This window comes from Cupressus sempervirens, chromosome 9 (genome assembly GCF_028749045.1).
Source record: "Cupressus sempervirens isolate cs-2001-9-10 chromosome 9, ASM2874904v1, whole genome shotgun sequence".
Classification (NCBI taxonomy): Eukaryota; Viridiplantae; Streptophyta; class Pinopsida; order Cupressales; family Cupressaceae; genus Cupressus; species Cupressus sempervirens.
In genome coordinates, this window is record NC_143126.1 from 296129052 (window position 1) to 296192268 (window position 63217).

The window sequence follows — 63217 nt, forward strand, 5'->3', positions numbered from 1 at the left end:
AATTGAGGATGCTTATTAGTATGACCTAAAGGTAGAAGAGAAGCTAAAGAGTGGACAATTTACCCCTACAGTTAGGGGTAAACTTGTTGTGGATAAAGACAAAGATAAACTTTTGATTAAACTAGACCTAGATTATAAGATTTAGGGAAGGAGAAAAAACCATGGAGAATTAAAATTGTTGGGTGGATATTTTGCAACCAATAGTTTGTTCAAATCTAATTGCAAAATAGGTAGACCGACCACAATGTATGAGACAAAGTCTCTCCTACCTTTAAGGGATGGATCCCCCTTCTCACTATTCCTTGGATCAACTCAAGGTAAGCAAGAAGTTGAGAGATTTTGTAAAGGGTGTTACCAATATTCTTTCTCTTATCTTTCCAGAAAGAATCCACTTACCTATGGTGTGAGTAATGGGAAAGGCAAAATCTCTACCTGTGCTTTTATCTAATAGATGGAAATGGTGATACCGATAAACCAACACCAACTCAAAGGTTGATTAAAAGCATGTCAGTTTGGATCTAAGTCCTATTTTAATCTATTGTATAAGAATAACCTCTACCATTGGAGAACAAAGACTTATAGAAGTAGGGAATCCTAACTATTTTTTTGTGAACTAAGACATAAATACAAGCTACACTCAAAGCTTCTAGTTTATGTATCACCACAATTGCTCCTAGTCAAAGCTTTAACTCTAATTGCTTCCTAACTTGTTATGATCTATTATCTAAAAGTACAATAACAACATGAATCAAAGATAATAGACACACATTACTATAAAACTTTCTAATTTATACTATCATAAAATCTCTCAATCAAAGTTACAGCTTTAATTGTTTCTTTGCATTCACTTTTCTTCAAAATAGTACTACATAATCAAAGTTATGCTTGCACAATTTTATTAGAGCTTTCTTGCATACAATAAAATATCATATTTAGAATGAGAGGGGAACTTATTATATAGGAAAATAAGTCATAAAAAAGGAGGAAAAAGTGGGAGTAACTCAACCACATTGACCCAATAAAACTAGGTGAGAAGAATTATTGGATTACATGTCATGAGGACATGCAATTGAGATAAATGAAGTTGCATCACATGCAATTCATCTTCAATAACTACAAAGATGAAAAATAAAAAAACTAAACAAAAAAGGTGGAGAAAGTTGAATCAACCCTTGAAATTATCAAGTAAATCCTTATATTTGGCAATACAATCATGAGCCATAGGAAGGTCTAGAATTTCCATTGTATTTTAAATGGCTTCAACTCTAACTGCATTTGCATGTGTTGATTTTACAAGTTTGTAATTATCTTTAAGAGAATCCCACAAGTGTTTTCCCAACAAACTGTGTATAGCAAACTTGTTCATCATATGCAATCCAAAATCTTTAGAATCAAAATCAGTGTTAAGATTAACGTGACATAAATAAAAATCTAATGCAAATATATCTAATATTAGAAAAAAATGCACACAAAAGAGAAAAATAGACATAAATATTTAACGTGGTTCACCTAATCCCTAAGTCATGTCCATCAAACAAAAAGTCCAATATTTTTATTATTAGTTCATTATAACCTGATTACAATTTGTAATTCCTTACAACTCAATACCACCCCAAGAAGTTACTATCTCATCACACCTTATGAAATCTCTAGCCCTTATCCAATTTATACGAGATTTTTTCTGCTTACAAAATTAGGGTTTGATTAATTACAATATGTCAACCCACAAGAAAATAGCCCATAAAATAGGCCCGACCCCACCCCCCAACCCCCACTCGGGGCCCAACCTAGCTTCGAACCTTACTAAGGAATTATGGAGAGTGTACAATACTTCCTTGATTAGACACCACTAACTAACAATCAACATTGACTCTGTTGGTGAACTCTGAAGTTAGTTCCTCTTCAATGAATATGTTGTCATCCTTAATAAGGACCTTACATCCCATCTTCCTTAGATCACTCATGATCTTTATTTCTATTTCCTGCTATCCTTCTAATGCACTTTGTAATTTTGACAAAAGATTTATAGTATTTGCTCCTTATGAACCACGAGTCCCTGATATTTGTAGATTCTATTCAGGGATGGAATGATGTTGCATGGAATCAAGACATCTAAATCAAAATTTTCCATTTGATCCCAAATACTCAAAACTTCTTTCAAGGTATTGGTCTCTTGGTTGAAGGAAGCAATCATGTCATGGAGCCTTTCCTCAACACCTTTGATATGTTTACGGAGCTTTAGTGTATCTTTGATTAACTGAACTCCTTGTGAGATAACTTCTTTAAACCAAGCCTTTGTTGCCTCATCTCTTCAATTCACGTGGGTTGTTTGAGATGTGATGACTATGGGATGCAAGGATTGTTGGAAAATGATCTTGTGAAGATGAACGTTCTCTTGTTTTAGCTGATTTTTCTTTTCCTAAAGCTCATGATTTCTTATTTAAAAATTTAAGAGTGCATCTTGGGCATCTTGTAAGCACCCTAGTCGTGACTATTTACCAAGTTCAATTTTGGTGACTATTTTGAGTGATTAAAGTTGGTTTGTCCACCAAAGGTTTTGCAATCTCAACATATTTGGTCTTTTTAAAGTCAACAATGATTCTTGAAATGATCCTTTCCTTTAGGAGTTTAAATTTATTCTTGTTGGCAGGGAGATCATCTAGGGTAATATGATCCTTCTCCTTTTCATGGTGATTTTTCCAAACCATGCAAGTAGACTGAAACCTTCATCTATTGAAACTATAATAGTGGCTACAAGAGACATTGATCCTAATCATATTTCTATTGTCACAGTGCATGCTTCAGTTTGCACAGATAAAACCATGGGTTTCCTCTGTGATGACTATATCATGAACATCTCAAACCTTGCAGCCAAGGTATCAAGTTTGGAAATGTGACCTTCTATGAGAGCTGGAAAATCATCAAATAAATTTCCCCAAGTTCTCAAATTTATCCACTATGAGGATAGGAGAAGTTGTAGAAGAGATGACGAGTTATGTAATGTTCACCTCTGAGATGGAAATAGTAGGTGTGAATATAGTGGAGAATGAATCCACATCATTTTCTATGGAATCCAAGAATGGTTCCTCCTGAGTAGATGGATCTTGGTTGTTTGTTGGCTATGGGGGAGATATGATCATTATCTCTCCCTCTTCCTCTTCATCAAGTTATTCCTTTGACTCTTCTTCTAATTCTTGAGCTCACATGGTTACTTAAGAGGAATCTAAGGGTGGATTTAATCTTTTTACTCCTTTGAGCTTAAACTTAGATATTTAACCAATTCGGATGAGGATGCTCCACCTTTCTTCTTGATCTCCACTTGTGATCTCCTTCCAATCAACTTGAAGTGATTGCAATCTACCCTAATCTGTGGATGTACTCTCTTGAAGCCTTTCCTTTTTATCCACTTGTTAGTATTCAATAAGATAGATTAGAATCTATCAAAGACAATAGCTTCTTCCTTTTTCTACAAATGAATAGGGAAAGGGCCAAGCCTATCAAACTAAGTATTATGATACTCTAGATTGAGGATCATGCCATCATCTTCAATCTAAAATCCTTCTAGGATTGGTTGATAAATTTTTGTAATGTAAGACTCTAATACTCAATTTTCATGATGCATATCTTCATGTACAAGTCAATCCATACATGATCCATGCAATGAACATGGGTGAATGCCCCTTTGATCTTCAAATGCATCCCTTGATTGTCAAAATGAAAGCTAGCCTTGAACTTCTTTAGAGTAATGAGCTAAAATTTTCCTTCAATAGATTTCACTTTACAAATTGAATTGAGTGTACATCGACCAACTTGGAGGGGTTTGGTAGTGGTAATGTTGAATCTTTGCTTGTGTTGAATGTGTTGGTACAATTGCACCTCCATGAGATGTATGGTGAACTCAATCAGAATGATCCTATCAGTAGGATATCTCGGTAATGTGTATTGTTCTCCTTAAAAATAAACAACTCTTAGATAGGTGAAAGTCAAATATTGAAAGAAAATGCACTCGAACTGATCTACTTTTTTCCAAGCTTCATCTGATACTCTTTTGACTACCAACTCTTTGTAAAAAAATGCACCTAAAATATCTAATGAACATATATTGTACTATTGTATAATGATGCTTTCTCTGTGTTAGTGTAATTTGATCATAGTAGTTCTAGAAGGGGACTAGAGACTGATCTTCTCTGGAAATTCCTGAAAATGATCCCATTGTTGCAACAACGTAGACCAAGTATAAATTCATGTAGAATGGTGTTGATGTACCCACATGAATCAACTATTTTCACAATGTTGTACTTATTAGCTCTCCCAAGAAGATGTGTTCCTTGTTCTCAAAGATCTGGAAGACAAACTTATACATCCAAGGGTTCAATGTTACTAGATTCTACTAAGGAGAGTTATCAAATCATTAAATTTTGTGGAGAAGTCAGATTTGTGTATTAGTTTAGGCTATGTAGAGGAATTGGATCTCTTATTCTCCAACCATATTTCATTGGTATGCCTTAGACAATCCAGTTTACTTTGATTCCATAGTCATAAAGATATTTCTTTAGAAAAATCCACGCATTTTGAAGTATGAGGGACTTTGAAGATATGGTCAATAATAATTGGATCTCGGTTGATAATGACCTTACCATCTGTATCCTTAATTATTTTGATTTAGGGTTGAAACAATGAGCACATCCCAAGATGGACTCAAGTTCCAGAAAAGGCATATGGAAAGTGGATACTGTTAAAGAAAAAGGTTAATTTAATTAAATTACCTTTTCTCCCTTCTTAAGATTTCGCTTTATGTACTTTTTGCATTCTTTATTTAATAATTAACTAATTATTAAATAGCTTTTACCTTGTAGGTTACCCTTTATAACTTTTTAGGTTACACTTTTCAGGTTTTGATCTCCTTTTATAATGATTGATCTCTTTGTAATTCTTTATCTTTTCTTTATTTGAGAATACAATTTGCATGTTTTCAGAGCAAACCCTTGCCTCTTCTTGTCTTTTTCTTCTCTATGACAAGCTTTCTACATGCAGGTATTTGAGGGCTTCGTGGATTTGATTTGTGTATTTGCTCAAATCCTTCATGGTATCAGAGCCATATTTGTTGTAGCTTGTTTGGTATTTGGAGAAAAGGGAGAGCAAGGGTTTGACGGATCAAATATGGAGTTTTTTACGTATTTACTAAGAAAACAGGGGGGGGGGGGGGGGGGGGGGTGGGTCACTAATTTTTGGAGTAGTTTGAGGCCAAATGGACTTCACAGATGGATTCATAAGACATCAAAACCCCTGTCTCCATATAAAGTTTGTCCATTTTGGACAACATTGATCCAAGAGGCAAGAAAATTTGCCTAGAAGGATGTACGGCCTCCTACACATAGTCTGAGGCTTTTTTTTTTTTAAATTTTAAAAATAGGCTGCTAGCCTTTTTTCGGCTCGTAGCCCCGTTTTGTAGCTGGTAATGCCTTTTTTCGACACCGCTATGACCTTTCCCAGCCCTCGGTGAGTCTTTTCTAGGTGTCGCTGTCGGGCGCCTTTTCTGAATGTCGCGTCACTACCATCATCACCTCTGTCTCTACCATACTACCCTTGTGGCCACTACTACTCCACCACTAGTGGCTCTACAACCCTCTAGCCCCTCTTCCTCCTCTGCTCACGTGGCACCATAAGCACCTGCCATGTAGCATTGGTAACACGTGTTAGGTGCCATGTCATTTTTTTTGGGGCCATTGCCATGTGGTAGTCTTTTTTGTTTTGTTGTGACAGCCTCTAGAAAGTCAACTTTAAAGTAGTGAAATGCTAACGTCAGCTCTACATCAGCACTCCTACATGCCCTTTAGGTCCTTTTTTGACCTATTATTAGTTTTTTGGTCGTTGGTCGTAACTTGAGCATACAAAGGTCTTTTTTCGATCTAAAAGAAGTCTCAGAAAGCTAGTTCTGATACAGAGATAGTGGTGTAGGAGTTTTTTTGGTTTTGATGTAGTTTGGTTGCCTATTTTGGTAGTCAAAGATGGATGTTTAGTTTTTCACTCTAAAGGGCATATCCTGATCGTCCCAACTCTATTTTTCGAAAACGTTATATTTTTGGAAAGTTGGTTTAGTCCTCTTTTCAAAAATGTTAGTTTTTCTTACAAATTATGCTCCTTGTTCCTTTTATCATGTTTTTTGATTTATTTCTCTATGGTGGATATCTTGGATGTTTCAGATTTGGGGATCATTTTCGTGTCATGGGATCTTGTTTTTTAGGTTGTGCTATCTATTGTTTTAGCTCTTTGCTCTTTTTGATTATTTTTTATATCATTTGTAAGCATGTTTATGCAAACACACTGAGATAAAGTGCCTCTCCTTGAATTTTTAGGATCTTTTTCATCATTGTGAGTTATTGTACTCGCACTACATTATAAAGTGCCATGGGGGATAGTTGTTTGCCTTTTAGTGCCCTCTTCCTTTGTCAAGTGAGTGTCCCTTCCATGACATTAGCCCCATGATGTGTCAATGAAACATGCATTTATAGGTGTCTATACCTCTTCCTCACTCTCGATGTTCTTGGTTCTTTCTGTTTTGTGGGAGATATTGGCCCACTTCCTTAGTTGCCTGTCACCTCACCCTTATCTACATTAGGGGGGTTCTTCTATTGTTTCTCATGCTTCCTTGGTTCGATTGATTAGCTCTTCAAGATTTGGTGTTTTATGCCATCTGTATTTTTTACTTTAGTTGTTTGCCTTTGTTTGCCTCCTGATTCGATGTATATTACAGTCTTCTCTACCTAGTTAGGTTCTATTTCAGAGGAGGTTCTATAGATTAGCAGTTTCTTTTTGATAGAGTTTGCAGCTTCTACATGCTTTAGTGGTTTTCTTCATGATCGTTCTTTGTTCCTATTTTCTAGAACATTCCTCTAACTGGAGGCTTCTGCAGTCCTTCACTTGGTTTTTAGCTATCTCTTTTTGGAGTAGAGTTTTTCCCACTAGGTTTTCTCTATTTCTCTATTTCATAGGGATTTTTTTGTGATTGGGTACCTCATTAGGTCTTGTTGTCGAGACTCAAGTTTGTTTTCAGCATTGTATTGTAGTTTCCTTGCTCTTTCAGCATTGTTTGTAACTACATTGTTGCTCATCTTAAGAGGGGTGTTAGAGAAAAAGGTTAATTTAATTTCATTAATTAAATTACCTTTTCTCCCTTCTTAAGATTTCACTTTATGCACTTTTTGCATTCTCTGTTTAATAATTAATTAGTAATTATTAAATAGCTTTTACCTTTTAGGTTACCCTTTTCGGGTTTCAATCTCCTTTTATAAGGATTGATATCTTTGTAATTTTTTATCTTTTCTTTATCTAAGAATACAATTTGCATGTTTTCAGAGCAAATCCTTGCCTCTTCTTGTCTTTTTCTTCTCTGTGATAGGTTTTCTACATGTAGGTATTTGAGGGCTTCGTGGATTTGATTTTTGTATTTGCTCAAGTCCTTCAGATACCATACAAATATTACTCCTTTAGATAAGTATCATTTCCTTATTGGTAGGAGCTTTGATCCTTTGCAAGAAATTGGCCATGTCGACATGCCTAATCCATGCATCTAATATTTGATCTAGAGTAGATGAAATGAGAGATGCAGTTGTGTGAGCCAACTCCTTATCATACTCATATTTCATCTTGCTTTTGGATTTTGATAGTGAAAACATATCTCACGTTGCAACATGGAAGTTCCAAAGAGTAAATACATCATCTAAAGGGATTGGATCCATAAAGGTATTAAACTTTGGTTTGTAATAACAGATCTATGAAGGGCAAGGTGTTCAAAGTATTGATTAGATACTTATGGAATACATGTGATGGATGGAAATGAACTAGAAAGCACATATGTTTGGACAAAAGGACCAAATTTGGACTTAGAAAGATGGATTGCATGTGGGAAAAGATGAGCTTTCATTTGTATGGCCAAGAATGAAAGTTGGATGCATATGGATACATGCAAAATGACAACTTTGTTTTTAAAAGTGTGACCTTTTATCAAAATTGGGTTCTCTAGAGGTAATTACATGTGGAAAAAATAAATCATTTTTACTCGAGATAAACATGTAATCAAATTCAAAGGATGTGATTCCACGTGTTGGAAAAAGGAAATTGGAAAATAAATAAAATATGGATCGACATGGAAGATGAAAGCATGTAAATGCACTTGCATTCTTGGGTGGGAATCCTCAACTTTCTTCAAAAAGAAATCAAAACAAACAAAAACAAGCAAGAACAACTAAGAACCAAAAAAACATACCTCTTGCTATTACCTCGAACGTGAAAAACTTCAAGATTTCCCTTTACATGCAATTTTCATTTTTGGAGTTTGGAAGAGTTTTTACATTTCCAAATGGCAGGATTTAAAAACTATTTTAAGACAAAATGCAAAAGACATGGGTTGTATTTGAACAAATGGGCAAAAACAAGCCAACAAATGCAATATTGTAATGAAACAAGTAATAAATACAAATAAAGTTGAATCCTTCTACTTGGAAATGAGCCAAAAATGGAGGAAAGAGAAGTTTGGATGAACAAATCTTCTCCAAAATTGGGTTCTCCAAGTGCAAATACATGCAACTATTAAGAGCCTTTGAAAAATTCAAAGTTGCAAATTGTGATCTCCAAGGTCAAATTATGGGTGTTTTTGCTTGTAGATGCCAAAATGTGGTCTCCAAACTCCTTTACATGCAAAATGATTTTGGAAAATGCATGTTCTTGGGCATTTTTGGGGAGAAATATACCCTAGAAATGCAAATGCATGGGGTGGTTTTTGCATGAAATGGTGAAAAATGTGGATCCTAGATGAAAATGCATGCATTCAAATGTCAAACTGTGACCTCAAGATACAAACACATGAGTTGGAAATGAATGTTTTTTGGCATTTCAATGAAAAAACACTCTTTGGTTGCCTTTATATTCGATGCATTGGTTGTATTTGGAGCAATATGCCTTTGAAATACTTTTCACATGTATGTATTAGCATACAAGATGCAAATCACACCCTTGAGACCTTATTGCATATTTAAAATAGCATGACAATAACACATTTTAAGGGAAATCACACTCTAGGAGATCAAACACATGAAACAAATACATCTATAATGAGTTTGAAGTACAAATCACACTCTAGAAGGGTCTTTGAATGAGATGCCTTGAATGGAAATGTCTCTTTTCATGTAAATTAAACTCTTAGGATGTAAATGCATGTTTTATTTTTGGACCTTTTCATTGGTCTAAGTTAAACATATGTCTCCAAGAGCAAAATCACACTCTATGGATGCAATGACATGTTTTTAATTTTGCCTTCAAGTGCAAATCACACTCTCCAAGTGCAAGTCACACTCTCCAAGTGTCATTGCATGTTTTAAAATATCCTTTTGACTTTCATGCTTTTGGATTGGACAAGTCAAAATCACACTCTAGAGATGCACTTGCATATTTTGGATGTTTGCATTTGAATGCAAGAGCAAAAATTACATTCTTTAGATGTAATTGCATATAACATATTTTAAAAAAGACATGTTATTAAGTTTCACACCTTAAACTTTCTATTTAGCAGTGACTAATTGATTATTGAGTAAATATCACTTTAAATGGGTTAAATAGAATATTTACACTAATCAGTTTACATGTTGTGTAAATATTTATTTAAAAGAAACATTTAACTTATACTTTTAAAAAAAACCATTAAAATAGATCTCAACATTAAATTAGACTATATAGTGCACTATAGTCACTTAAGTGAAAATTTTAAAAAATGACTCAACATGAAAATATAACATAAAGTGCACTGTAGTCACTTAAATCACTTAAATGATAAAGTAACTTAAAAACATAAACACAAATTCACTTTAAGTTATATTTTTCAAAAATGAAATTCCAAATTAGAATATCACGTCCATATTTTAGATATACTATTGAGCTTGAAGAGACCACTGTTTGGGCACTTAAATGGCCATGTCTTTAGACTAATAAGTTTGATTAAGTTCTAAGGTATATCAAATCAAAGAGAAAATCAAAATCAAGAGATTGAACGAAAAAAAGAGCTTAAAGAAAACTAAACAAACACTCTAAAATGCAGGTAAGGACTTTGAAGGCTTAAAAAATCAAGCATAGGCTATTAACATGAAAAAATGAAAAAGGACTTGACAAAAGCCTTCAGTAAAAGGATTCACTGAGAAAATTGGAAATGACTAGTTGATAAATGTTGGCTAGTTAAGTAGTGAATTGTCTCAAAGATGTGCAAAACTTAGTTGAAAAAAGTTTCATACTATTACCACCATTTTGTGATGACAAAATAGAGGACATAGTTGTTTCAAATGTGTGAGTGTTGGTCATATATCTTTTCAATGCTTGGTTGCTTCTAACAAACAAAAAAAGAAACTTAGTGCCGCATGAGGAACATACATTAAAAGACGAATTTATTGAAAGAGAACATACACTTGAGATGGGAGAATCTCTTATGTTTAGAAGAGTTATGTTAAGCGAAAAGGAATTGAAGCCTATGTAGAGAAGATAATTGTTTCCAACTATTGTGCATGTTCGATGGTAAATGTTGTAAAGTGATAATGGATGGTGGAAATAAAAATAACCTTATATATGAATAAATGGTACAAAAGTTGAAACTAAGAAAACTCAAACTTGTCCTTATGGGATAAGTTTGTTTTAGGATGATCACATGGTGCAAGTGAAAGAGTAGTATTGGGGTAGTTTCAACATAGGCCTATATTGGGATTAAATATTATATGATGTGGTGAATATGAGTGCTTGTCATGTTTTGTTGGGTAGACCTTGGTGATATGATGTTGGTGTTATTCATGATTGCTAAAGGAATACTATTTTTATCATCAAACATGCTAGAATATTCACATTACATCCTTTGAAGGATTAACAAATGAAATCTAAGAACCTAAGTATGAGAATTTACTCCTTAGGAGATCAAATTATTTTGGATTAGAAGGTGATAGATTTGCAATAGGTGATTAAAAGGGTTTTAAGGTGGTAGAGTTGTTGAAGCATTAGCCGGGTAAAAATTAACTAGTGAACTTAAAGACTAGTGACAACTAGCTATTGATGTCACAACATGTTCATGCAAAAATTGTGGTATCAAATGAGAAAAAATCCTAGGAATGGATTGAAGGTTGATATTTTGGATGTCAGAGGTGGAGTCTCAGAAATTCTAGTGATGATAAAGGCAGAGACAATCGTAGTACTAAGTTTGATTAGAAACAAAGGTTTTCAAAATAGTAGTAGTGGGATACATCATGGTGGATATTGTTCTATAAGATTTTTGGTCAATGATTACATCAACAACAGTAAGAGTGGTCATGTGAAAAATCATAGCAGTTCTTGTTCTTTTGATGGAGAAGAAAAGTGAGTGAAGAATGAGCATGGAATATACATTCTAAATTCTAACAAATGCTTACAAATTCCTCTTATGGAACATCTTTTATTCAGTCGAGGTGTCTGATGCAAGAGGGTCCTTGGATTGTTGGAAATATTGCATCACCCAAAAATACTCCCTTTCAATTTATCTATTTACTATTCATTTGGACAATTTCCTATTATTTTAGCTTGCAATCGATCCAATTGGCTCATTTTTTGATGTAATCCTTATGGTGTGGTCTAGGCATCATGGATATCCTATGTCTTGCTTTACATACTATTTTGATGTTTCTAGATAAAGTTATCTTAAGATTGGTTTGGTCTCATATTAGCTTTCTTGTTCTAACAACCAGGGCGACGAGTTGGACTTGTGACAAAGAATCATGACATGCGATGCATAATGGCATGTTGTTCTATGTTGTAACATGTTTGATTCACCCTCTTGTCTGCAAGACACATTGTACTGATTTGGGGTGTTCAAGTTATTTGGGGCCTAACCAATTTTTTCATAATATATTTCCTTTGACTTGGAAATTAATGATTAGATATAAGTCAACTTGTGGCTCATGACCTTGTGTTGTAGGGTAGGAGTTCTTGTTTAAGTACTGTGAAGTGTGGCGTGCATGATTAGGGGTTTAGACTAGATTCAGATAAGCAATTAGGATAACTAGAGTTTGTTTGTAGTTACATGAGTTTTGAGAGATGACAAGTTGATAACCTGTAGCAATTGTATATTGACAATGACAATGTAATATATGCATTTTAAACCTAATTTGATGATAATCTAGTGATGTTTCTTCCAATTATGTTCAATGCTTGTTATTTTTTTGGGCATTTTGCTGTTGCATATTCTTGTTGTAAGGTTAGACATCTCCATTGGGGATTCTCTATCCTTGACTGCGTCAACATGGAATGGGTACTAAGAATCATGATTTGGGAACAAAGAAGGATTAAGGAAAAATACAATTGGGGATTTTGGACACCATTGCATTTCACATTGCATGTAAACTGACATGTAGTGAAATATGTAAAAGATAGAAAAATCCCAAAACTCAAAGTGCAATTAACATAATAAAGTTTGACTTAAAGAAAAACTTGGAAATTTAAATAATGATATATTGCCAATATATTATAAAATGCTTAACAAAAATGTGAAATAATAAATTAAAACAAAAAAATTCAAAATAAAACTTAACAACTAAAGACTATAAAGTGAAAACATTCAATAAAAATAAAAAGCTTATTTAAAAACACTACTTAGAGCATACAAATATATTTTTATTAACCAAAATTATGATGAAATTTTTATGGGGTTGATGTTAATTTCACTAAAATGAAATTAATGATAAAAGTCTATTATTATTATTATCACATGCCTATTTTGAATGATTCCATAATAGAAGTTTGATTTGCTCCCCTTTCTTTCTTTTGAACTCTCTTGAGAACTTTGTGAAAGAAGTTATGGATAATGCCAAAATCAGGGCAAAAAGCCTATTCCACTCCACTACGAGCTTATTTTTCACTTGTACCATTTTCACCTTTCTCTCTACCCTTTGAGGCAAATTGTGATTAATGAAGCCTATCATCTTCGAACCTCTCTCGTTGCGAGCATCCTTGATTCTAGTAGAAGGAAATTCTTAGAACCTTAGTCTTAAAGGTGGTTCTAATCAACCTAGCCCTAAAAGCCCTACCTACTCCATTGGTAAGCTAGAGCCCATTAGTTAAAAAAAAGAAAGGGCCTTTTCAAGATGAAAAAATAATTTAGAAACAAAAAAATGAAATTTAATTATTCAAAAAGTGTGGTTTGATGAGGAAGTTATTGAAGCTCAACAAGTACCCATAGATGTTCACTGAGGATTGCTACCCCTTCTGCTGGCAAGGGTAAATATAAAGAGGTGAAGGATTCTGATGCTAAGGAGAATGAGGGTGAGGAGAGTGATGAACTGGAGATAAAAAAACCAAAGTGAGGGTAATGGTGATAAGAACCAAAAGGGGATTGATAAAGAGGGTGCTTTGGAGATTGAGGGCTCATACATTGAAAACTCATCTTCCTATATCTTTGATATTGCAAAGACATGATTGTTGACTTGACCAATGATATGATGTAGGATGAAGAGGACATGAGCATTGAGACTTGTGAGGACACTCATAGTGGGACCTATAACAATTGCATGATTCTAACATGAGATTTGGACAAGTTGAAGACCAAAGTTGTTGACCTAGATAAGAAGTTTACATATATTTTTAGATTTAGCTTGTGAGTGATGCACAAATCGATCACACCCATTTGCTTACTTTAGAAGGAAATGTTGCATTTGAATGTGGACAAAGAAGACAACTATAAGGAACTCTTTAAGTTGCGTATAGATGACTGGGTTTGTGTGCTTACCCAATCTAGGTGCAAAATTAAATGATCTAGTTTATGGTGCTCTATTTATTTTTTGTTTTAATATCGTTTAAGGTTGTTGATACCTTTGGTTTAAGTTCTATAGTTTCTATGTTGCTATTAAGTACTGGTTTTAGCTTAATATCATTGGGTAAGATAGCTCTATTTTGGAACAATAATTTAATTGCTCCTATGCGAGTTTATATAGTTAGTCTAGTGGTTTCTTTTAGTTCATTAGTGAAAATTGATTGTTATACTATTAATGATTTTTGGTATTTTGGTATAATGTTAATGTATTGTTAACATACTACTATTGCTCTCGTTTACAAGCCTTCTAAGATTATTTTGTATAAGCAAACTCCCTTATTTTGCTACTTTTACATATAAAAAACAAATATCTTATAAACATCAAATAGACTCTATTTATATTATACATAATTTAATAAATTACAAACTCATTCATTATCTAAATAATTGACCTATTTAACTATTTACCAATTCTCAAATTATGCAAATATCCAATTATAATAAATAGTAAATATAATATTACAAATCAAAACTTGTCCAAACAATCAAACTTTCACAATGGTTTCATTACATACTAACATTTTTACGAACCAATTTAAATAATAATAATAATCAGTAAATCAAAGAACGAGGGAACATACAAATTACAGAGCAATTTGAAGTCACCCTGAGGAAAAACAAATTCTGAGTCACAGAAATAATGTAAAGAATGGAATCAGGCTACGAAGTTCGAAATTATGATGCCAGCAACAATTTCTTCCACCACAAGACATCAAAAGACAATGCTTTATAACATATTCCCCCCGTTTGCGGGTCACACGCTCAGAACCCTCGCGAAAAACTCACTATCATTCTCACAGAGAAGAACAATGGCTGCTCAAACAACAGCAGGAGCTGCTTCGGATGCAGTTATACAGCAAAAGCGCGCACTTCGTTCGAGGGTCCGCAGAGATCTCAAGGCTTTTGATCCCATTCAGAGGAGACAAGAAGGTACTTGATAATTTCCCTGAAACATTATTCAAATGCTTACATTAATCAATTATAGTAAAAGTGACGTTTTTCAGTTTTTTGTCTTTTGAATTCCCTTTTCTTGGACCTGACACGCGCTTCAGATTTCTAGTATTTGCTTCTGATGCTTATATATTTGTCAGTAGGTATATAATCCGTGGGTGTGCTTTTTTCTCTTGATTAGATGAAGCTGTTCAGGAGCTTGTCTTGGAAGCTCCATGGTTCAAATCCAGCAGTAGGCTATGTGCTTACATAAGTTGTGAGGGTCTAAGAGAAGTGGACACTTCCAAAATAATATCAAGTATTTTACAGAAACCTGAATCTGGTATTTCCCCGAAGGCCTTGCCTGCTTTTTACATTTAATTTATTGTTTTCTCTTGTAACTTTTGTAATTTAACATGATGCTTTTCTAGGATTTATTCAGTAGAGTCAGCTAAGTGGAGCTACCTTTTTTTTGATAGTCTTGAACTGTGTATGCACTGTGGGGTGAGCGTGGGCCATTTTCTAAGATATGTGAACACTTGTTGTGCTGCGATGTATACTGGCACGATTACATCCTGCTGTGGGAAAGCTTGAAGCTTATTGTGAAAATGGGTCGTGGTCCAATGTAAATCTGGATCACATGCGCTAGAATTATGAGTTGTCTTGTAAATATGGTCACGCTTGAATGTATCCCATACCTAACATACCATGCCTCATTTATGCTAGAGCAATGAGCCACCTTATTGCGATGGGAATTTGGGTTTAACAAAATCAGCATCCTTGAATTTTTTGAGAATGGCGATTCGGAATCTAAAACGACAATCTCTGCCTTCTGAAGAGCACAAAATATTAAATAATATAGATCCTTTAGTTGCATACTTTTTTTAACTGGTCAAGTTTTCTTGAATTTGACTACGGCTTTCCCAAACGTGTAGAGTGATGAAGTTATTGCTGAGGTTTTTGTTTGGTGCCAAGGATACCTATTACTATTACTCTTAAACTTCTTGAGTTTTTATTTGAATTAAAGTTTCCCAAATAAGTGTCACAGATCATGAATTTGTTATGGAATGACAATTTTGTTTGAAATTTATAGCTTATCCTATAAAACTTTTCTTGAAGTTTTTTGGATATTTGAATCATGCAAAAGCAAGTTGAGGGCTTAACTTAAGTATGATTTAGGGTTTCCAGGCTGGCCTTCTAGTCATTGTATATCACTTTTGCTAGATCTTGGCAGTTTTTCACATTCATTTCATTTTTAATCCCACCCTAAGGATGGTTTGTGTCTTTAAATATGGGTCTTATGTACCTTCTTGCAAATCTTTTTCCAAATGATGGAGAGAGTGTCACCCAATCAAGCAAGGAAATTTGTCATGAAAATTTATGATGAGTTATTAACCATGCTAGCTCTTTTCACTAGGTAGGTGTTAGTTTATCAATATTGTTGATTTTGTCTGTTGGTTGTATGGAAATTACAGCCTTATAGCTTAATGTGCGGGGCATATCCTCTTTGAACAATCTATCCCCACTTGGACAAATCTTGTTTGGGAACACCATGGCATCAAGCTTGTGGGTGCTGGAAACCTCACTAGGGTAAATAGACATAAATGCTTTTGATGCTAGTTGGTTTATGTGCAAAGCCCTTTTGGTGTCATCTTGCCAGACCTTGGACTTTAGGAACATAGAGCAAGCACCTCAAAAGCCTCCATTTGTGTAGAGGTCCCAAGCTTACCCATTTATTTTTGGACCTTTCTAGAGCAGATTACCAAGTTGTCAGGGCATTTTACGTGCGAAAAACTTAACAAATTTGATATCTCCCAACCCCTGCTTGACCCCACATATAGGGTGGATATTCAAGTGGACCTTACACTGACATGAAATAATCTTTGGACATTGAAGTGGAATCCCTTTGCTTTTCATAGAATGTGACAAGTATCATTTTTCCTAATTTTTTTTTTGCAACATGTCCCCAAACCAGAAGGTAATAGACTGTCCTTTTACACTGTGATCCCCTCCTAAGCTAGCTTTAGAAAACTGATTGTAGTTGGTAAGGATGAGGGATGGGCAACTGTCATTGGTAAGACACTTTTAGTCATGTCAAAAGTATATAAGTACATTGAAATTGATGTAAAACACATCAACATGTTATAAAAAATGAGTCTCCTGATTTTTCCTCAAGCACATAAAGCCAAACCACTGAAGTTTTGTCATCTCATGGCTTTGTTTTGAGTGTTGGGACATCATCAACGACTTCTTCGACCTGTAGATGCTCATGTAGCCTATGGAGACAATAAGTTGCCTAGAGGAAATAGTGGGGGCCAATGTTGCTTTATCTTGTTTATTTTTCCCCAAACCAGTATACTCTCTTTACTAACAAATTTGTGTCCTTAGAGGATGATGATATTCAAACATAGCTTTTTATGGAGGACTTTGCAGCATGAAAATTATTTCTTGGAATGCTTGCGGCCTTCTAGAGGTTTCTCATTTTTTTTGGCTTGGTCTATGGATATGATTTTCCTTCAAGAGGTATTTTTTTTTGGTTTTCTTCTTAAATGAGATTAAATACAATTGGGCTAGATCACTGAGTGTGATAAGGAATGTCAATGAAAAATGTGTTACACAATTTTTAATTTAAAAGCTATCAAATCTAATACAATGGACTGTGGAAATTTCATATCTTCCTTAATGCAGTGTCAAAGTTGAGATTATGGTTTATAGTATCCTCAGGCTTACTTTCTATGTACACAGTTTGTTGATTCAATATTAGGTTGTTATAGATAACCATGAGTCTCATTGTTCTGAAAGGAGCATCACCTGCTTGGGTGTTAATGGTTATCAATGTTGTTGGTATTTACTATTTTGAGTGTAGTTTGTTTCTTCATCCTTTCAAAATGATAAATGCCATTTTTTAATCATTTTCTCCATTTAGATGCTTTTTGGATTGCTCTCCTTGCCTCATCCTATAGGCATCTTGATCGACAAACTGACACTAGTGCATTTTGTTCACTAATTGACATCATAATTTTGCGATTATGTCATAGTTCAAATTTTATAATTGATGACAATCAACACAAAAAGAATATATTGAATTTCAGCAAGATTTTTGCAGGTAAAGAAATTGACCCAAGACATGATCTTTAGATCTTGGTGTTTGAAGAAGACATTTCAAAGTTCTTGAGATGCCAAGAGCTAAGTCAAAAAACATCTAAGCATGGAACCTTGGTCCTGGCTCACCATGAAAGCTAAATAGAAAGATGGAAAAGTAAGGATTTTCAAGCCTTGAGATCTTGCTAACCTTAAATTGAGGAAAGATGGAGAAATAAATAACATTGAAATTGGTGGAGTCAAATCGTCTCTTACCCTTGAGAATTGCTTGCAAGTATCTCTGCATGTAGATCTTTCTCTTTGAAAATAACTATGAGAGGACAATGGCAATTGAAAACAAAGTCTCATGAATTTTTCAAAAGCCATGAAGTATCTTTTCAAGTGTCTCTTGCCTTCACGAGTGTTTTAGACAAATACAGAAGAATATAACTTATGCTTATGAGCAGTGTTCAAGGGCTCACTAGGTACTTAACAAACTTACCAAGTCTAGAGGCAAGCTTGTTAGGATAGTCAAGGGACTTGGACCCAAGTCCTAGCAAGTCTGGTAAATTCACTTTACTTGCCAAGTCGTGACTGCAATGCTTGAGTTAAACATAAAACTTGAAAAAAACCTCCTTTCATTTCATTTGCAAGCACAAAAAAAAGGAGAAAACATTATTGAAGTTAAAATACAATCCATTGAAGCAAAACCAACAAACATATTGGTAAAAATATTGATCAAATTGAACTTGAGCAGGTGCAGCCCTGAATGCATTTAAATAAGCCCAAAGTGAATTAGGAAGAGCTCCTTGTTAATTTGGAGCCTATTGCTGTCAATTTGGAGCTGATTTGAATCTTTTCTTTTTCATTTGTGCGTGTTTTCTACATTTTTTATATTAACAAACCACCCCCCCCCCCCCTTCAAATTGTAGATTCTTGGAATGAGATATAAAGGAGAAAGAAATAAAGATCCATGAAATGAATGTGTAATTGTAAAGTGTAAAGTGTAAACAATAACATTGTAAACAAAAAACAAGTCTGTCTGCTCAAGCCTTATCCTCATCTTCATCCTCAGCCTCAGCCTTTGGGTATCCTGTTTGCCTTCTACAAAGGCATCTAAGGTAGGCCCTAGAGGACTGAGTAGCCATAGACCCCGCATGTTAGGTGGACTCATGATCAACATCAATTGGGTGTGTGTGTGTGTGCTAGAATGTGCTCTATCCTCCTCTACCATAGCCACAACTACAACCTTAAGCCTCAATATCTACTTGGTCAACCCAATCAAGGTCCTTCTCAGTGAAGATTGGATCAGTAGCCTCAATGAGCCACTCTAACTCTAGATCAATCTCTTCTAGAGTGATCAAAAGGGAGTCTTTGTTGAAAATCTATTTGGTCTTAAAACAAAGGCTGTAATGAACAAAGACCAGATCATTCAACCTCTCTGCAGACAACCTATTTCACCTCTTTGAGCGGATGTGCTCGAACATGGACCAATTACGCTCACATCCAGAAGTGCTGCCTGGTTGACTCAAAATATGGATAACAATTTTTTGAAGATTTGGGGTTGAGAACCCAAACATTATCCACCATCTATTTGAAATAAGGAAAAGAAAAACAATTAGTCGCATTTATAAGTACAACTTTAAGGCTAAATTACAAAATCAAAAATTAAAATGCATAACTTCTAAGCCATAAACTTAAGAATATTTTTACTGGTTGTAATTTTGTTTGAGCATCTGTGCACATCTTGCTAGAGAAAATCGCCCCTTCTTGATTATTAAATTTATCTAGCTCAATAGTTGTAGCTGAGGCACTGCCATCACTACACATCTTTTGCATCACTGTATGTAGGTCGGTAAGAACTTCCTTATCCCCCTTGAAGTCAGAATGGAAATGAAACTCTGGATTTAGGTAGTACGTTGTTGCTTGGATAGGCCTATGAAGGTGATTCTGCCAACCCCTATCAATGCTCAGTGACTTGCATATAATGTAAAAAAAGCATTTAAGTCACAAATTAAATAAAAAATAAGCAAAATTACAAATTTGCAAAACAAATAAAAATATGTACATTGCATATAAATTAAAAGTAAAACTAAATTATTAAACAAGTAAATACCAAATGGTAAATTATAATAAATTTGCTTCCAATATTTCTTTAGGTGTCCAAAAACTAGCCTCATCAAAGATGCAATTTGCCACATCTATCCCTGCAGTGGTTGTAGCAAAGGAAGATGGAGTCCACTCCACCCCAACAAACACGCGCCTCAAATCTGCCCTTGATGTCAACAAGGATTTTAGTTTGAAGAAATTTGAGGCAAACCTTGCGATACTAGGATGAGCTAACTCCTTTTGTCCGATGTATTTCTTCATTATGCTAAGGACCAATGCATGATTGTAGACAAACTTTTAGATATTCTTGCCTCTTTTAGTGCATGATTTGACCCATTCAAACTTACCAATATCCTCCAACATGAGGTCAAGGCAATGGGCTGCACAAGGAGACCAAAACTTTGGGGTGAGTCTCCATCAAAAGTTAACCAACAATAATTTTAAAATTTTAGAAATTTACATATGTTTTTTTTGATAGGTAAAAGGCCATGAGGTCCACAATTGTGTTTAAATTAAAAAAACCATCTCAGTTGGGCGCTAAAGATCAGAGATGGATAGGTATTCTTGATGTAGCCCTTACATAAATATCTCAGAGTAATTTAACCAATTTTAGCATCTATTTTGTTTTCCGAATTTATAACTTTGCTCTTGATAATTCCTTGTGAATATAACCTAGAAATTAAAATTGGCTACGATCAAGTTGTTAGAAAGAAAAGAAGTATGCTTCATAATCATAAAGAAACTTATAACCTATTTGTTAAATTGTGGTGACTGATTAGGAAAGTACTGTACATACTTCATAAGTTCTTTGGGAAAATTTTTTTTTGGGCCTTATTTTATCGAGATTTTGGGCCGACATGTAATTATTAATTATAACCCTAAAGAGGTTAAAATACTTGTATAAAAGGGCTTAGGGTTAGGGATTTTTTTATAAGGTGTGATGTGAAATTGGTTCTTGCGGCGGTATTGAGCTGTAAGGGATTACATATTGTAATCAGGTTGTAATCACTGGATTATAAAAATATTGGACTTGCTGTTTGGTGGACGTAGCCCAGGGATTGGGTGAACCACGTTAAATCTTGGTGCCTTGTGTTCTTTTCTGTGTGATCTATTATTTTCTATTATTGGTTATGTGTTTGTATGCAATTGTTATTTCTGTCCGTGGTTTAATCCTAACACTATTGACTTTATTTTAAAATCAAATAGTATATAAGGAAAAGTTTTGAATCACAAAAAATATGTCACTTGTTAACATTTAACTTAGCTAAATTTAGCATGTTCATTTTAACACTAAAAGTTCTAAACTACTTTTGCTTCAAGAACAAATGTCTAACTTATCATATTAGCTCGTCTTATTAGAATCTCTTCTCCATCTGCTTTTTTTTAGTGAGATTATCTGCTTCTCTATTACCTTCCTTATAAATATGTTTTATGATTGTTTCTTTGAATTGATCAATGATTGCTAGGGCATATTTAAGTTTAGAATTAAGGATCCAGTTTGGGGTCTCTCTTTTTCTTAACGTGTGTAGGATAATTTGCGAGTCTCCTTTGATAACTAATCTGTTAGTACTGATCCCTCTACTTAGAGTTAAACCTTCTATCAAGGCTTGTAATTCGGCTAAGTTATTAGACATTACATCTAAAGGTTTGGCATGTTTATTAGACATGATCCGGTATTTGAACAAATAATACATTCTAAGCTTGCTGGTCCTGGATTACCTCTAGAAGCCCCACCAAAATTTAACTTTGACCACCCTACTGGACGAGGTTCCCATTTACATTCTGTCCTAGGACCTTGTTGGATTTTGTGTATATCATTGGTGGATTAATTAGATTAAACAAATTTTTATGCATATCTACATCCCAGTTTGAAAATGAAGCTTCCTCATATGAGTTTTTGAAATTATTGTTAGTTACCTCAATAATACAAGCCTCCAATTTATTAAAAAAGGATGTTAGATCCATCTTTTCATTACAAAAAATTCTTCTATTCCTTTCTTTTTATAATTTCCATAGTATTATGGAACGAAATATTTTCCATAAATTACTATAAACCTTAGAACAACCAAGTTTTGACCAACTTTTAAATTTTTTTAGTAGATTATTAGGGAATATGGTTTGCCAATTTAATTTCGTACATAACCAATACCAAAAGTTCTTAGCAAAGGTAGTCATAAAGCAAGTGTTCAATTATTTCAGATTCTTTTTCGCATAGTGGGCATCTTGATGGCCCCTCAAAACCCATTATGGTAAACCTATATGTGGTTAGAAGTCTCAATTCAAGAGCAGCCCAAAGGAAAATGCCTTCTTTCAAAAGACATGCCGGATTCCAACATAGATTAAGAGGGATGCCAATCTTATCCCATTGTTGAGAATTTATTATCTTTTCATATTCTAGTTTGACTTTTTAACTTCCATACTTCGAAGCTCCCCATATTAACCAATCTCTCCTGTCTTTGTGATCAACCTGTCTACTATTTCAAAATTGTTTAAAAATGAGCTTTTCTTGTGATGAAAGAGGAGTTTCATCTATGGATTTCCATTGCCATCCTCCATATTTGTTATTGTTGATTTTAATATTATAATTACTTACATTCATACCCCACAGGTTAGAAAGAGTATTTTTGATATTAACTGGAAGATTTGCACTATTTGGAGAAGGGAGTCCATCCCATGAATCTTCCCAAAATAAAGCATTTTCCCTAAACCAATATCCCAGGTTAAGTTACTAGATATTAATGGGCGACAGTTCAACACGAAGTTCCATATTCTAGAACCTTACGGAGGATTTTTAGTTCTAAATAAAGATAAAGGATTGCTATTGTTTAAGTATTTATGATATAAATTTTTGGCCCATTACTATTATATTCTTTGAACATTCTCCAGATAAGTTTTGCCCCTAGAGCTTCAGTTTACCAACTCCAATTTTTTATTCCCAGCCCTCCAAATTCTTTATGTCTACAAATATTTTCCCATTTTATCAAAGCTTGTTTTTTCTTATCTCCAGTGCCTTGCCAGAATAAGTTTTTAAAGTTTGAGACTAATTTTCTTTTCACCTTTGGTAACGAAAGATCAGACATATGATATGTAGGGATTGCAGAAAGAACTGATTCAATCATAGTCATCCTACTTGCTTTTGTTAACCATTTTCCTTCCAACTTCCCATTTTTTTTTCCTAGAATTGTATCCCCAACTTTACCTTCTCCAGTGCCTTTTTCAAGTTGGATAGTAAGATATTTGCGTGGAAAAGTTCCTTTTCTTTATTCTATTAATCTATAAATATCTCTCTCTACTTCCTCTTTGGTATTAAGAAAGAAAATCTATGATTTGTTAGCATTTACTTTTTTGTCCTGATGCTTCCATATAATTATTTATTATTTGCTTAATATTTTGAGCTTCTTCCAAAGTGCTTTCTTCTGGTAGAGTCCTATCATTTGCGAATTGTTGATGTGTTATTTTGGGAACCCCCTCGGTTACTGTGATTCCTCTTATTTTCTTTTTAGTTTGAGCCTTTGTCATGGCTCTACCGAATGCTTTTGCCATAAAGATGAATAGAAAGGGCGATATAGGATCCCCTTGTCTGATACCTCTAGATATGCTGAAAAAGCCTTCAGGGGTACCATTTATGAGAAGGGAAATTTTTTGAGTCGAAATGCAATTAAATATTAAAATTGATCCATTGGTGTGAAAATCTAAAAGCTTTGAATGTCTTACATAAGAATCTCCAATCCATTTTATCATAGGATTTCTGGATATGTAACTTCATTAGCATACAAGATTCCTTATTAATTTTTACATAATGAATTAGTTCTTGGATTATGAGAATGCCATCGAGAATTGACCTATTGGAAACAAAACCAGTCTGTTCTTATGAAATTAGCTTTGGTAGAACTCTTTTAAGTCTATTGGCTAGTGCTTTTGAGAGGATTTTATATATTGTGTTACATAAAGCTATGGGCCTAAAATCTCCTACTTCCTTGTGATAAGCTTTCTTTGGGATCAAGGTTAAGAATGTATTATTAATTTTAGTTAGAAGGGATCTAGAGTTCCTAGTTGCCTCCATAGCCTCTCATAGATTGTTTCCCAATATATCCCAACATTTTTGAAAAAAAAAGCTCGAAACCTGTCGTGCCCCAGGGATTTATTAGGGTTAAGTTGGAAGACGACCTCTGTAATTTCTTCTTTGGTGAATTTCTTATTTAAGATTTTATTATCTTTTGCAGTTATTATTTTAGGAATAGATCCTAAAATCTTATTCTGGGTTGTTAAATTTGATGATTCGAAATTAAATAATATATGTATATAATAATTAATAAAGGTTTCCACTATCTCTTTTGGGTTCTCAATTTCCCTTCCTGCATTGTCCTTAATCTTTGCTATTTTGTTGATGTTTCTTTTGTTGTTAGTATTGTTATGAATTTTTTGTGTGTCTCTGTCACCTTCTAATGACCGTGTTTCTGTTGATTTTTGTTTCTAGGATATTTCTTCTTTTGCTAAGATATTTTCCTCTCTAGCTAGAAGTTCTTTTTCTTTGATATATTCATCATTAACCAATCCTCCCTTGATGATTTCTTCATTTAAGCTTTTCAATTCTTCTTCATTCTCTAATTTATCTTTAAATATGTTATTAAAATGATCTTATATTCCATTTTATAATTTTTCCTTTTAATAATTTCAGTTTTTCAATAAAACAAAATATCATTGAACCTTTAAATTTCTCTTCATGCCACCATTGATATATATTTTTAAGAAAATCTTTGTCAAGGAACCACATTTTTCACACTTGAATGGATTCCTTGATGGTTTTTATGGTTCACCTATCTCTAACCTGACTGGATAATGATCAGATCCTGCATTAGGGAGGATGTCAATATAAATAGGATGATTGAATGCTATTAAATTTCCTTTAAACATAAATCTATCCAATCTTTCTGCTATATTACAGAAGCCAACCCATTTATTATTCCATGTGAAGAGCCCATTAGAAGTTGGAATATCGATAAGGTTATCTTTAGCAAACCATGCTTTGAAGTCTCACATAACCTGGGTAAGGGTAGTCGAACCCCATATGTTATCTCTTGAATCTAGAATTGCATTAAAATCTCCCCTAATAAATATATTTTCTAGAGGATTTAACTCTAGAAAATTATTAATCTCATCTCACGTTTCTTTCTTGTTTATCGTCGGCATTGGCCCATACACATTAATAAGTACGAACTAAGTTTTGCTTTTAAAACTTTTAACTTTCCCCCCCATCCAATTACTTGTGGATACAAGAAAAGTGAAATCTACCCTTATTGGATCCCATATAATACCAATTCCTCCTAAAGTTTCAACAGAAACAACCAATTCCGTTTTCCAAGATCCCAGTTTTCTACTTAATTTTTCTCCTTCTTTGCTAAGTTTCATTTCCTGTATTAAAACTATATTTGTTTCGAATAATGTTAAGTAATGCTTGAGTAAGCACTTTTTGTTAACATTCCAAGATGTTAGCTTCATGGCTCCATGGGAAGGAATTTCGCCTTCCGTGTATTTAAAAGCAAGTTGATCTTTTTTTGGTTTCTAGCCAGTCCTGTAGCTGCTCTAAGTTCAGCTAGGGATTTCCTTCCTCTTTTTCTGGTATGTTTTCCACATAAGGGATGAGCTAAGCCTTGCAAGTTTTCTACAATACCAAGGTTGTCTAGATTTTTATTAGCATTCATTATACTTGCAACAATAGATTCCTCTTTGTCCTTATCTCAATGGTCTTTTTCAAGTTCTTTCATGATTTTGTTGCTAAGTCCTTTTATCATTCACATCCATATCTTTGTTTTTTATTTCCTTAATTTGATTATTTCCTTAATGTATTAAGACTATGTCTTGCTGAAATTCTTCTAATTCTTGGAATCCAAACTCCTCCCAATTTTCAATTTTTCCTTCTTTGATCCTACCTGGATTATCCAAGCTCCAATTGACTGTGTTCTCTTCTTGATTTATCATTTCAGACTCCCTTAAAAAAGTGTCTACCTCAATAGGAATATAACTTCATTTTCCTTTTCTTACCTCTAATTTTTCCCAGGGTGGAGAAAAAATTCTGTTTCCCTATGTTTTACTTTATTATACTCTTCAATTGTTGTTATATCTGAATGTTTATCTGCCCCTGTTCCTAAAGGTGTGTTTAAGATTGCATTTTTATTTGATATTGATTCACTATTTTCCTTGAGGTATGCTAAGTTTAATTTTATTATATTATCCTTTGTACCCTCATTTTCAGCTTACTCCTTATCCATTTCCATAATTCTTTCAACTCACCATCTTTTTTCTTCCCTCGCTTCTACGCTATCTTCATCTTCCACTTTAGTATTGCGATCCTCAAAAAAGTCTTTTTTTATCTGAATAAACTTAATCCAAAGTAACAGGGGACACAAGTTTATCCATTATGTTTCCTATATTCAATGTTGATGATAAACAATTAATTTCCTTATCTGCTGCTAGTAGATTCAGATCATTTTTTGTTCTGATTTCACCTTTTTCAAGTTCAAGCTTAGTGGTAGATATTTGCTCCTCTTGTCCTACTGTTCCTGACTGGATGTCAAATGTATTCTCATCTGAAAAGGGGTGTCTATGTCCTACTAGTGTTTGCCAAAACTTATATAACTTTCAATTCTTTTTTATTATTTTACCTTTTTAAGATTAGTTCGTTTCAGTATCTGACTTCCTATCCATTTCCTGATTGTTGGGCTTTTTTTGTTCTTTAGTTCTTTTATATTCTCTAATTTGAAATTCTCTATCATTGGTTTGAAGTCTTTTGTGCTGATTTCTTGCTCTTTCACCCTGTGCTGTCTTCTCTTTCACGAACTCTATTATTGACAAGTCTCTATAATTATCCTTCTCGAGATTATATTATTTAATACCTTCTTGTTCTGTTGGAAGTTTAAAGGTATTTAAATCTTTGTTTATACCTTCTGTTAGTGCTAATGACTTTTCTAGTGGAAGATGAAGAGGAAAAGCTAGAGCCTTATTCACTCTTGGCTTTGTTGGTTCCCAAAACCGCAGATTGGAATCCTACGAGTCTTGCCAACTTGATGCTGGGATATCCAACCGGTTGTGGCCAACTTGACGAAACTGAATAATGTAATTTGAGCTCCCTGTGCTTCTGGCTCTGCAAGGCCAAGGCGGGTGCACCTGATCCTAAACCAATCACTTGAATCCAAGATTACATAAAGCAGATAGGTTTAAATGCAACAAGAGTCTCCAAGAATGGCAAGAGATTTTAGGAAACTTTTACCTTGCTCAAACAGGTATAACTTGAATGATGACTTCGAAATATGATTACTTTCAACTGGTAAGTTTTGAGTTAAGAACAAAGTTAACGATTATACAAATATAAGTGTTCTTGAAAAGAAAAGATGGAATGGATTTAAAATCAAGTGAATATATCAACTTTCAATAGAAAGATACAGAATGTTTGCCAGCATATGAATTAGGAATTATAAGCAATTTAATGACCAGTGCTAGAAATTGAAAAGGGTATTAGAGTCAATATCTTAAATCTCAATGTACAACTTTATGAAATTTAATATATTAAACTATAAATAATTCAATTGCCAAGATGTGACGAATCAACTACATTTACACATTTTCAAACTAGTCTTTATTGTTGTTAACTCACACGGAGACAAAATAGACACAAATACGAAAGCAATTCAATATTTCATGATATTTGTGATTATCAAGTTTGAAAAGCTATAGATGACTCAATCCACTCATCCAGTGTTAAATCACTTACAGAAAATAGAAACTGATCATAAAGGACATAATTATATTATATCTAACTTCTAAAACCTTGCAAGTAAACAAAATAAAATTCCTTATCGATATGCTTGAAATAGATTGCAATGAAGACACTCAATGATAACGCTCTATTCGTTGCAATTCAATCCCAATATCATATAATTTTTTTGCCCAATTTTCCAAAATCCACCAGCTTTGTTCAATCGTTTGATCTTTGCTAATGAGAAATTTATATATCACAAGTGCTTAAAAACTTGAGAATGCCAGAAATTAAAAATATTGTATATGAATTGTGCCTCTTGTGCATTTTCGCATATCCCTTTTATAGAAACCAAAAGGGTGTGAGCAAACCAACACACCCCTTCATTACATTCGAAACATAAATAATTGGTTTTGATTTCTTTAATTATATAACAAATATCATAACCGATCATTTTCTTGGTTTGCAAACTATGATAATCATAGCATATTTATTACATCGTCTAAGATTCAGAGGATGGCTCTTGGTACTATAGATCATATCATCATGAAAGCATAAGATTCGATTATGGATGTATAAGCTGCTCCTCCTTCCAATCGAGAATCCTGTATACCTGCATCAAACACAAAAAGCTGTTAGATATGAATACATAATCATCGAAGGATGAATTCCTTGCTCATGAGCCATTATAGGAAGAGGGTGATAAAGATTTATACCACCGCACTTGAAAGATACTCAATGAGACTCTCCATGGCAATTGTGAGTATGACTTGCCAAACACATTTCACCGGATTCCAATAGATGCTTTCCATATTAATAATCTATATCACTTACATTATTGAAACCATTTTCAATCAAGCGAACTCCATCAATGACTTGGCACAAAAGCAAAACTGATAATTGTATTTGGTCTAGAATTTGATTCTTTTAGACATATGCAATAGTTTGTTCTGATATGAATTCAAGTTGGTAATCGTTAAAACCTGATTTTCATGTCGCAAATAGCTCAGGTGCAAATTCTTCATCACCAACGTTGCTACACCCAGCATGGAAGTGCAACTTTCCTTTGTGTCTCTATTTATATTCACGATATGTCTCACAACCAGGGATAAATTTATATTTATCGCTGCCTTTTAGTCACAATAATCGATCCGCTTTGTGCCAAATAACCACTCTAGAGCCTTTTGGCATATCTCCCATGTCAAGTATCAATTTTATATTAAAAACAATGCTGTCTCTAGCGGTAATTGCTTTCCAGTGCACACCTCTACATCTCTACAGTCTCTTCCCAATGGTTGGATTGTAGTATTCTTCGGCTCAAATTGTTGGTTTAATCTTTACGCTATGCTGAAGAAAACAGATTCATAGTTGCACCTGCATAAGCCATATTAAATTCAACATCATACTGTCTTCGCTCCATGTGCATACTTGTGCGTGTTGGCCGTGCTCATCGATTCAATGTACAAGGCTATCATGTTCATCCATCAACCAAGTTCTTTGCATATATACAATGCTTCCGCAACCTCTCCAAGGCGCAAGAAAAAGTTTTGATGATCAGTGTGTTGCCCATCTGTCAATAGTAATAATCAGTTATCAAAATGGCATAACCCTGTCACATAGAGCCAAGATATTCATTTCCACATTTGGCTACATATATGGGGATTGTGATGCCCATGAATCTACATAGGGCGTTTGGTATTCAATAACATTTGAACTTGCAATTTGAAACTCTATGATCATTTTCTATTCAAAGTTTCTACTTTCCTCAGATAATTGACATATGTTTTCCTCCTTTGATTTCATGCGCAAGTGGCTAATCCTCAATATCTCTGTCAATAGAAATATCAGTGGTCATCTGTAGCCTTCCAGTTTAAGTGTAGTGATAATGGCATCCTTGACTGCATGGAATCTGTATTAATTATAGGAAACTCATTGCCTGTACCTTTACTATCTTCACTTTTATACATTTCCATTTTGATTTTGTAAAAACCCTGAGTGGCTATATCTACTTAAAAGCAACTTCTTCCCACTAATTTATGAGTTTGACATTTGTCAAACACTTGGCATGAAAGCTATTATGCTGGAAAGTTAACACAAGTATGATGGAGCCCTTAAATGGATAACATCTCTCAGAAGCTGAATATAACTTGCTGTCAATGCATGTAATCGTGGAACATAGGCACTTCCAGGTCAAAACAAGCCTCTTTGCTCCCTAACGCTGCCCTCTAAATGAATGTTGTTGCTTCTAGATAGCCTACAGCTCTTGGAAAAATACCAACCATGGTTCATATAATGGCTGTGATCTGGTTATGATTCTCAGAACTCAGCTCCACGTGTATACCAAAGGCCTTAATAGCAAATCACTGATGATCAATATTGGAAACCGATCTGCTCTTGCAATCCGGAACACAACTAGCGAACTGCAGGTCCTCCTTGATACACCTGGACTGCTCACGTGAGATGATAACTGGTCTGGACTGTTTCACGTGGATGATAACTGGGACTGGACAGCTCACGTGAATGAAGTCACAAATGATACTCAGAAACCATGAACAATTATATGCCAAGAACAGGACTTTAGCATTAGAAATTATTCAGAATCCGATGACCTTCTAGGCAACAATATCAGCAGAGATAAATAAGTCAATCAGCCACCCTCACAAATGCAGATCGAACACTTAAGGTATGCAGGTAGAATTGCAAGTAATATTCCAAACAAAGGTGTCTCCCAGCAACAATATACAGATAGAATTAAATCTTAGAACAATTATCTTCAAGGAACAATGATAACAATAATCGAAGACACCAAATTAATTCACCAGTCTCCAATCCCAATTCTACTATACCTCAGCAGTAGCCTGTAAAATATACGATCTTCAGGAAGCCTTAGAAACTACTCAAGCCCTCAGCCAGATTAGAAGATGAAATAATATAATAATAAAGATTGTTCTCCTTAGCTATAGAAAATATAGTAGGAGAATGTTGGCCAATTGTATATTTCAACACAATTGCCAAGAAAACTTCTCAGACTTACCCTTATACATCAGCAAGGGCATATAGTGGAGAACCCAGAAAGAACCACAAAGGCACAAAATCAAATATATAATCAAGCGTGCTTTTCCCAATGAAATGAGCTCTCATTTATAAGCTTTCGTTGGCAAAACTTTTCATAAAACTCCATTTTAGAAAACGTGGAAGTTTCCCAAAAGAACTCAACACTAGAAACTATCAAACTTTCGTTTTAGAAATATCTCTAAAAGTCATTATTATAATAATATAAACATTATTATAATAATGCAACTCAATGAATAATAAATAAATAAGAGCTCATGCAATTATTAGCTTGATCAATAACAACTACTAAAAATCTATGTTCCCCCAAGTTTCCGATACGGGGACGGCGGGGGACGGTCGGACGGGTTTCCGGGACGGCAAATTTTTTTGGCGATTTTGGGGACGGGGGGGGGGGACGGGGACGGCTATATATATAGGAAAATTTTAAAATATAGTAGATACATTGAAATTTGTAAATATACATGTCATTCATATGAAACTAAGCACAAAGCATGTCATTTAAACATTATAGAACCATAACATACAACATTTGAATGCCATCTATGGAATAATATCCGATTTTAGTATTTTACTATTTAGTATTTTAGTATCCAATTCTCAAAATGCATATCAATACAATATCAGAGAACACTGAACAATGAACATTAAGTTATTAACCATTGTCAATATCATAAGACTCATAATGATAAGCATGATAAATCATAAATCTGAAAATCAAAATCAAAATATGCCCAAAGCTATAGGCTGCCATAAAATAATAAGTATCATATAATCAATGTATCATAATCATGTTCATGTTCAACATAAAAAGCAAAACATAGAAAATGAAGCAGACTGCTGGTCTTATTCTGCCTCTACTAATCCATGGCATCAAAATCAAAATCCTCCTCACTGTCATCCTCCATAGGAAGCGTAGTCTCATCTAATGGAACCCCAATCAGTCCTGGTGCTATGTCATCCTCATCTATCTGGGCCACATCCTCAGGCTCAACATCCCATCGCAAAGCTGGTGTCTGCCTATACTCTGGAGTCTGGTGATCGGCAAGTCGAAGAGCATGATGCACTGTCACTAGCTTCTCCGCTCTTTTAGAGGTAAGTCTATTCCTCTTGATAGAGTGGATATATGAATATGTGGACCAGTTCCTCTCTGCAGCTGAAGAACTAACAACCTGTGAAGGGAGGCGACCGGCAAGTATCTTTAACTCAGGTGTATCTCTCCCATGCCAAGTCCACCATCCAATAGGATCCCTTTGTGCCAAAACAACTCTATCCAACCTTGCTTGTGGCTTACCCAAGTTTGGGCCACGAAGGTTGGTGAAGTCAAGGAACTGTGCACGAAGAGTAGAGGCATCTTGAGCTGAATACATCTTATCAATTGCTTTTGTGAAGCCATCCAAAATTTCAGGATCATCACATGGGAGGCCCCTTCCACCCAACTGTGCATACCATTTGGGATTTAGAGCAAATGCTGCCATATGAAGCGGGGTATTCATTATGTTCCAACTCCGCGTCACAATAGGCCTAATATGCTCCTCATAAAAGCCTAATGTAGGATCCTTTGGCGCAACAATTCTCTTCATCTTACCCAACATGCTCTCAATAGTCTCATAGATCTCTCCTAAACTAGGAGCATCAGTATTAGGATATCTAATGACATCAACAATGGGTGCTATGACAGAGCAAATGTATCTGCAAGATCAAAATGCCAACAAAAAAAAAAAATCAGAATTAGAATTTTAAGAATTTTAAGATTATTAATAGGAAAATCAGCAAGCAAAAGACTAATAGTAAATTTAAAAACCAACAACTTACTTCATTGTGGACCACCAACTCTCATCAAGGATCCTTTTCCTCACCGCTTTTCCTTCAGTGGATTTCGAATGAGACCATCGTCCCCACTCTGGATTCACCACCATCAATTGAAGGGCCTCATACACCTCAATCATCCTCTCCATCAAGATGAAATATGTGCAATACCTATAGCAACAATTAAAAATTAAAAATTTAAACTTAAACATTAATGATTAAAATTTAAAACAAAAAGCATCACATGTAAGTAAACTTATAAATAATTTTTTAAAATAACTTAAAGTTAAAACAAACTAAAAGTAAACTATAATTATAATTGACATACCTTGTCTCGGCTGGTTTGAGGAACTCCTTCTTAGAGAAGGACCTGAATAGAGCAAGTGAAGTGTGGTGGTTGCAAATAAACATTTGCACTTCTCTAGCTTCTAGCATCGCTTGCTTCACCCATTCAATCTTCCCTATGTCCTTCAATGCATTGTTCAAGGAATGAACACAACAAGGGGTCCAAAATATGTGCCTATAAGCACCCTCTATCATCAAACCTGCTGATTTGCACACAGGTGCAGAATCTGTGATAACCTGTACAACATTAGAGGGCCCAATCTCCTCTATGGCATCTCGCAAAATGGTGAACTGAAAATCTGCATCCTTCTTCTTTCCTGAGCAATCTATGGCTCTCAAAAAATAAGAGCCAGCAGGGGATGTGACAATGATATTGATGAGTGGTCGATGTCTAACATTGGTCCACCCATCCATCACAATAGAGCAGCTTGTCCTAACTCAAGTGCATCTCATATCCTCAAATAATAAAGCAACCTTTGAGTACTCTTCATCTAGGATAGTGGTTCGTAGCTTATGCTCACCGGGGGGCACAAATGAGGAATTCATGCTCATAATATCTTTCACCATTTGTTTATAATAAGTGGAACAGGCTGCATTATATGGGATACCATTAGCAACAAAAAATCTACCAATGGATGCCTCACACTTCTCCTTTGCCTGTGCATTAAACATACTTTCCACTGAGCCCTTCTCACTACTACTTATCTTTCTCTTCCCTCTAGACCCACTAGGGCTGCCACTAGTACCAATGGCGGATGAAATATGTCTAGATGATTGTGAGGGAATGGATGGTGATGTCACTGTCAAATTTTGCCCCTCCATTTCAGCCTCTAAGTGCAATCTTTGACATTCTAATTTTTGTTCATTGGTTAGGTTAGGACAAGCTTTGACTCCTTGGCATGTAACACCTAAAAAAAGTGACTTCACTCTTGTATAGCTGCCCCTAAAATCATCAAGACAAACATGACAATCCCACACCCTAGTCCCTCCCGAATTCTTTTATCTTTTGGCCTAGGTGTGACATATTGGAGAAGAGGTCTTTTCCTATTGAAAGGACCTTTTGCAAATTCTTCATAATGTCGGAAGGGCATTTAAACAAATCAGCTTTAGGATTGGGTTTTTGCCTAGTGTCACTACTAACAACATCAACCTCTACATTTTCTTCTTCACTACTACTACTACTTGTACTCCCACTGCTGCTCATTGTGTTTAAATATGCAATTGAATAGATATATGAGCTGAAACAATGAAAAAATAAAATAAAATCAGACTTTGCAAGCTACAAATTTATTAAAAAAATGATAGATGAAAGCACAAAGAGTTTTATACTTATTTGGTGGACGAAATAGAAGATCAAACCCTTGGTCAAGCTCTTGGAAGCAAAACTATTACCTCTTCTAGTTGCAAAATGAAAACTTCAGCCAGCTGCAACATAAAATGAAAACCAAAGAATGGTTAAAACAATTTAAATGTGTTGAGTTATATACATTTTAGGGTTTTTGGAGGAGTGGGGCCCACTAGCCGACCAAAAAAGACACAACAAATGTTTTTTTTTAATGTTTTGAGCTTGCAAAAAAGGGGGACGGCCGGCTGTACCCGCCCTTTCCGTACCGGGGACGGCCTTTTGTCCCCCCCACGTCCCCAAGTTTCGGGGACGTCCCCTGCAAAAAAAGGGAATTTGGAGACGGCTAGGGGACATCCCATACCCGTCCCCGAAACAGGGGGTTTTAAGCCGGGTACGCGTCCCCGGGGAACATAACTAAAAATACCAACTGCCAAGCCACCCATTGCACTACCAAGAATAGCAACTACTAAAAATAGGCTTACTAAAAATAATAAGTCCATAACTAAGGGCCCCAAAACGTTTTGTCAGCTCACGAGGGTCGCTATGATGAGCTAACTCTATCAACCGCCCAGACTGGCCAAAGACGGGGACTTTATAGATTTCATCTCCAACCTGTTTAGGAATCATTAAATACTTATCAATAATTTCCTCCTGTGATATAGCAATTAGAGTTCCATCTCAAAAAGAGTTCACTATTCTTTGTTTCAATCTACCCATTTGAAGTGACTGTTTCTGATATTATTTAATAGTGACACTCCACTGTGATTTTCATAAAATTGCTATTGTTAAGTATGCCTTCATCGCTCTTTCATACAATAATCCTTATAACTTATAAATGGAGGTCTTAATTTGTAAAAGAATTTTTCGGCTCCATTAGCTTTTCAAAATTATTATTCAATTCTGTTTTAGAGACTTTGGCTTATTCTCTTTATTCTTTTGGTTTGAATGAAAATGGTTATCTAACCTTGAATTTTGGTTTGAGTTTTTTTGTTCATTTTCTGTCTTTAGGCTTTCTCGAGTTTTTCCCCCTAATGATGATATTTCTAGATTTAGCCTCAAGTCAATATCAGGAAGTTGATCCTTTTTTTTAATGTGGGGATTGTGAGCCTTATCCCATAGAATGAGTTGATCGCAGATATTATTATGTGTCAACATTATATCTTCCATCAGGTTGTTGTGCAATCTGATGTTATCTCTTATGTCTTCGATAAATAGATTTTGTTTTTTTACATATTTCACATTGTTCCAACCTACTAATCTTATTTACTATATTTGAATTATTTAAGCACCATTTATTATTTTTAGTTAACTCCTTTTCCTTCTCTATTAAACCACTTATTTTGTTATCGTGAATATTTTCATTTCCACTTTTCTTTTTAAAATAATCCTCTCCTTGTTTGCTTGAACCTATACAATATTGTACAGAATTAATTTAAGGGCTTGGGTTCAAATCTGTCTCTACTATCTCTCCTTCAATTTCTAAATCTCAAGTTTGGATTGTGCTTACTAAGTGCTTACCTATATTATTTGGATCTCCTAAAATTTGAAAATCATCTTTCCTTGTATCTTTACATATACTCTCTAATGTTATTTGCTTTTTATTATTGAGAAACAAAATTTTCATATTTGATGTCGGTTGCATATTTGAGTAAATGTTGTAGTCATTATTTCTTGAATCTTGATCAAACAACATTATTTCTTGAATTTGTTTTTGGTATGTCCTAGGATGTAATTTATAGATTGATCTATTGGTAATAATTTTAATTGAATCTAACTCCTGAATTTTAGTTTTCATATTAACTAGGATCTTAATATCTCTGGATTATGCAAAACTAGGTTCTAGACCTAGAAAAAAACGTATAGAATTACCAATTCTTTTTAATATTTGAATATGATTGAGTTCAACTGGTAGCTTATTTATAATTATCGAGGTTGGGTTATACATTTTTCTAATGTGAGATTCATCAAAGTTGGGGTACCACTTTCAAAAGTTAACACTATATGCTTTAAGAAAATATTGAGAATTAAGAAGTAGAATATCTTTAATATGCTTATTATTACAGTGTAAATATGCTAAAGAATCGGAGAGAGTATACTTACATGTCCCTCGTAGCCTACCTTTAACCGTTCTACTAGCGTAGACTTTGTTGTGTTTGAATTATTCCAATTCGCAAACAATCCTAATGACTCGCATTCAAACCATTGGTTCTCTGTTAAGTGATTGCTTATGATTGTAACTTTTTCTTCTCTTTCCTTAGTTTCTCTGTAGCAAGATTGGTTTTTGTTTTCTATTTTTTTAGTTCTATATGGCAACTTTCTTTGATCTATATGATCTTTCTTCTCATGTTTATTGATCTTTTGAAGTGGCTTGAGGAATTTTTTCCTGTGTGAAGACAGGTATTTTGTATCAGTACTGGCATTCTTGTCTTGAAGCTCAAATTTATTGGTTTGTGCCCTAGCGAGGGTTTCAAAACTGCTCCTGTAGCATAATATCGTGGCTATATTTTTTGCCAAGAAAATTACTTCCACGTATTTTGTATTTATAGAATGCAACATTTGTTTCGCATATCTTAGGTTTTCCACATGTTCATCATTTGCCTTTTTAGCAACAATAGAAAAGTTTGGTTTTTTCGGTGATTGGGATTGCTGAAGGCGGGCATTGTTGAGATCTCTAGGGTGCTTGAGCATTTCTACGCTCTTTTTCTCCTGGATCGAAGCTTTTGTTTCTTTGTCACATTTGAATTTCTGAAAGCTTGGAGCTGCATTTGACAATTTTGCACTGTTTCAGTTGATTCCCCCATCGTTGTATGATATTACCAAATATTAGCTCTCTACCTTTTAGTTAATGCTAATCGCACTTTTCACATTTTCCTTCGCATGCATTATCCACTCTGCTCTATCTCTTTGATGCCAAAAACTTAGGTGCACCTTTGCTCCTTCCTGTGACAATGGATTTATGATGTCTTTTCAATTATTAATGTGAATATGGATTCCAAATTTTCTTTTCTATTGTTCCCGAGTTGATAGACGTAACAATATCATCAGGTAATGGTGTTTTTGTTTTAGAGGCGAAAGCAGGTTTGTTTGGATAGATGGATGCGAGGAAGATTGCGGCGAATCCTCGACCCTGCAATGGACGATGAGTTGTGGCCAGAAAATGACAACATATAGTCGATACTACAAACTGCATGCAAAAGCTTTAGTGCAGGGAGATTGGAACCAGCCGCACCTCTCTGGCGATTCGTGGGAGAAGTCTTTACTTTGTAAAACCTTAACCATCGATTGATATGATTAATTTGTAATATGAAAATTATTGTCTTATTAATGCTTGATCGCTTCTTTTGTTGTGCTTATTGCTGCATGTTAAGAACAAATGATGCCTTCAAATTTTTTTTCAAACTTAAGTGCTGATAATGGTATTTTTGGAAATAAGAATTACGAAAACCCCCGTTTTGATTTGGCTTATTTGTTTTCTGCTTCTGCTGTGAAATTCTGTTAGTCATGTGGGAGTGCTTGCTTTTGTATTGTGCTGATCGATTAATTTATTGCCGGTTTGTATATTTGTTTTTTGTCTTGTTCATTGCTCCTGTCCATGTTGGTAGATGTTTTTATAGAAATTTACATATGTTAAGAAACTTAGAAAACGTCAAATAAATTTATAGATCTCTCTCCATCAAATTTCAAAAACTTGAAAAGTTAAAATTTAAAACTTGAAGTTTACTTGCAACAATATAACTTGTTGCATTATTTGTCAACACCTGCACCACATTCATGTAGGAAAGTAGAATGATCAATCACCTCTACAGGAAACAACAAAATTTAGGAGTGTTCTATTTCTCCTATCTGTCCAACCATCAATTATGATGGTGCAACCCTTTTGGGTCCATGCCTTTCAGTGGTCCTCTAGCTCAAGTTTCATATTCTCAACCATTTCATTTTAGAGGGGGCCTCTCAACTCAACATCAATAGGGGCTTTAAACCTCGCATCGCATATAGTTATGACAATTACCATTCCTTGCCAATAAGGAGACCTGTCCAAATAGATTATGATTAGATGATAAATTATTATGAATCTATGATTAGACAAGTAGACTCGAACTTCAAAGTCTCAAATTCAAACTATAAATTGAAAAATTTAATTTTAAACTTAAAGCAAATAAATGAAAAAGAATTAATTACTTGGCTGCAATAAATGGAATGTCGGAGAAGTATTTGGAAATCTGTTTTTGGCAGCATCATGAATCTCCTTGTTCCAACCCATGCTCTCAAGTGAGGGTTGCGCACCACGAGTAGTGAGTAGCACAAACTACCTATCCAATCTTGACTTCCGCACTCTAGGATGAAATGTAATAGGACCAATATCAAGAGCACTAGCACTAGCACTAGCACTAGCACTAGCACTAGCACTAGGATGAAGGGGAGGCCTAATAGAACCCTCTCTAACACAAGCTGTGGATGTGGATGTGAGAGGATGAAAGCCAATAGCACCTCTTCAAGTTGCCTCTTCCTAGTTACCTTCTCTTGTTCATGTGTCTCAAATTAGACATAACAAAAATGTTTTGCCTCAGCAGTTTGTTTAGTTCACATAGTAATATCATGCCCAAGTATAGTGGCAATATGGTATTTGAATCTATTGATGCCACCATAATTTATATCTTTAAAAAAAAAACATTTTGTTTGATTTTTTTTGTCTTCCTGGAAATTCCTCGGTATATTTCCAAGCCTCATCCTTTATAGGCATTGTGAAAAATGAATCTTAAGGCTCCTGCAATAAGAAAATTCAAAATTTTACAAAATTATAAAGTTAAACTAGTAAAAAAAAAAAAGCAAATCCTACAATTTTTTGAGAAAATTATAAATACATTTTTGCAAATTTGTTCTAAAAACATTGTAGGGTTTGCAACTTCGCACTTTGCAATTTAATAAAGAACATTCAAGATTTACAAGTTAAAACTGAAATAAATTAACAAACAATGAAGAATACATTAACATACAAAATAAAATCAACACAATCCACAAAGTTTAACACTTAACTCTTGCAAATGAGTTGACGAGTGTTTCTATTGACTCCTTAATGCTCCCAATGCAAACTTATGGTCTCCCCAAATTGATTTGCGATCTCTTTGATGCTCTTCTTACTTGCTGTTTGCAAACCTATGGTTTCTCTTTCTTCTTCCTCTCTCTCACTTTTCCTCTCTTCTTCCCATACTAAGCACTTAGATGGCCTTTTAGGGTTATAACAAAAAGAAATGTAAAAAAAATAATAAAAAAATGTTTAGATTTATTTGTTTTAAACTCTTAAACTTTTTTAGCTGTGCGACCAAGTTTTGCAAGTGATTTAGGTGATTTTTGGTGAGTTTTGGTGACTTGCTGAGTTAGGCGATTCATGGCCAAACTCGGCGAGTTGATGAACCAAGTCAGCAAAACTTGCCATGCTCAATTAGGCTTGCAAAATCGCCAAGCTCAGCTCTCTCTCTCTCTCTCTCTCTCTCTCTCTCTCTCTCTATATATATATATATATATATATATATATATGGAATGAGAGTTATATGTATGTAATAATATTAATAAAATTAGACAAGAGATCAAATATTATTATAAATAGTGGAGGTATTAGTCTATATTATGTATCTGGTAGGGAAGATATCGGAGAGGAGACAAAGATTATATAAAATTATGTTGGAGACTCTTTGTAAGGAAGAGATGAACAAGGAATATAAATGAGCACTCAAAGGTATGTATATAATCATATTCAGTCTTATTACTATTTTTGCCTGAAAAGGAAGGGGCTATAATGTTTCCAAGGAGGGGCTTGTCCAAATTCAATCAATAGTATCAGTCCCAAGACAGGGTATGGGCTTGGACTTGTAAACTTTCTTTTATTCCAGATTTAATGAAATGGAACATTGATAGTTAAATTCTCTTTCATGTGTTAGTTATTCTAGAAAAAATATATATTTCTTGTAGTTAGTAAACAAACTTTCAGTTATTCATGTTCATGTGAAAATGGTACTGGTTACCTCTGTTATTAAGGTTTAAAAGTTTAAAAAAAAAAAATTTCCCATGAATTGTTCATTATTTGATATTGTTCTGTTAGATAGATTTATATGTTACAAGATTTATGAAGACTTTTATGAGAAGACTAATGAAGAATTTATGAGCTGACTTATGAAGAATTTTCGAGAAGACTTGGAAGAAATTAAGAGCAGATTCTGAGTTTAGCAAATAGAATATGGTACAAGCAGGTTTATGAATGCGAGCAAGTGGAATAAGTGATGTCATCTTGGAGCAAATGAATGAGGTGAACCTTGTGAGTGGAGAGTAGAAGGTACATCATACAAACATCTACAAATTTCAGGGGAATGATAAAATAGAAGATTTTTCAAGGCAAATTTTAGTGAAGGAGGGTTATTTGAATATCATTCATTGAAGACATGCATGAGTAAAAGATTCCTATAAATGAGATTGAATTGCCCATCATCCATTTGAGAAGCAACATACAAGTAGGTGGAATCTACTTTTGTTGGAGATTGGTGCTTCTCAAAAAGAAGAGATTAGTGTCTTTTTCTGAGCTGGTGCTCAATTCTGGGGATTATTGTCTCTTGTTGGTTGGTGCCTACAAAGTCTACAAGTAGGGATTGGGGTTACTAGATAGTTGGGGCATACAAATTACTTAAGAAAGGATTGGTGTCTCCTATGGGTTGGTGCTAGCAAGGTTGTAAGAGTTTTAATAAGCAATATTTTGTCGTGGTTTTCTCTCTAAAGAGATTTCCACAAAAATCTTATTTTCTTGTGTGCATAATTGTTGGACCTTATGTGATTGATATTGTTATGGCTGCAAGTTTCAACGAAGTAAAAGTTTGTCTTGTATTGATTCATCTTCCCTCTTATTATAAATGTATCTGCTCATCAAGAGGGCAAATAATATTGAATATTGTAGGAAGAATAGAAGTAATATATGAGAGTGTGAAGGCAATGTAGGATTGAATATATGTGGAACAAGGCTTCCAAAAGGAACCAAACCCAAGGGTTGAGGAAAAGTGATGAGGTAGAACAAGAGGTAGCCCTTGTAGGTGAAGATGAGGAGGAAAAGTTGAATGGTACAATTGGCATTGGTGAGAGGACCATAGTAGACGTCTTGAACTATTTTTGGGAATTTGGATCTCAAGGATCTCATAGATTGGATCATTGATCTAGAACATTTTGAGAATAAGGACATTGTTTACTCAGATAGGATGATTTGTTTGAAGATTGAGTTGAAAGGTCGTAGGGCAATATGGTGGAAAAAAATGCAACTTGAGAGGAACAAAAAAGGGAATCCAACCATGAGAAAGTGGACTTGATGGTGGGGAAGTTGAAAGTTTGATTTATTTCATCCAATTGTTAATTGGAATTGTTGAAGGAGCTGCACAATTTGTGATGGAGGAACATGATTGTAAAGAACACTAAGGAATATTACAAGCCAACAATCAGGTTAAGGCATTATGAAGAGGGAGTTGAGAAAGTGGCAAAGTGCATCAATGGGCTGAGGGAATTTATCAAAGAGGAGTTGGGTATGTGAAATATCTAGACAATAGAAGTGGCCTACTACTTGGTGCTCATTGCAAAGAGAAAGCTGAACTACAAGCTGGAACAAATGTAGAACTATTAGAGAGGATATTTGGAGTAGTAGGGTGAGATGTGGCAACAAGAGAACTACTGCAAAAGATTAAGGAAGCACTAATTAGTACCATAGCAAAAGCTAAGGCCAAAGATCCTATAATAAAGAGAAAGAAGATGATATAGATTATAAACTATCATGATTATGAGGGAGATGATTGCAACAACTATCACAAGGGTATAGATGATGATGGAAACTATTGCAAAGATGAAAGAGTAGAAAATGCTCATTGCAAAGATGCTTGGGATGCTTGAGGGGAGCATGGAGGATATTCCCAACAAGAGAGAAGCATATGTGAGAGGAAAGGCTTAAATCCTTTAAAGGAACCTATTTTGGGTGTGGTGAGGAAGGACACGAAGCATTCAGGTGTGAAGGAAAGGGAGACAAAAATAACAAAGGGGCCATATTTGATGATGAAGGTTCACCTACTTTGAAGAGGGACCTTGAGTACGAGGATAATTGGAGCTGAAGGTGTGATAGGAGCGGTGAACTAACACAAAGAAAAAGTTTATTTCAGACCATGTGTAGGGTAGTTTGTAAATGATGTGATGTATTGATGGATAGTAGTAGCATTAACAACTTGGTGTAATGGAGATGGTTGGAAAGTTTGGGTTAAGAATGAGGCATTTATATCATATTTGATTGATTGGTTGTAATATGGAGAGTGAATTTTGGTAGAGGAACCATGCTAGGTGAGAATCGCATTGGAGGGTACCAAGATAAGGTGTTATGTGACATTACACCAATGGATGTGTGCCATTTGTTGTTGGGAAGGCCACTACAATTATATAGAGATGCGGTGTATGATGGGAGGACTAACATCTATACCATACAAAAGGATGGTCAAAAGAACCTGTTGATGGTCATCCAATAAGCTTTGAATAAGTGTGTAATGCAGGCATTTATTAGCAAATGGCAATATTACATGAGAAGGTTTGGGTTTGTGATTTGGAAAACACAATAAAATGTCTTTCATATTGAAATAGTCCAAATAGCTAACTGCAAAATTATGCATCCCAGTTCATTGCCCCTAAAGAACAATTATAGATTAATTTATACTGGATTAAACAAATTATTGATTTTTTTTTGTATGATAATAAATTAATCTTCGTTACGTGTAAGTTCTGAATTATTGTGGGCTCATAATCTTGCATTCGTGAATGCCTAGAATTTTAAATATCAGTGGATGAGAAATAGTTTTGGTCCATGATTAAACATAAGAAGCATGTGGACATATATGTTAAAGATATGTTCTTTGATGTTCCATGTTCTAGTTAAATCTTGTAGGTTACTAGGCTGAATTTGAAAAGAATATCTAAGAGGGCAGTTTCATTGCCATGAAGGCAGCACTTATTTGGGAATATGTTTCTTTAACTCTTTGTAATATAATAGAGTGAGAAGCATATGTTATAGGTAAGCTTTGATTTATGATTTCATAACTTCATCCATTCGTGAATGCCTAGAGTTCGAAATATAAGATAATGAGAAATAGTTTTTGTCCATGAGAAAACATGAGAAGCATGTAGACCTTAAAACAATGTTTTCCAAACATATGTTCTAGCTTACTTTGGTAGGTTTCTAGATACTAATAGAATGCCAAAGTAGGCAAAAAAATAGCTTCCAGGCTAAATGGTAAAAGAGCAGCTTCATGAATATCTAATTGTGCAAGCATGCCATTACATATAGGAAATTTTATGAGCCCACACAAAAGCCCCTTGTATTCTAGAACATTTTCATTTGAGTCCTACCATGTACAAACGATTCCGTTCCAGTGAGTCCAGATCTCTTGGATATGCACATTCAAAAAAGATTTTTTTAATTCCTGTATGTTTCTTGATGCATTTCATTATTTAGAAATGATGTCAGTATATGCTTCAGGGTTATTCTTGACTTGGGAGATCATGTATTGCATGCGAGAAGTCTAAACGCACGAAAAATCCTGAAATATAGTGATAGTGATTGTTGCGATTTGAAATTTAGTAAGTGGTACTTTCATAGATGGATATTTGATTGGGATGATGCCTTCATGATGAATGTTGTGGGTTGAAGATTGGTCTAATATTTTAAGCTGTGTGTATAAACAACATTGCATTGTCTTGGAAGCTACTTGTACCATACATCAATAGTATCTTTGTGATTTGTTATATGGCTATTTGTTTATGTATGATGCAAAGCATAAATAAACACATGCATTTTTATCTTACATAGTTTTTTAAGGGTTTGATTGGATGTCCTCTCATCTTGTTGTACCACATTTGAAAAGAGTGTTTGCATATATGCATCAAAATATGATTATATTTTCAACTATTTATCTTGGCTTCCTTTTTGTTTTGTTTTTTTTTCAAAATTCAGTATGTAACATGCAGATTCAAAGGTGCTTTATGTTCCTCGTGTTGAAGACAAGGAAAGCAATATGAGAATGTTGCATGTTACTAGTGTTTCAGAGCTGATTGCAAATTCAATGAATATATTGGAACCGACACCATTGGATAGCGCTGGAAATCAAAGAGAAGATGGTATGCTGGCTAAACTATGCTTTATTACATTCTTTACAATCTTATCAGCAAGCGTGTGTAATCAAATTACTCCATGCTTTTTATATGATTATCTTTTTCAGGCTTGAGTGAGTGTTTTTACAAAATGATAAATTGAATGGCTCATTCATAGAGCATGGTGAAATGCATATTTGAACTCTGCATCTAACCTATGTTTTTTAAGATGTTTATGCCAGTGTGTAATAGTGCACAACATATTTTACTTGATCAGCAGCCTACCATGCCATAAATCAAATAAGTCAATTACATTGTACTGCTTCTACAAGCACTGAGCTCAGTGTTACATTAGAGTGATTTTTTTTTTTACTGCTTCAATTTTCATTAGAAACATGTCTTCATGCATAGTGACATGTCCATATAAATCCTAGGTATTCCTAGACAGTTGTAGGGCTTGAATTTGTAGGCATGAATACAGAGTTCAACCTATTCCTCAATTTTACCTTTGCTATGCACTTTTGAGAGAAAACTTGATATGGGCGAGCATGGTTGTAGCCATTGTTGATGGTACAACGTTGCACTCCTTTCCCAGGAATTTTTGTGGAGAAAATTCTTCTCATTTCTGGTTAAAGCGTGTATCTTGTGGTGAATTACTCAATTAGCTCTGAATTGTTAACCACGACTTGTTCTATAACAAATATTAGTTCATGTTAGAGATTTTAATGGCTTGTTTCAGAAGTCATATAAAGATAAAACAAGTTAATGAAAAACAGTTACAACAAGCTTTGCCCTTAGCTTGCTTCAATGTTAGGGCATTAATATTATACTTGTGGTCCAAAAAAGGTAGGGGTTCCAAAAAAGTGAGCCATGTAATCATTATAAGGATTGGTAAATGTGAGGAAATTGTAACTTTTTTGAAGTGCAAAACAATACTGTCAAAATAAAAACTCAAAATCAACAACCTATTCACAAATGGCCATAGAAATGTTCCCCGCTTCTCTTATGTTCAACTGCACTCAGCATAGGGTTTGTGTGGCTCAAAATTTTCTTCTACCTTCCTTTTGTGGTGAGCTACTTCTGATTTTGCTTCTGTTTTAGGTCCATTGGTGGAAGATATGATCGTGGCTTCCTCCGATTGTGCCAAGTTTACGGCACCACCCTGTGACTTCAATTCTGTTTTTCTGGAAAGGTTCACACCTGATGTGGAGGATGCAGGGAAAGGTGGCCATCCAACCAGGGGTTGTAAAGAAACAAGAAAAAACAATACCAAATCTTTCATAGATGTGGTATGTTAGTATGGGAAAACATCCCAAGTGGTGGTGCTGGTAATATTAAAAAATCACAGGTGCTCTATAGGGTTATGATTAGACCCTTAAATCATTTGTAGTCATTCCTTGTTTTGTCCTTTGGGGAAGAAATCATAGAAGGTGGAGGCTATATCGTATAAGTCAACTTGATTAGTTGATTTAACTGTTTTTGGCTAAGTTGATTTGTACAAGCGGCTCACAACAAATTGGCAACCTCACAAGGAAAGTGATTTGGAGATCTATCCCTGCGCACAAGGTTTTCTATCATCAGTATTCAAATCCACCAATAGTCAAGATTTCTTTCTGAACAAGCAACTTTTAGATACAGGGAAATCACTTCTTGCCGTTGAAGCCATGGTACCTTGAGTTCAATCCCCTAACAGAATCATTGAATGGAATGCCAATTTAGATGAGACTTCCCAACCTTACTGTTAAGTCTTGGATCGATTCTTATTTCAAAGCTATTACAAATCTTTTGGGAGATTCCTGTTAATGCAAATTACCTATGCTTACAATCTGGTGGAATTTTATGTTTCAAAAGACCATTCAGCTCACATTGTTTCAAAGTTCGCAAATTATGAATGGAAGCAACTTTTGGATCATAAGGGGCTTCCTTTTTGGTGCAGAAAATGTTATGATACAGGACATATGGTGGCAAATTAGCCTATCCTCAGATCCAAACTAGCTATTAGGTTTAATGGTGGCCTTATGGCCCTCCTTAGCACTTCACAGATCCAGGTTCATTGCATGAATACTGCAACACTCAAAAACAATTGGAATCTCCTGGGCTCCAATCCTTCCTCTACCTTTTCACAAGTCAACTTGAGAATGTCCCAATGAAGTAAAATTTCATAGCAAGTTAGGAGTCTAAGTCTTCTTCTTGGTCTGCTAGTAGGGAAAAACTTGACATTGTGGCTTTATAGATGCCTCTTTTGAGAGTAAACCCTGAGTTCCCACCACTTTCTCTAAGAATTATGTCTCGTTTTCTAAATTTCACAGCAGGTATATCTTTTTTAGCAATTGACAAAGTGAGTGCCTCTTTTGGTTTTTTAGGACTATAGATTTCTCCTATGGGAGCCCACCTCTAGCTCCCGCAATGACTCGACCATAGTGAAAATAATACGAAGACTCCTACAATGGGCAATCTGAAATCAACTTTTTGTCCTTAGATGATTCCACTCTGATGAGGAGATGAGGTGGCTAGATGGTCTTTCACCTTACAATCTTCCCCAATGGCTTCTCTTGTCAATTTTGCACCCACTTAGGCCTCCTACTCATCAAAAAAGGTTTCCAACACTTCCATTCTCCCTTTAGAACATCTCCCATTGATCAAACAACCTCAAACTAGGCTTGTTCCCAAAGATACCTTAAGCCTTAGACCTTTACCCTTGCACAATTATAAGGTTGGTAGCCTTCTTGAGGTTTGATGCCCAACCTTTGTCTCTTGGTCCCAACTCTTGGATATGTTGTCCTAGGGTCAAAACACCCGCCTTCTATGCAATAATCAAGATTCAAAACATCCTCTTGTACGTGATCTCCTTGTTTTGCTCAATTAGGTTGACCTAATAGGAAATTTGTGCTCCAATTTTGGCTCCTAGGGTTTTAGTCAAATTTAAGGCCATTTTGAGATACCCTTTTCAGCCTTACTGACAATATCGGCAAATTAAAACTCAACTTCCCTATTTGACCCCCTTTTCTTCAAAATCCTCCTATTAGGCCTAGAGACCTAATTGCTTATGCAATCTGCAACTTTGGACAAATCTTGACTTGAGCAATATGGCAATGCTTCCAACATATCAAGATGGGTGGATTGCCTTTGTTATCAACCTTTCCACGCGCTCAAACCTCCGTCTTAGCCTTTTCACCAACCTACCAATGCCTTTTTCCTCCAAATTGGCTTGTCACATGTCAGATGCTAGGCCTAGGGCTTGGTCACAAAAATAGCCATTTGATGGGGCCACCCTACAACTTGTTTATTCTTATAGGACACGAGAAGACCTATTAATCCCCCAAGTTTCATAATTTTCTACTAGTGGATGATAGAACAAAACCCATGATTTTAACAAAAACTTCGTTCAACAAGGATTTTAGACCATAGTTCAACTCATTGTTATCGACAACTTATCACCAAACACAAAAGAAAAATATCGACAAATATAGGAGATAAGTCAAGAACTAAAAAAATTGCTTAAATTTAATTGGAAATGTTTTTTTTTGGCAAAATTCAATAAGGAGATGCATCTAATGAGTCAGTAACTGTGTAAACAAACCAAACAAACTGATCTAAGTATATATAAATGCAAATAGATACAAAATCCAATCCTCAAGTGGAATGATGATGGCTTGTAGCCATAGTCTAATAGTTTGAACTCTAAAGCAAACTAAAAATAGCAAATTATTTTTGTAGAACTATAAGCAAATACAAGTGTCAAGTACAATATCAAAATAGGCTACATCTTCCTCTTCCCCTTCCCAACAACTCTAGTAAAAACTACTGAGTGGGAGGGAGTTTGGCCCTAGAAGGCTGTTGTGGCTGTGGTTGGACCTCCATCTTGGATGTAGATAGTGTTGACACTGGCAATGCCTCCTCACTCTTAGAGCCCTCATCCTTCTCAATGCCCTCATCGGTGTCATCCTATCCCATTGTGAATCCACCCTCCTCAATAGCCTACATCTCCAAATGACAAATCTCATCGTTTGTGAACAATGGAGGCTGAACCTGTGATGTCCAATAACAGTAGGGATCTATGTCATCCAAATCAAGCGGACAATTTTTTGCTAACTCTACCTTTCTTATGAGCAACTTAAGGTTATAATGCACATAAACAAGGTCGTTGAGTTGTCTCTGTGCTACTTGTTCCTCTTTTTCATGTGAATGCCCTCGAATAAGCTCTAGTTACGCTCACAATTGGATGAGCTACATGGCTGATATAAGATGCAAAGGGCAAGCTTTTGCAGATGTGAAACATTTCCACCCCAATTTCGCCACCAAACATTTCCAAGCTAATTAGTAAAGAGCTAGGAAACAAGGTGAAAACATATTTTAGTAACTTAGTTTTATGTACTTATCATGCAAGCAAAAGACACCAATTTTTATCTACTTATAATGCAAGTGAAAGACACCAAAAACCCAAATATTGTACCTGGGGTTTGATTGTTCCTTCCTCTTCTTGGCAAGTCTAAGGATAAGGTGCCAATTTATAGGCGATATTTCTAACTTATAGGCGATATTTCCAGCTTATAGGCAATATTTAGTGGTGATATCTTGTAGTAAATTATTGCCTGGCCTAACTTATTGCGATAAGATGACTTATCGCCTACATATTGGCGATAAGTTGATCTATGTTTCAAAATTCAGACTACCTGAGACAAAAATGCTTGCCAATTGAGTTGTCTAGAAGATAAAGACTTGAAACCAAATGCAAATGGAAGAGGATTCTATCTAGTTTCCTATCATAACAAGTAGTTGCACAAATCAATCCAATTTGAATCGATTAGAACACGAATTGTATGGGAATTGCATAGAATACTCCTTGTTTTTATTCACACAATCACCAAAAACATCAACAACCAATATGTCCTCATGCCTTGAGGCTTATATATGCTTATTATATCTATTCCTAATGGCTCCAACCAGTTTTTGAATTAGGGGACCGTTGGGTATTTAGTTTTGCAAAAAATGAGAAAAAAGTTGCAAAGTTGTATGATGACAACTTTTGCAACTTTTTTGCATATGCACCATAATGCTTACCGATAACTCCAAATTGGTCACATTTGGTCTATTTAGGACAAAAATGACTCAAATGCGCCATCACATCATGATTTTGGCCTTTGTAGCCATTATTATAACTTTTTGGCCTATTGGCCCTAAATGTCCGTAAAGGAAATTTTGGTCCCAAATTGGACTATACCTTATTTCTTCCTATAACAAGCTATGGAAGACTTCTCCATGAGACGTTGGACTATGTCATCATCCCTCTTTGATTGACATCTACTGATGGGTTGTGGTTGACAGGAGGGTGCTTCTACACCATGCTCCCATGATAAAATAGGTGAGGTGGGAAAAAATTAATAGTATAATGTCCCCATTTTTGGCCTAGGTTTGTGGAGAGGAACTAAGATAATTAATTGAATTTATTAATTACATTTAAGTTGAATGTTTTATAATTATTATTATTAAAGTGACTTTACTTGGGGCCAAAAAAAACCAAATTAGTTATCTTTTAGGATAATCATTTAAAATTGATTTTTTGATTGAAGTTCCAGAAAATTACACAAGGGGTTCTAGAAAGACAATGTGGAAATTGATTTGGTACATTCTTGATCATGCATTTTTGGTAACATTCTCCTTGGGAGTCTAAGCTTTCGTTTACCTTTTCAGTTTTCAGCCTAGGATGAATTACCTAAGGTGGATATTGGTTTTTGTGAACAAAAATCCTCTTAGCTGATTCTGGATGAATTCATTCAGAGTTCACATTGGTTTTTGTGAACAAAAATCCTCTTAGCTGATTCTGGATGAATTCATTCAGAGTTCACATGTTCGTTTCATTGGAGGAATACTCATTTGAAGCAAATTGATTTATCTTTTAGATTCACAGGTTTGCTAGGTTTACAGGTACACATTTATTGAGTTCTGCAGGCAAATAAATTCTCTAAAAATCAATGTTGTGTGTGCCAAGGAAGAAAGATCAGACATTTTGTGCAGTGTGTGGGAGTGGAAACAAAGTCATATTCTTGTGTTGTGTGTGATATGGTGGAAAGATGAATTTAAAAAGAATCCTGTTTGCTGAGACCTTGCCCAGCTGTACCATTTTAATTTTGTAGGATAGTCAAGAGAGGGGCCATACATCCGAAATATTTCCTAAGGTGGTTATGAATATTTGATAGGCTTACAAGACTTAAAGAAGCCTGCCACAGCCACTTAGAATTTACTTAAGCCCAATGCAGTGGTGAAAAGGGAAGTCAAAACATTATTTAGAGGTGCTGCCGTACAAGTTGGGAGGTGCCATACCATGCCAAGGGACAGTCATAATGGGGAGTAAGGGAACTTGTGATTGATGTTTGGATATTCAGCAATACAGGTCAGCATTTTTAGACTTAAGTTATTGTTGAATTATCAAAATTATTACTGCTGTAAGAAATTTCTGAATTTATCATTTTATAACAGTAATATAAAAGACTGCCTGTTGAGTATATCATGTAATAATTTTAAATCAAATTGTAAGCAATATATGTTAAGTTAGAAAGCTGGTGGTATGATGATTAATTGTAATATTTCTTTCAATGCAAGTTTGAACAAACCCAGAACAGCTGGTGTGCAAATTGTTTCACGAAAAGCCTGTGAGCTAGGATTGGAAGTTTCGCAAGGTTATTTGAGAAATTTTGATTAGCAGAAGACAATAATGCTAGAACATGCATGTGTTGGCAATTTGGCTAAGGTAGGTTAATAGGTGTTGTCATTAATGGCAACATTACGAAGTATAAAGGCCACTAAGGATAAAGGTTAAGTTCAGTATATGTGAAACAAGAAATTAAGTATGAGCAGGAATACAGTGCATAGGCAGACTGTTTTGTTCGGGGAGCTTCATAGAAGACATATATAAGTATGTGGGGTTAAGGGAATTTAGTTTGGACATCTGAGAAGATGTATATGCAAGGCCGCTAAACATTATGATGAGATTTGAATATATTTTGATGAGTTTTCCAGTAATAGGTTTCATATCGTAGAAACATAGCAGTTGGCAGATCATTGGCATTTTGGTCAAGGAATTGTTTTGACTTATCAAAACAAGAACTTGACAAGGTAGTGACTAAATCCTAGATGTAACCCTCACGTGGCAGATTTTAAGTTGGAATATTGGTAACGTGTGAAGATATGTAAGGCCGACAGTCTAAAGATTTTGGTTTAAAGGAAGAACTTTTGATTAAGCCATGTATGCAATTGTATTGTAATGATATAATTGTATTATGTGCACTTTGTTAGTACTATGCAGATGCGAAATTGATGATCAGAGCAGAACAGGCTGTTGTATGAATATTTTGTATTCAAAGAACTTCAAGGACTGATCAGATATTAGAGAAATCAGCACAGTCAAGGTTTTGGTAATGGATAACTTGTAAAGTTGTGTATGCTTGTTTCGGCAGTGAGCTTAGCTTATATGTTGTGTACTGTACTTACAACTCCTAACAGGGTTGAGGCTTCTGACAAGGCTTAGTCCTCTAACAAGGACAGATACACTATATGAATGCAATAGACTCCTAGCAGGGCCAATATCTTTCACAAGATACCTTTGGTTATTGGATCATTTTGTGGGTACCATCCCCACTGGGGTTTTCCCTTGGCCAGGGTTTCCCTAGTTAGCAAAATATGGTGTTATAATGAGTTTTTCTTATGTTGTGCATGGTATTACTTTTCAGTTTACTCATATATGCAAGTTTAAGGTTTGTAAATGATATCCATAGTTGGACAAAAAGTTGTTTAAAGTGCATAACTGATTCATCTCCCTCCTCCAATTATATTGTTGGACTTTACTTTCTAACAGCATTATCCCTTATGATGACTTTACAAATCTAGAGAATATTCCGTACAATATATCACACGTATTTTTTCTTAGTTTTCTCTTTGGAATTGTGTTGCTTTGTGGTTCCACTCCATTGTATCAAAGGTCCAAAGCATATCCATATATTTTCATCTTTATTAATATAATACTTATGGACCACCTCTTATCTTATTAACCAAATTATGAATTTCACAGAAGGCCATAGCTTTTAATATTACTAGTATTCATCATCATTAAAAGGTTTAATGATCAAGACATGATTATATAGCAACCAACATAGTTCGCAAACTCTGCGAGTAATCTCTGAGTTGTCGAGTACTCTATTTTTTTTGTTGGGCAAGTTTTCACAAGTTTAACTCTTGCATTTTGATAGGCACAAAAAAATATGGATAAAAATGTTGGCACAGTTAAAACACTGGTTAAAATATGTTAGTCACATGTTTTTGCTACAACACCGTGCTTTTCTTTTTTGTGATGTCAATTTTCAAATTAATACATTTAGTAATTGAGTTTTATTAAAAAATGTTTTTTTAAGAGATTTTAATTTTTGGTACTTTCTAAGTTGTTGAGTTCTGCTGAGTTTTTGTCAAGTGTTTGCCAGGTTTTATCCTAGTTGGGGCTTGACGAGTACTCTTCGAGTCCAAGTCTCCGAACTATGGCCATCAATAGTCAAACACTTGTGATTTCAAAGTCATGGTTGTGGTTTTTGACTTCCACAGGGTGGAAATCCTAAGTCAAAATAAAGAAAACTCCAACATTAGTGCCTTCCAACTATTCTAGGGGTCCTAGTGGAAAGTCTGGTCCTATCCTGACTTATGGCATATTTGAAGAACCAAAGTGGTATTGGTGCCTACACTTGCCTCTGTTGTTGGCACCAATCCAAGTAAATAGCTACCTTTAGGGGAGGAAAATTGATTGAATTCGATTGAATGTGTAGCAATTTTAGTTTTTGCATGTATTTTATAATTTTATTATCAATAATTTGATTAGTTTTTTTCGGCAAAAAGGCCTGTACCTTATTTTTGTGCTCATGTAGTATTAATATTTGCTGGGATGTGTGCAGAGCTCTACAAATTCCTGTTTGTGGCTCCCTGTCATCTAATTTATTTTTCTGCATAAGTTTTTGCATTTGGACAAGAGTTGTTAAGGTTTTTGGCTGCTCTGGATTGAACAGCAATGTCTGTCACACTCCAAGATGAACCCATTTTTCTCTCCGGATCTCTTAGAGTTCGGATAAGAAATCATAGATCCGGTGCTCTGATACCATGTTGAAGTTGACAGTTAACTGCACAACTCCCAAAAATCAACTGCCACCAAAGGTCTATCACATCTGAAGAGAAGCCATAATTGATTATATGCAACCTTAAGAGAGATTGATCCAAAGAGGAATCTAATATTAAGATTGTGTTGTAATAAATTTGATTGATTACATTTAATACAAATAATGCTTCTAAAAGCATAAAGATAAAACCCTAGATCCAAACCTAGGTGAGGATTAAATTAGAGAATGATATATGCCCTCATCTTGTGAGACTAACATGACCTATATATAGCTCAATCTAATAATAGAAAAACACTCCATTAAAGTACACACACACATTCATTAGTATACATATATGCACATATATATACATTTATATATACACACATACACACACACATAATTTGTATATATATACATACATACATATATATGTATGTGTATATGTGCATACATGTGCATATCAGTATATATATGATACACACAATTTGTACTTATGTGTACACACACACACACTCACACATATATATATATGCACAAATTATGTGCATCACTCACACACACACACACACACACGTACGTCTCAGACATTATTATTTTTATTTTTTATTGGGCTATATATATGATATATTCTGTTAATATATTTATCAGTTACCTCTATATATAATTTTTTATGTACACTTTTAGTTACATAATATATCATATGTTCATATATAATATTGATATTATCATATGATATAATATATAATATACATTTGCTATGCTTAGTGGGCTTGTATATTATGAGTGCATATAACTCAATGGTGAGTGCATATAATTTAATGTTTCCTTGCAATATTTTTGCATGGCTGCCGCTTCCATATTTTTGCAGTTAGTTTTTTACTACCGCCTTGCTTTCTTGTGAGTGCGTCTTATTTAGGTGTGTCCCGATGGTGAGTGCATATAATTTAATGTTTCCTTGCAATATTTTTGCATGGCTGCCGCTTCCATATTTTTGCAGTTAGTTTTTTACTACCACCTTCCTTTCTTGCGAGTGCGTCTTATTTAGGTGTGTCCCAATTTTTGTTTGGTATTTCTCATCCTCTCTTTATTTTAACATTGATGTAAGTTGTATTTTTTTTGAGTTTCTTTTTCTTTCCTTTCTTTGAGTGTGATGCTTGTGGCCCCTTGTTCAACCACCTACTCTATTATTCTATATTTTCCAAGCTTGGTATGTGTACATTCTCTCTTGCCTTGGTCCCTTTATCTTTTGAGTCAATCTTCATTTGCAACTTACTTTGTTTTGCATTTCTTGCTCTTCATCCTGATGATGGATCACGTAGTGTGATTCGAAACATTGGTAAAAATCTTAACACAATCAAAACCAGAAACAAATCACTCAATACAATGGATTGTGGAAATTTGATCTCTTTAACTCCTACCATTAGCTCAGGCGTAATAAAGTAATAAGGGGCCTAATTAGATATGTGATTATTTAGGTGATTACCCTAATTACTTCAACAATTACTTGAGATAAGACACCTAATGACTTCAGTAGTTTACAACTTTAGCCATGTAAAAAATTGGGAACCATCATATTTTTGAATAGGATTTTATTTCAATAAACCTGCTATGATTAATGTTCTAATCTTCAACGCATATAACTTGTTAATTTTTTCCAATGTTTTTGATTAGATAAACAGGTTTTAAGGGACCCTGAAACCCAAGAGTTAAAACAATAACAAGGCTGAAAATAAGTGTGAAAAGCCCAGCCAAAAGAGTTCAAGTTCAAAGGCTGATAATAAGCACAAGGCCTAGCCGAAAAACAAAGAACATAGAAAAGACCAGGAACAAAAACAACAAGAACCAACAAAGGCAAAAGCCCTGACAAAAAGCCCAAAAAAGGCACAGATAGAAACAAAAGAACAGGCAGTAGATTAGTCCTCGTTCTTTCTCTCCAGCTCTTGCATGACTTGAGCAGCCTCATAGGCCATCTGGTTCTCCTCAGCCTCTTGCTGGTGTGCCCTTTGATCCTCCTGGTCCTGATCATTGTTGATGTTGTCCTTTGCAGGGTCGGCCACCAGTCTGGCTTTTTCCCTGTCTTTTCCTTCCTCATCTTCCTTCATGACTCTGTCTTTGATCAAGCCAGTTAGAGATATGATGTTGTTGTTAATGGAGCTTAGTAGCGAAATCATCTGGTTCGAGAGATTGTGATTGTAGATCTCGAGGTTGTTAATCCTTCTCTTAGCCAGACTGAGCCTCTCACTGTGGCCGTCTTTATTATTAGAATCCGCTCCATTCCTGTTTTCTTCCATATGACACACCTGCTCTTTGACCTCCTCCAGCTCATGGAAAAGCCACTTGATTGATCTGAAGTTATCAATCATACTGTTGCGGGCATTGTTCAAGAGGTTCATCCCAGTTTCCCTTGCTTTATTTGAAATAACCACAATCGCCGGGTTTATGAGTTCTTCAAGCTGCGGCCCTTCTTGGTTTTCCACGAGGACTTGCAGGTTCAAGGCCTCTCTAAAAATGCCCATTTTCGAGGTCCTAACATTAAAGTTTTTCCAAGCTTTCCTCTCGTCTTTAACTTGCACCTCCACTCCCTCGGTCTCAGAATCCATTTTTTGCTCCTCAGGTTGGGCTTGAATATGGATAGGAGAAAGAGGCAGCGAAGACATATCCAGTTCTTTTTGCATTCTCTCATCCTCCAGACCCTCCCTCTTGCGTTTCTTCCCTCCCCTGTCTTCCTTATTTTCCTCCTGCATCTCCTTTTCCTCCTCTTTCGTCTCCACATCCCCCTCATCATCGCTGTCAACCTTCTCATCCTTCACAGGTTGCTTTTGCCCATGAACCCTAGGGCTTTTTCTACTAGGGGTTATGGAAGAAGGCAAATTCTTGACCTGATGGGTGACTTTTTTTACCAGCGGAAGAAATCCTGCCATCCTTAGAGCTTAAGCTCTAAATATCATCCGAGTCTGAAGAGAAGCTGGGACTTCCAGAGGTCACATTCTCAGTCTGAGGGGGGGGGGGGGGGGCATTGCTTACTGTCTGAGCCTTAAAGTGCTCATAAATAAGCAGCAAGAGCCCCTCATGCAGAGTGGGGTTATCAGTGGGCTTCTTTTTGAAGTTATCCACTGCCTTGCTCATGGAAGTTAAAAAGTAAAAAGGAAAAGAAATTTTACAGCTGTGCCGAAAATGATTCAAAAGAACAAAGTGGTGGGTATGAGCCCGACCAAACCTAGGGTCTAGAGTAATATACTCGATTATAGCTCTCAGAACATACCTCCATAGTTTCTTCATGGTATCAGGAACACAGTATGTGTCAATCTTCTTCAGGGCTTTCAGTTCCTCGGCATCCTTCACAAAATCCCGCACAGCGTTAGCCGAGAGCTTCTTGTCCTTGAAGAACTTAAAACCCTCAATCGGGATTTCAGAAACGGTCAATATCACCTCTTTAGTGATCATGAAAGAAACCCCGTTCACCTTAACTCTGCCATCCTTCCATGATCCAACCATATTGTTGGTCACCTCCGGATCAAATCCATGCAGTTTCGTAATGTATCTGGGAATCCCGCCCTGATCTAGCTGCTCCCAAACTTTTTCCTTGCTCCTCCATTTCTCTATTTCACCCACCGGCTCCTTTTTGCACCTTTTGCCTACCATATCTGCACTCTGCACACCCTCAATTCTCATATGCACCTCACACTGTAACTGATAGGAACCTCTGTGTATGAGCAGAATGCAGAAAGAATTAACCTTTCTGTTGCTCCTATTGCAAATGCAAAAAACGACCCACAAAGTGTGTCGAATAGTTTGTAATAAATTACAGCAATTACGATTTCCCATGCTACCTTTTTGGGAAGTACCCTTTCCCCTTAATCCATTCATACTCATAATTACACATTGATCTTCTCCGTACTTCCTTGGATCTTGTCCAGTTTGATCATGCTTTTGACATTCGCCGGCAAACTATTTCTGGGATGCCATGTCATTATTTGGTTTGCGCCGACCCCTATATTAGCAAACCTGTCGGCTACTGGGTTAGCTTCTCGGAATATATGAGTGACGTGGACTCTACTGAATTTGGCAAGAGTCTCACATGTCTCATCAATAAGATTTGCAATCGACCATGATGGCTGAGAGTTGCCTTAATACATTTTATAATGTTGTTCGAATCCTCTTCAAGCCAAAGGTTAGTAACTCCGATTTCAAAAGCCAGTTTGACAGCATTACACGTGGCATTTGCTTCTGCAAAGTGGTTGGTTTGAAATCCCAGTGGGAGGGAAAAAGCCGCAATACCATCGCCATTTTCATTCCTTATTATGCCTCCACTTCCTGAGGAGCTAGGATTTCCCTTGGAAGCTCCGTCGAAGTTGGCTTTATGCCATCCTTCTGGGGGGAGAAGCCATTTGGCTTCCTGTCTTTTCGTCTTTCTGTCTTTTGCCTTCTCCTTTTTTCTGCCACCTAATTCTATATCTCCCCCTTTCCTCACTAAATAGTTTTCCTTAATGTTAGCAAATATTTTCTTCCCTATCACTATAGTTGGCTCCTCTTTATCTCTGAAGATTCTGTTGTTTCTCTCCTTCCAAATGCTCCAACAGAGATGAGGCAGGATCCAAGAACTTAATTCTTGAAGATCAAACCTATTGAACATGCATTTCCATTGACAGAAGAGATCCAGAAGGTTAAAAGGCACACACCAGCGGAAGCCCAAGTCTTGGGTGAGGAAAACCCAAACCTCCTTGGAGAAGGAGCAATGAATGAACAAATGATTGCCGGTCTCCGTCTGATCTTTACATAACACACATCTGTTGGGCATAATATGACCTCTTTTAATGAGGTTATCCTGGGTGAGGATTTTGTCCTGTAGAGCCAGCCAATAGAACATATTAATTTTTGGAATGAGGCCAGGGATCCAAGCCCTCGACCAAGGAGGAACCTCATTTAATCTCCAAAGGGCCGAATACCCAGAGGCAACAGTATATAGCCCGTTGGCATTATCTCCCCAGAGCAATTCATCCTTGTTGTTATTTAGGGCCATAGAGTTTAGCATTATCATAATAGGATTAAGATCTTCAAAGATGACGGAAAGGTCTATCCATCCCTGGTCGTTCCTATAGTTACTAACTTTCTGCCCAAAATGGTTGATGCAGTCAGTCACCCAGACCTGATAGCTGGGGTTGTTCATAAGAGGGCCCTGAATAAGCCAGCGATCGGACCAGAACTGGATATCCTCCCCATTTCCCAATTTCCAAGAGACTCTAGAATTTGCCAGGTCCTTGGCTTTTGAAAAACCATTCCAAACAGCGGATCCTCTTGGGATATCTTCACTGAAGAGGGTAAACTGTTTAGAGGGCCTCTTTATGTACTTGTTTACCAAAATGTCTCTCCATTCCCCTGTGCTGCTGAAGATACGCCATATTTGCTTAGCCAAAAGAGCCTATGTTGAGGTGAGTTAGCTTCCTGATGCCAAGACCTCCCTTTCTGTTTGGGAGGCAGACTTTTTCCCAAGCAACTAGGGGATACCTTTTATTCCTTTCAGCCCCCATCCATAAGAAGTCTCTCTGAATTTTTTCCATCCTCTCAGCAAATTTCACTGGGATCAGAAAAAGGCTCAAAGCAAAAACAGGCAAGTTCTGAAGGGTGGATTTCACCAATTGGCATTTTCCAATGTTTAGAGAATCTGTCTTATATTAAAGTTTGAGCCCTTCCAGAAATTTTGTGTACTTATATTTTTTAAATCGCCGCACGTGCACACACACACATAATGTACATTTCTAAAAGATTTAATTATACTCCTTGTAATGTATATAAATAAGCTGATAATGGTAAAAACTTGTCTGTGCAGTTATGCAGGCAGACAAATCAGTAGACTTGCTACTTCTGCCAGGTAATTGGTACTTATGATTGAACTTAATATTTTAATCTTTTCAACTTTAAGGAGAAAGCATAATTATGGACTGTGGGCATCATATGTGAAAAGCATATTAATCATGAGTGGTAGCATCAAAAGAAAGAAGAAAACTTTTGTCCACCTTCTAATCAGCTTTGGAATTTTCTATGGGTTTCAATCTGGAAGGACTCGCATTTGATCGTTCTGGAAGACGTTTGGGTCGAGGTGGAGGGTAAGATTAATTCCATATGCTTTTTCATTCAATTCACTTATCAACCGATGCAAACCATAGTTATGTTACAGATGTTTAGTTTTTTACTTAACCAATTTCTGATTTTGTATTTCATTATGAAAGATATTATGACCATTTTATCAAAACATACCTGGAGCTTGCTGGAAAAAGAGGTTGGCAGCCCCCATTACTAGGTAGAAATATTGAAATGATTCTCTGTTAAGGTGATATTTTATCTGTTTTCAAGGTTTTTGTGGTAATTGTAATAATGTTTTCATATTTCTGCAGTTGCATTGGCATACTCCACACAGATATTGGATGAAGCAATCCCCATTTCTGCTCTCGATGTTCCTGTTGACACTATTGTTTCACCATCGGGTGTGGTCTCCATAACCTCAAATGCTTTGGAAAGAATGAAATAGGAATCATAAGTATTCTTTTTAGGGAAACTTTACCACTTCTGAATTTTATCACAGCTTTACCTCAACTGTGGTCAGTGCCAAGTGGTATTTATTAGGTGATGGATCTCTCATCTGGTAGAGATTTTCCCTCACGTAAATAAACAGATCATTGAATTTCTGCTTTTATTGGAAGGAAAATAGCAACACTAAGAACTTATTTCTATAAACCTAGATAGCCAGAGTTTGGCTATTGTGGCCTTGCAATTGAAATTTACCCTGCTGAAAACCAAGCAGATGTATATTTACCCCCATTTGATTACAGGATATTCTTCAATATCAGATTGTATTTGTCGTTCTGTGTTCAAATTGTCAAAGCTTTTTTGGATGAAAAGCTTCCACTCCCTTTACCCAGAGAATATTTTACAATGTCGTCCTTCAAAAATCTTCAATGGGTTATGGAAGAACATCAATAATACTTGCCCATGGCTTTGGCATGATAACATTGTGTATTTTCCCTCTCCATTTGGAATACTAAAAAGACTAAGACAATGAAAATCATTGTGATTGGATGGAAGCCAATTGGATTTTAATTAATTTTTCTTGCATATCAGGCTTTCTTTTAATGTTTCTGTTATATGTTACCATATAAGAGGCTCTAAACAGAACAATTAGACTTAATTAGATTCTGCATATTCTGACCGATGATATGCACCTGTATACAGTATATCACTAATCCATACAAAATGAGCAGCAGTTTATTGAGTTAAATTTATTCCAAATGCTATCAAAACCATCGAGCCACGGATGATCTAATAGCTATTATAGGCAATTGTCATAGTTCTGTTTTTTGTTTTTAATATGTACAAATCAAAAGATGCTCGACAGTTCTTACTCTTTTCTGGAAGACATCTATTCATTTTTTACTTTTCATCAAAACTGAAAAATAAAAATTAAAAGCCTAAGATTTTTGACATAAAAGATTAAAAGCAAATTAAAATTAGTCCCTATTTCTGACAAGGCAATTGTAGTTTGCCTGGGAAGAAATGATCAAACATTGATGACAAATACTGAAGGTAACTGATCTTTACTTCCATCTTTCTTTTCTCCTCAAGTTTGTGGCTGAATAAGCAAAAACGTTTGTGGTGACTGTGAATGCCAATGCAAATGGGTGTCAGTCGCACACAGTTGTATTTAGGCCATAACCAATGTTCCAGAGACTCTTGGAATAGGGAGAGGTTGTCACAGCAAAAAAAAAAAAAAAGAAATCCAAAATTTGAGGTCAAATGGGAGGATGGAGACAGCAGCTAAAATAATATATAATATATAAAGAATTCAATATAAAAAAAAATAGTAGAAGAAAGTGCACTTTATCATTTTATTAAACATTTTGACAACCAATTGAACCAAAATTTCAAATATAATATATATTAATATTTTCAATTCAGGTTTCGGAAATACTTTGGTTATGGTCGTTTTGCCACACTACCCAGATAGGAGTAATAATTCTTCTAAGAAACTAGAAAGAAGCTTTTTCCTATATGCAATGTTGTTAATGTAAAAGGAAAATTTATGTCGCAAGTTCTTTCAGACGCTCAAGAGATAGTCCTGAAGGAGGAATGAATTAAGGTAAACAAGAGGAAGAAGGATCAATAACATAAATTATCTCAAAACAAACACGATCCAAGGATCTTTCAAGGGGTGATCTTGTTCTTTACCATGTTGAGTTTTCTTTTGAGTATGTGAATACGCTGTATGTATATGTGAATACGCTGTATGTATATGTGAATACGCTGTATGTATTTTGCATCAAATTTCTGCTTGCTTTTCATGTTATTTTTGCCTTCTAAAGTTACTGGGAGGGAGGCCAAGTGGACCCCGTATTTTGCCAATAAAAAGAAAATTTGATTACATCATTTCATTTTTTTTGCTATAAAAAGTCATTGTTACAATTAGAGTGGACTAATGGTTACTTGAAATAATTCTCTGATGCAAATGCCATGGCGTGCACTTCATCGCCAAAACTATCAAATACCTTTTTGACTCCTAAGCCCCAAAACAGACCATTTTGATGCCTGTTTTTAAGTTTGTGTTTGATAAGATACAAATACAATTATGTATTTATTGAATGTACCGAATCTGTTTGGTAAAAGCAAACATTTAGAGTTTAATATATAAATTAAATCATAATAAACCATAACTAATAAATATATAAGATAATTGAGATATTAAAATATAATATTTATGTTATATTATTATCAGCCTATTCAAGGAGTTATCAATAAATTGCTAGAGAAGAAAGCTATTTTTTGCCCAAGGTTCAAGTTTGTTATCTTTTAAACTGAATTTGATGGAGCTGCAAAAGATAATCCAAATCAAGTTGTTGTTGTGGGTGTGGTGATTTGTTCTTCTGAGTCTTTTTTACACAGTGTCCCCTATTTGGACTCTAATTCTAACAGCAAGAGGGAAGGTTTGGTAGTGTTATAAGGTCTTAAATTGGGAATCTTTGTGGGGTGGAAATGTCCAGAGGTGGAAGCCAAAAGGTGATTTCTTGATGGCGATTAATGTATTGGGGAATAATTCTTTGAAGGATTGGAGGATGAACAATATCATTGAGAAAATATGTCTTCCAAGTCTTAATGTGGAAGCTATTTCCTATGTGCATTGTTTTGGGGAATGTAATAGGACTGCTGATTGTCTTGTTGATGCTGGTGTTAATCAAACTCCTCTTTGCTTTCACATTTAGCAATATATCAAAAGAATAGGATTTAAAACATGTGCTTAATGATGATTTCCCTTGCGTGAAAGACAAATAAACTAACATTTGGATTTTTGCCTTTGTTTTAATCATGGACAAGATCATTCTTTTGAGATGGTGAACATCATACGAAGGACTAATCTAAATTTGAAATAACTTCACCCATATGCAGCATTTTCATACCTTAATTGTTGTCTTGGGTAAATCATGTGTGTTTATTCAAGCCAACATTTTGGTTCTCTTCTCTTTGCCGCTTCTTCTCAATCTTGGTTGTCTATGTTTTCTCCTAGGTGTTGCAAATAGACTTATTTGTTGCCATAAAATCATAGACCATGGCTTCTCTATTCAATGTTTTCTCTATAG

At 35.3% G+C, this 63217-nt stretch overlaps 2 protein-coding genes across 3 annotated transcripts; one reads left to right on the plus strand and one right to left on the minus strand.

Moving 5' to 3' along the window:
- Positions 1 to 14362: 14362 nt before the first annotated feature.
- LOC149538572 (5-formyltetrahydrofolate cyclo-ligase, mitochondrial-like) lies at positions 14363 to 60704 on the plus strand. Of its 2 annotated transcripts, XM_089799879.1 has the most exons (7): positions 14363 to 14797; positions 15000 to 15140; positions 44338 to 44487; positions 59422 to 59463; positions 59653 to 59698; positions 59822 to 59892; positions 59987 to 60704. In XM_089799879.1, exons 1-7 carry the CDS (start codon positions 14545 to 14547, stop codon positions 60118 to 60120), a joined length of 837 nt encoding a protein of 278 aa, XP_089656005.1. In that variant the 5' UTR covers positions 14363 to 14544; the 3' UTR covers positions 60121 to 60704. The 2 variants fall into 2 exon arrangements, with proteins under 2 accessions (XP_089656005.1, XP_089656006.1); XM_089799880.1 differs by lacking the exon at positions 44338 to 44487 and having other exon boundaries at positions 14422 to 14797; positions 59987 to 60693.
- On the minus strand, positions 28306 to 33388 carry LOC149538573 (uncharacterized). The gene is made up of 5 exons (XM_089800208.1): positions 32950 to 33388; positions 32672 to 32792; positions 31708 to 31846; positions 30125 to 30243; positions 28306 to 28353 (listed from the first exon to the last, which is right to left on the minus strand). Exons 1-5 carry the CDS (start codon positions 33378 to 33380, stop codon positions 28306 to 28308), a joined length of 858 nt encoding a protein of 285 aa, XP_089656334.1. The 5' UTR covers positions 33381 to 33388.
- Positions 60705 to 63217: the final 2513 nt, after the last annotated feature.

Bases quoted from the DNA above. Each gene is read 5' to 3' on its own strand.
- LOC149538572 (XM_089799879.1), top strand. From the start codon at position 14,545: ATGATGCCAGCAACAATTTCTTCCACCACAAGACATCAAAAGACAATG. The intron at 44,488-59,421 runs GTATGCTGGCTA...TTGTCTGTGCAG, and splicing joins TGGAAATCAAAGAGAAGATG to TTATGCAGGCAGACAAATCA. The intron at 59,699-59,821 runs GTAAGATTAATT...TCATTATGAAAG, and splicing joins CGTTTGGGTCGAGGTGGAGG to ATATTATGACCATTTTATCA.
- LOC149538573 (XM_089800208.1), bottom strand. From the start codon at position 33,380: ATGGATGGGTGGACCAATGTTAGACATCGACCACTCATCAATATCATT. The intron at 31,847-32,671 runs GTGAGGAAAAGG...GCCGATCACCAG, and splicing joins AATCCACTGAAGGAAAAGCG to ACTCCAGAGTATAGGCAGAC. The intron at 28,354-30,124 runs GTTTCCAATATT...TGTTTGATGCAG, and splicing joins CGGATTGCAAGAGCAGATCG to GTATACAGGATTCTCGATTG.